Here is a 62,474-nt window from a genome sequence, read left to right on the forward strand (position 1 = left end):
AAGTTTCACCGACACCCCAGACGAGGCAGGGAGACTGTGGCGGGCCCATCAATGCAAGGCCTCCAGCAAGCAAATCGTCTCACTATGTTGGGGGGGGGGGGGGGGAGGAAGGGGGTTAACTCATCTGTTTGTCACAGGCTCTATCCATCTTATTTATATAATTTTAATTATGTTCAAAGTGGAGGGATTCAGAATCTAGTAAGAAGCCCAAATGCAACTCTTCTGACGGTTGCAACACCAAGATCAAGGGCGTTAGGGGCAAAGGCCCCTCAGGGGATATCCAGTCCTCCTGGATACTTGAGTCTCTTATATTTGAAGTCCCTGCTCCTCCAGGCGGTGGCGGAGGTGGATCCCTGGTGTCCTGGAACAGGGAGGGACGCCGGGCTTTATGCATGGCCCCTTTGCCAATGTCCCAGAGGCCTGGAGGCCTGTCACCTTCCCACCCAGGCAGGCGCCTGTGATGAGAAAGGAGGTCCTGTCCCTGGACGATGGCTCCAATTCATTCACATCAGGATGAACGGTTGAGATGATTCCACCGGAGTGTAGCTCACAGCCCCAACGTGCCAAGTTAGCCACTCCCCAAAGCAGGCCCTGGGTGGATGGAATGATTAATGGTGCCCCAGGCGGACACCACCAGCATCGGCGATTTTATTTTAAAGCCCACCGAAGATCATAGGTCACTGTCGCTTTCGTTTTTTCTGTATTTTCAAAATTTCTACAGTGAGTATATACAATTTTTGTCATATATTTCTCAATACCTGGGCCTTAAAATTTGTCACAGAAGCATGTTCTTTTTCTCCAGATGTTATTAAGAAAGCAAGAAGTGCCCTAACTGGTGTAGCTCAGTGGATTGAGCGCGAGCTTGGGAACCAAAGGATAGAGGTTTGATTCCCAGTCAGGGCACATGCCTGGGTTGCAGGCCGTTTCCCAGCTGGGAATGCATGAAAGGCAACCATACATTGATATTTCTCACCCTCTCTCCTTCCCTTCCCCTCTAAAGATAAATAAATAAAATCTTTTAAAAAAATTTAAAGAAAGCAAGAAGCTATGCACGCTTCTTGACTTTGTAAATTAGTAACACGAACTATATATATTAGCTGGATCCGCACATGCCCTACGGTGGGTGCACCCCCGGTCACGTAAGGCAAAGCTGCCTTCAGTAAGGGCACCACTTCCATCCACACACCCTGGGAGAAATAAAGTTCCTGTTTGAGGTAATAGCTAACAATTTTTAGGTGTTCGCCCTATGCCAGACCTGCTCTAAGTGCTTTGCATAAAACCACTTCTTCATCTGCACGAACACCCTAAAACCGGGCTCTATTCCTAGGTCTGCTCCCGGATGAGGAGTTAGAACTGGAGATGATGCCAACAGTGAATGGTGTATCCAAGACTTGAACTAAACCCATTTATCTGCAGACCACACCAGAGATGGTCCTGACAGGCTATCCTCAAATTCTAGAACTCCCTTTTTTCACTGTGAATTACTTTTAGATGTTTATCCCTTTACTAATGCCATGAAAATGTGCAAATTGGAAATGTGAAAACTCTAGTGGAAAGGCCTTTTAATTTATCACAGGGATACCAGTGAGCTTCAAGATAATTAATAGAAATACCAAACATTCCAAATGAATCCTAAAATAAAGCTCAGTGAATCTCTGACTTAGAAAATGCACTTCAGAAATAAGCTGTTTAATGCAGTGGGGATGAAGGAGGCTAATCATTTCACCTCGCTAGTCTTTGGTGTTTTAGTCAAATAACAATATTTTCCCCTTTTAACACATTTTAACAGAATTTTCTTTTTTCCAGCTTTAGTGAGGTATAATTGACAAAAACTCTTAAGATATTTAAAATGTACATCTGGCCACATTGTAAAAGGAGGATCTGACCTCATTTTAACGATAAAAGTAGGAGGTATGGGCTTCCAAGCTTCGCAGAGATACTCAGATGATCTCATGAAAAAAGGAAGCCAGATGCTATGTTTTGACTTACTGAGCTTTATGCGTCATCTAAAACAAGAAATAAAGGCATGTTTTCATTATGTAGAATAACAGTGGTGGCCTCCACAGTAACTGCAGTGAGTTGAATAGCATCCCCCCAAAATTCACGTTTACCCAAAATCTCTGACTGTGACCTTATTTGCACACAGGGTCTTTGCAGATGAAATTAGTTGAGTATCTTGAGGTGAAATCATCCTGGGTGTCAGGTGCACCCTAACTCCCAAAACTGATATCCTGTAAGAGGATGTGACACCCAAGAGACCCGGAGAACAACACCACATGAACCCAGAGGCCGAGACAGAAGTGGTGCCCCCACAGCCAAGGACACCAGCAGCCAACTGGAGCCGGAGAGGCAGGAAGACTCTCCCCAGGAGCCTTCAGAGGGAGCGCAGACCTCAACTTCAGACTTCTCACCCCTGAACTGCGGGAGAATAAACGCCTGTGCGGCACAGCCACCTTAAGAAATGGATACAGAGATAACACACGCGTATGTTTGGTTTGTAGCATGATGGAGGGAACCACCAAAAGAACTAAAAGGCACTTCTTCAACTCTGTACCCCAAGGACCTCTCTCCCTTCCATGGGAGAAGGAAGGACTCCTTTCAAAGGCAGAAACAGAGGCTCCTCCGCTGGGGGATGGGATGGTGATGGGAAGGAGAAGCCTTGCCCCACCCACCCAACAACGCTGGAATGAAACAGTCTGCTTGGGTATGTGCACTGCCCCTATTACAGAAAAACCAGTGCAAAATCCACAGAGAGAAAATACGAAAAATCTGACTTTCCACAAATATCAAAATACACTGTGAACACAACTAAAAGGTAATTGAGTGGGGGGAATATTTGCAACATATATCACAGAACTGAGTTTCACAGACATCAAAAATTCTAACAAGTCATTTTGACAAAGATGAATAAACACCAAGTGCAAAAATGGGCAAAAGGGCGGAACAGGCAAATCACAAAATAAGTACAAATGGCCATGAGCCAGAGGGAAAAATATTTATCCTTCCTAGTGATCAAAGAAGTGAATAAAATCAAAGATGTCCATTTTTGACAATAAAACGGGCATTTTAAAAAGAAGTAAGATTTCCCCAATGTGGGTTAATGACTGAAGACATTTGCCTGTAAGGCAAACTATTATCACCTCCAGAAATTCTCAACCTGTGCATATCCTTTAACCCATCAGCTTCTCCTGTGGGAATGTACCCTGAGAAAACCGGGGTGACCTCAAGATTCACCCATGAGCATACAAGGCATAAATATGATGGGGGTAGGAATGAGGAAGAGAAGAAATAATGTAAATGTTACCTTTTTTTAAAGCTTTTATTTACTTATTACAGAGGGGGGAGGAGAGGGAGAAAGGGAAACATCAATGTGCAAGAGATACATTGATTGGTTGCCTCTCGCTCGCCTCCAACTAGGAGAGCCGGTGGCAACCCAGACATCTGTCCCGACTGGGAATCAAACCTGTGACCTCTGGGTTTGCACGCCGCGGGAGCCCAGTCCACTGCGCCACACCAGCGAGGGCTTATTTTTACTTTTTCTTGGCACTTTCCCCGTTATTCTAAATTCTCTACACCAAATGTGCATTGCTTTGTGATCAGATGTCCTTTCTCCAAAGAAATCCAACTTTATAGAGAGGTTAATAGGCAAAGCCCAGGAGTCTACACGTGCCAGTCTGGGTCCACCCCCTTTCCGGGGAATCTGGCGTCCACACTTGCGTGCCTAGCAGCCTGCGGGAGCGCGCTGCTCTCGGCCCCCGCCCCTCCCAGGCAGGGAACTACACTCGCTCCGGGACTGATTCAAAACACCCGGCGCGTGGGCTAGTGCGACCGAGCGCGGGACGCAGCAGCGACATCTTCGCGCCCAAGGGAACTCCTCGCGCCGGGCCACCGAGAAGGGCGACAGGCGGCTTCCTTACAGACGTCTGCACAACTCACCCCACTTCGTCCGCCGGGAGAAACGCAGGGTCTGACACGCCCCAAACCCGGCGGCCAGACGCGGGGGGTGGGGGGTGGGGGGACACAACCCAGAGTGCGCGTGCGCACGAACCTCACTGCCCCGTTTCCCGCCCCCCCCCCCTCCTCCCCCTGCCGCCGGTCCCAGGAGACCCCGCGGGCTGGTTTCCAAGGGGACGAGTCTGAGCCCGGAGGCCCGGGGGTTGATACCGCCTCGGGAACCAAGCGGAGCAGGTAACGGCCCCGCCGGCGCCCCCTGCTGCCCCGATCCCGGCAGAGCCCGAAACAAAAACTGCCAAAGTTTCCGGGCTTTCCGATGTCGTCTGGCCCCGGCTCAGCTCGGCCTCCGTGCTGCGCCCGCGCTAGAGTTGGTAACGTAGCCAGGTGGACCAGGTGGTCCTGCCGGCCCCTGCAGCACAGCTCGGCCTAGTGCTGCTCCCGCGCCCAGAGAGTGACTGCACCCACGCCACACACTCGCAGGACCACGCTGCTCCTTCTGAGGTCCCGCCAGCCCCGCGGATTGGTCGCCAGAGGCTTTCGGACAGGGGCTTCCCTCCGCAGTTCCGGTACGGCCTGGGGAAGGGGCCAGGCCCTCGGGCAGCCTCTGGTCACCCGGCCCTAGGGGGCAATTTCACCACCTCCACCCCCACCCCCTGATTTGCAGGCTTTCACCGATATTTATCTATGATATTTGAATGCTTTACCTACCTACTTGCTTTTGCTTTTTTTTCCTTCCTACCTTAGTGCGGACATTGCCCCAGCCCGTGCAACTCCGAACCCTTTCAAGTGACTCCTGTGTCTGTCCCTCACTGGCCCGGCCGTGGAGCGCTTGTGCCAAGTTACTTTGTTTTAGACCCGTTTTTCACTGCTGAATATGGCCTTGAACATTTTCCCCATGTACACTAACTCAACTAAATGAATACATGCAGTTTCACAGACCCAAAACCCATCTACATGTCAGTGAGCCCTAAAAGTATATGGCTAGCCCCGCACCTCCCTTGAACCTCAGACACGTGTTCTTACACCTGTCCACACCTTTACTTAGATAGCTAAGGCACCCTCAACAATGGGCAGGTACAGAACAGCTCGTGACATTCCCCCAAACCTGCTCCTGCTACACCTTCACCCACTCCAGGTACTAGAACTATTCTCCCCTTAACCCAGCCATGGTCCTTCCTGACTACTGTTTTTCTTCCTCCCCACGTTCAGTCTGCCAGCACGCCCTTCAAAAAGTACCCAGAATAGACACGCAGTCCTACCGTTTCCACCAACCCCCACTGTCACCACCCTGCTCCAGGCACCATCATCAGGTGTCTGATTATTTCAGTCGCCTCCTAATTGGTCTCCCTGCTTGCACCCTCCCGCCACTGTCCCCGCTCCTTGAATGCAGACAGTCTTATGCTATTTCCTCTTTCTCTGTTACTTAAAGAGAGTGAGTTTAGGAAAAACTGCACATGAATTTTATAGATAAAAATATAATTTTAGTACATATTTTGAGAATTGCAACTTTAAAAACCAGGTAGACAAAGCTACATGAGCACCTAATAACAGGCTAAGAATTAAAAGATGTCCCTTGGCTTTCTTGGGTATAAGACAGTGTCGCTGGTTGGCACTATGGCCAGAACTTTAAAACTGGCTGTTCGGAAGGATAAAATAGTCTGTGGACTTCTTCCCAGTGAGAAAAAAAAGTCACATAGGAAAGTAGGCTCTTTGCTCCCTGCCCTTTCTTCTTTGGTTTTTTTTTTTTTAGAGAAGCACCAAAAGAGGCCACTTGAAATGGAGACAGTGCTGGCCTCAGTGCTGATGGTTTGCGTAGTAAGTACCTGGGCACCAATACTCCAGTCTGTCAGTCACAGAGTGATGCTCTGATGGATGGGACGGGTCCCTGCCCGTGGGGAGCTGATGGCCCCCACACACCTGTACCCTTGCCAATCTCAAACCCCCGCCCCCATTTTTCCTCGGAGTGAAACCCCGACTGACCGAAGTGACACGGGAGGACTGCTGAAACTTGCAGGTCTATGGAAAATGGCAGATTGTCACCTCCCCAGGCTCACTCAAACTGGACCTCCCACCTGCCCCTCACGCTGTCACTTCATAGGGGAACCTAATGCAGCCCAGGGGGAATCTCCCCGTTCTCCAGCTTCCACGCCGCAGGCCTTACCCGCCTCATACTCATCTTTCTTCCTCCTGTCCTAGGCCACCCTGCCTGTGATTCTGACGTCATGTCCTCCAGTTTGTCAACCCTACTCTGCACTCTGTCATTCATTCTCTCTTATTCATCTCTCTCTTATTCATTCTCTCACCTTGGACTTCTGTACAGTCAGTCGCCTGTTCCATCTCACCTGGCTCTTCCCCATGGTTTTAAACATGCTCAAGTCTCCCATCACAAAAAAGGGGGAAACTCCCTTGATTCTCCTTCACTATCCAGTCATTGCCCGATCTTTCATCCACTTTGAAAGGAAAACTTTTTGAAAGAATTGACCTCTTCGATACATCTATTCCTGTCTCTCATTCCTCAACCCACTGGAGTCTGCCTTCCACCCTCAACTGTATAATAAAACAAAAACACTCTCCAGACACTCCTGGCTTGCTCTCAGCAGCGTTGGATTCTGACACTGCTGCTCCCGCCTCACTCTGACACCCCGGTATTCCCCGCCTGCCTGCCTGCCCTCCCCTCCACCCTTAGCCCCTGCTCCTCCCACCACCACTCAGCCTCACTCCCCTTTCCTGGGGTCCTTAATAGTGCAGTTCCTCAGAGCTCAGTGTCTCTTCTCAGTATGCTGTCCCCCCACGTCCCCTATATTCTAACATTAGGCACAAATCCATGCCCACCATCTCTATGCCCTTGGCCCCTAACGTTGTCCCTCCAGCTCTGCCTTCTTTTCTGAGCTAGACCACTGTGTCCACACCAGCTCAACAGCATCACTGGCCAAGGCATTCCAGACACCTCCAACTCAACACACATGAGAGTGAACAGTCTCCCACCGCCCCACCCACTGGGATTCCTCCTTGACTATCCCGTCACCCCAGCAGCTGGTGGATCTCCAAGCCCTGGTGACTCTCCTGTGCATGTTTCACATCTCTGCCTCACTCCTGGCTCATCATTCCAAGCTCCTGCCTCCCTTCATCCGACCTTTTGCAACCTTCTGCCCTGGCTGCCCACACCTGCTCTGTACACCAGCCAGGGTTGCCCCTTCAGAAAGCAGCATGGTCATGTCATCCCTTCCCTGGTCTCTGTCTTTTGCCTACTGCTATCTTCCTGTTGCTCTTGGATTAATGATTCAGATCATGAGTGTGACCTCCCGGGGCCCTGAAGCTGCTCACTCCCACCTCCCCGCCCCCCATGCCCATGTGGAGCTGCTGGTGCTTCTCGCTGTGCCCAGCCCCGTGGGCCTTGTCCACCCACCAGGCGCTGTCTTCTCTCCGTGTCTGCGGTGTTCTTCCCCGCTCCTGCCATTCCTCTCGACCCACTTAGTCCCCACCGACCCTTCATAGCTCAGACTGGTGCTTCCGTGGAGGCCTTCCCAGGTCACTGTCTCCGTCCAATTTCTTTGTCATTTCTGTCCTCACAGAGTGGTGCCTCTTTCCTTGAAAACACTTAGAACAGTCACTGCTGTGACTATTTGATTACAGACACATAACCTCCACCAAAAGCAAGAACATTTCTGTTTGTGTTTATTAATCCCCACGACTCATACAGATTCTGGCAGATGGTGAGCACCCAAATATGTATTGAAAGAATTAATGAAATGAATGTGTAACACGAAAGGCATAACAAATGGGTGTTATTTTAGTAAAGTTTTATTAAAATGAAATTTCTAATGAAAATAATTTAGGTCAACACTGAAAATGAACAAGAAATGTGGACGTGGAGGGGGAGCAAAAATGCACATGTTTGGAGACGTGTATTTCCTTCCCCACCACTTGGTAGCAGCAGAGGTACAGTTTCTAATCCTGAAGTCTACTTGGCAAGCTCAGTGTGGTGAAAAAATCAAGCTTTTTATCAAAAATAAACAAAATATGTAAAATTGTTAAATGACCTAAACCTACCCAACTTCTACATTTAAAGTGATAGCACATTTCTGTGTTATCGAAGCTTGATTTCAGATATAGGTAGATACATAGATATGTTCAATTTAAGGATTTTCCTGCTAGACTGGACTTTAGAAGTCCATTCAGCTAATAACATACATTAACCAACCGAGGACACACAGCTCGTTGCCCTGGAAGAGCTGCCGCCATATGTAACTCAGATGCCTTTCCAGAGAAGCATTTTTTCTTGTACAGTGTACTTCATTTCTTCTTAATCAGTGTTAATTCTTAAACTTTTCTCCAATATTAGAGTGACCAAGTTTTTGAAGCAAAAATCTGGAAACACATAATCTCAAAAGTGAATACACGTTTGAAATGGTGTCCTGAATGCCCTGAGATACGCGATCATCTTACCCATATAATATTGTTTTTATAAACTCAGGGAGGAGTTTTTCTAGTCATTTAACATTCTGCCTTTGGTTCTGTGGGAGACCCTCATCCTGGGTCAGGTTGGTGTGTCCTCAGGACCCGACTCAGGCCGAGCTCCTGATAGGAAGACCAAGAAATGACCCTGCACCCTTCTTGGTCTCAGGGACACAGGAGGTCCGCCTGCCCCATCCCTGGGGATGAACCCCATGACCTGGTCAAGGTGGCGTCTGCCGGGTTTCTCCACAAGGCCACCATCTTCCCCTTTCGTGTTTGTGCCAATCCTGTTCCTTCTCAAACTTCCATTCACTGGCCTTCAGCATCTGTTGACAGCTCCTGCCTGTTTCAGCTGCTTCCACGGCAGCTGCCAAATGGCCATCATCCATTTCTACTGTGCTGTGTACATGTGTTAGTTGTCATTCACCATAAGGAAGAACTTTCTACTTTCTCACTCATGTCCATCAGTGTGGACATGCGGGTTCCTATTTGATTTAGTAGGTTCTTCCCCCATATCCCCCTCATCTGTTCTGATGGTCAAATGTCCTGGATTTGACCAGTGCAGACTCCTTCAAGTTGGCTTCTGTGTCCTTTCCCACACAGCAGCCTCACCTTGAACTTCACCTGCCCCAGGCCTGAATTGTCCACTTCTGCCAGGAGCCCCGATTCCCCTTACTGGGGAGTGGCGCTCACTGTGCCCGTCGTTCCTGGGGTGTCATGGCTGCTAGGCCCTCTCAGAGAGCAGAGGCAGGAGACACGCACACGCAGTCAGAGCTACCCGCACGTGCACACGCGCAGCTCGGCATTCCTGGATCTACATACATGTCCATAGGAGCCCAACAGGTCCTATCTCAATCCAGCACCCGGGTTCTGTCCAGCCTTCCCCGTTTACATGTAAGTAAAGCCCTTTCAGACACCAAGAACCTTCGCCTCCAGGAGTCTACTTATTACCTCAACTTATTTGCTCTGTGTATTTACTATCCTGGCCTCGCCAGCTCCCTGTCACCTTTGTCACCCCCTCGCCTTCCACAAGCCTCCCCCCCCCCACACCTGCTTTCACGACCTGCTGGGGGCCCCCACCTTCCTAGGCCTCCATCCCAAGTGCCAACGAGAGACCCCTGCAGTCCAGCCAGCCCCCCTGCCAGCCGCCTTCTTCCTGGAGGTGGTCCAGATGACGGTTTCTGGAAACAGAAAGTCACTTCCCAAAGCTCTGATCTCCCCCTCTTCTCTGACTTCTTCAAATGTATAAGAGTGAGTTTCATTTACAGTTTCACAGCCTGCTTTTAGTCTCATTCTGATTCCTGGTGTTCTTCAAAGTAGCCCATATTAGTTTCTTCTTATTGCTGCTATTAAAAAAAAAATTACCCCAGACTCTGGCTTAAAACAACCCAAAGTTATTCTGTTACTGTTCTGGAGGTGGGAAGTCTGAAATGAGTCTCACAGGGAAAATTAGACTCCTCCCGATGGCTCCAGGGGAAACCCCGTTCCCTTGCCTTCCCTAGTTTCCCGAAAAGCCTCCGTTCGGCCCCTGGACACTTTGTCCATCTTCACGGCACAGTGAAGCATCTTTCTCCAGCCTGTGGCCCTCGTCACAGCGCCACCTTCCAACTCCTCCTGTGTCCCTCCGCCAAACAAAGATGTCTGTGATTACACCAGGCCCAGGTGGATAAGCCAGGACAATTTGGGGCAGGCTCACCTAGAGAACCAGCCACCGGCCACTCTGCAAAGTCCCTTTGCTTTGTGAAGTAACAGGCTCTGCACAGGGCCTGGGGGTCCACAGAGTCTGGGAACGAGCCCCCGGATATCGAGGGGGGTGGGAATGAGTCAGCCCTCCACAGCACCAAATGCAAATCTTACATCTTTTCCCTTTTTTTAAATTTTATTTTTCTATTACAGCTGACTTTTCACTATTATTGTGTATTGCTTTGGGGTATACAATGTAGGGCTAGACAATCATATACTTTATAAAGTGATCACTCCAATATTTCAAGTACCTGCCTGGCACCATCCAGAGCTATTACAATATTACTGACTATGTGTGCATTTCCTACGCTGTACTTTACATCTCCATGACTGCTTTGTAACTACCGATTTGTACTTCTCTGTCCCTTCACCTGTTTCACCCACTTTCCCTAACCCTCTGGCAGCCCTCGGTCTGTTCTCTGTCTCTGTGAGTCTGTTTTGTTTGTTCATTTATTTTATTCTTTAGATTCTGCCTATAAATGAAGTCATATGGTATTTGTCTTTCTCTGTCTGTCTTATTTCACTTAGCACAATACCCTCTAGGTCCATCCATGCTGCCACAAATGGTAAGATTTCATTCCTTTTTATGGCCAAGCAAGTCTCAACTGTTAAAAAATGGGATGTTAACACCTATTACTATGGCAGATGCTGAGCTACACACAGACATGGATTAGAAAATGAACGTGTTTTGGAGATGTTTACACATCCGCACCTACGGAAATATACTTCGTTCTTTGAGCTTTTAAACAACATGTGGGGTCTGCATTTCTGCCAATCATAGTTATGATGACGTTTCCTCCACTTCTTTAATCTTCGCTATTCTGACAGACGAAACTGGACTCTGTCTTAATTTCCATTTAATTAATGCGGAGCAAGCTGGAACGTCTTACATATTCCCGGTCATCTGTGTTTCTGTGAGGTGCTTGTCCTGTAACTTGCCTGCCCCTTTGCCTGCTTTAGCGCCTTTTATTCGGGCTGAAAATAGTTTACCCAGTTGCTGATGTGCCTTGTTTCTTGATTTTCTTCATCATACAAAAATTTTAAATCTTTACGCAGCTGTTTTTACATTTACGTTTTTAATTCCCTTATATTTATTTTGCTGTAGGAATGAAATAAGGATTCACTTTTGCTCTGAGTCCTACACAGATGTCCATTCGATGCTCCTCCTCATTTATTAAATGTTCGCTCTTCTTCACCTGTATCTTACTCCAGGTTTCCATAATTATTTGTGAGGTCTTAACACTTTATTTCTATAATATCATTCTAGGTTTTTTGCAATATATTCTTTGCTAAAAAGGAGACCAAAGCATGTCAAAAAGTACTATCCTGGAAACCTCATAAATGCTGAATTGTGAAGAGCCCTCCGCCCAGAACGCACAGCCAATCTTCCTGCGTCTTTGGAAAGGTCGATAGAGAACGACAGGTGTGCATTCATTCATTTTGAACATTTTAGCAGGTGTTCATTTCTCATCCACCTCGTTGCAAAAGCAGAACTGAGTGGTCCAGGTACATTTCTCGATCTTGACTGTTCTCATTTCTAATTCTACAATTCAATGAGCATGATACACAAGTCTATTATCATCACAGGGAGTTGTCGCTTCACCGTGGTGTACTCCAGAAAAACATCGTCAGCTGGATCACATTTCTCCATTTAGAACAGTGATTTTAATTGTGGGTGTGTTTCTGAGCCATAACAGTAAAGAAACTACCATAAACCCAATAGCGGTAGTGACATGCTGAAATTATGCTCCAAGCGCAATAAACACAGGCGGCATTACCCTGTAAACACTGATGGTTCGAAATGCAGACGCTGCCACACCTGACCCGGGCACCACTGTAAATCTCATACATCAGAAACCAGTGTGCTGACCATCGGCATCAATTATGTGAGTGCCAGCTTGGCTTATTTTCAAATCCCCGAAGGCAGAAGTTGGCCTTCTTCATAACCTCAGTGCCCAGCAGACACGAAGTAAACATTCTTTGCCTAAGCTTTTAATTTACCAGTTAATTAAGAATAACGTGAGTCAGTTGGTCTAAGACCTGGATTTTTCAATACGCCACAAAATCAGAAACCCATATGTTTTTACTGATAACAATGGTGAGGTATAGCCGATTTATGTTAATACGAAGACACTGTAAAACAATGCAATCAACTTAAAAGTGTAGTTACAGGCCTGGGACTCACTGTCAGTCAGTTTTTGTCAGGTCAAGGAGAAACCCGGTATCTTCGTGTGTTATATGAACATTTATTAAACTAGAGACTAGAGTGGCACTCTGTGCTGTGTGACACAGGACAGTCAGGCAGTCCCAGCCCTCGGTGCACCTGAGATTCAGAGGGAATCTCTGGAAACGTAGGTGCGGTGCAGCCAGGGCTAGGCCTCAGCATTCCACTCCCGCCCCCCACCCTGACAGTGTCCACCGGCTCACTGTCCCCACCACAGCGGATTTGGAGTGAGTTACACCGATTAATCTCAAATATCAAGGAGCACGCGGTTATGTTCAGTACAGTGTAAGACTTTGAACTCTAGAATAGAGGTAAAATCATGCAAGCCAAATAGCGTGCACTTCCGCAAGGCCTACCGCAAGTTTTCACACACTCTGACCCTTTCAAGCTGCAGTGGCGAATGACTTGGGTCACACTGCGTCCACTTTGGGTCGAGCAGCGTGGAGCAGCGAGAAGAACTTTAAAGGCAGACAGACCCGGATTTGGAACTCAGCTCCCACACTCCTAGGGGCCTTGGACAAGCTACTTGACCTTTCTGAGCCGGAGTTTGCTCGTCTATAAAACAGGGTTCGTGACGCCTGTTCTCCAGCCCTGTCATCATGGCTAAGAAACTAATGTGGGGGGGGGGGGCTCTGCCTCTGTGCCTGGCACACAGTGCATGGGGGGAGGGCCCCCCTCCAGGCATTCACGAGTGGTGGCCGTGTGGCAGCAGCACTCCAGGCCTGGTGTGACGACCGGGACCAGCCCCAGTGTCTACCTTCAGGGAGTTTTCAGTCTCATGAGGCTGCTGAAGGGGTCGTTCGAGGTGAGGCATTTGATGGTGAAACGGGCTGGCTCTTGGTCGAGTCCGTCCCAGGCAGGCATAAGGGTCCCTGGGCTGCTGAGGGCACCCTGGTGCGAGCTGTCCCAGAAGGGCTCTCCTGAGGAGGGGGACTGCTGTTTGTTGGTTGCTTACCGTGTGGCCAGTACTGGGAGGGGCATTGTCCAGTCTCACTTCCCCCGTAATAACCCTGTGAAACTGGCTTCTTATTCACATTTTACAAATGGCCAAGATCACTTACCAAAGTGACGGACCCAGTTCAAACCCAAGTCTGTCGGCCTTCAAACTGTCCGCCACCTGCTCTGGCTACTCCCAGCATTGTAGCAGTGGGACCGTTTGCGACCGTGACATGAAGAACACTCTCGACGGAGGCCTTTATCCCGCAGTGCTGGCAAAGGAGTGTTCCGAGATGGGGGAGAGGGGGAGGTCGGCCAAAGTTCAGCTTGTATCGGGAACAACTGGTCAAAAAGCAGATTATTCCGTGGATTAGCAACCATTGTTCAGGTGATCTGGTTTTGTCTAGAAGCATGGGGAGGAAGTTAGGGGCTAAGGTCGTGAGCAAGAAGAGATGGGGACGGGCTCCCAGAGACGAGGACCAGTGAGACTCCGAGGGGTGCTGCAGGACACTTGTGGTCCACCAGGGTCTCTTAATCCAGACACAGAGCTTCAGAAGTAAGGGTCTTTGCCTGCGCTTCCGCCTACAGTGACAAGGCAGAAGGGCTGGGCAGGCCAGTCCCTAATTTGGACTGTGTGGTGTCACCACCAGTGTGTAGTTTGCCATCATGATGCTTAATGAAAACAGCCCTGACCTTGAAGCTGGGAAACACGGACAATCAGGTTCGTGGCCAGCCCTATCCTGTCTGAGCCTCTTCCCTTCGTGTGGCTGGGGTTACGGGATGTGAACGCTGCTTGTAGGAAGTCAAAGCACCAGTGAAATACTGAGTCTAATGCTAAACCTTGCTCAGACGAGGTCTGGGCCAGGATTCCGGCAGCAGGGAGATTCTGAGCTGCCGATGTGTTTCACTCGGAGAGGAGAAAGCTAGAAAGAGGAAAAAGCATTTAGGGGGGAAACATCTGAGCAGAGTGAGTGGTATTAAGATTCCTATTGGCAAGGACCTGATGATGGTTGATTTCTCTTTTGCTTTCTTGATAAAAAGCAGACGAGTTGTGAATATTAAAGGGAAAAAGATTCCCGTTAGAGGCCCCGGGAGGCGGACTGCTGTGTTTCCGACTGCTGTGGCAGCAGGCAGGTGTGGAGAGGGCGGGGTTGCCGAGCCGGGTGCGGCAGCGGCTGGAGATGCCACGCCGCCTGGTTTCCGACCGAAGTTCACTTTTTTCAGGGGGTCCTTTGCTGCCCTTCTAGTGCCTGAGTTCCCGTTCTCTCTGAGGCAGTCCTGACCCGCAAATGAAGAACTACTGTGTTCAGATTAGCTTGTGCTTGGTTTGAACTAAACCGCCCTACACAAAAGAAGTGTGAATCTGTGTGGGCCTTCAATTAGTTTCCAGTCGTGGCCTTTGGTTACCGGGGCTTTTGACCGTGCGACACCATATGGCCCTGATTGGATATTAGGGTCACACCATCAAATTTCATTTTTACCAAATTTCAAGTTTTTGTCTTTTAAATATATTTGTTTGAAGTCTACTGTACTATTTAGTTCCCAAATAATATTTTTACTTTGCACAATGAAGAGTTAAACATACAGGGTCTGGCACAAACAATACCCATTTTTTATTGCAAAACTATAAGCATGTAATTCTGTAACATAACAGTACCACACTCCAGCACAGCATATGACATTTTAGGTGAAATGTTCAAATTAAAACTATGAATTATTACACCCATATTTATTACCCTACCAACCACACTCAAGCAGGCCTTCCTTCTGGCAGATCCTGTATAGTAACAAGACAAACTCAGTTTGATTTTTCCAAATCCATTACTTATAAAAGTTCGTTCTCTGTATCATTGAAAATATGGTTCGTTGTTTGCTAAACACACGGAAATTATTAACTTGGTGCATCTTCTTCAAAGGAGTTCCCACCCCTGGATGATTTTCTTATGCAAATCAGCGTGTTTTTCTGAACCGCTGCTTCTGTGATCACGTTGAATATAATCAGGGGAATCGTACTCATGTTATAGTGGCCGAGGTGAAACACAAAAATGCAAATTTCCCGAACCAAAGCCCACAAATCCGTACAATCGTGGGTCACGTAGATCAACCCAGTCTCCGCGTTTCACCTCACAGGTGTGAGGTCTCACCCTCAGTAAGTGTGAACACGTGCACCTGGACAGACACGGGGTGGGGGGGCCACCCGGACTCAGCCAGTGCTGTCACTTTCTTCAGCTCTGACCAAGGCGAAAGTCGTGCCAACAAGCAGCCAGGCCGAGACAATGGGAGTGTGATTCACTAACTCATGAATTGTCGTCAGTGTCTCTACCCGACATGAACTTTATCTTATATCACCTGTGGATATAATTTCACCAAAGTCTAGGCTTAGGCAGCCTATATTTTATGTAGAAAAACATAAAATGTAATAACCAAACTGAAATGTTTCCAGAAAGTACTTCAAAATAAGGTGTTGTTTCACATTCTCAATGATTCATTATAGTTACACGCCATAAAGCGTAGGTTTGTTTCCACGTCCGCAGCCATACATCTAAAGACGCTTTCCTTCCACCAGGTCTGCCATGTCCTTGGCCGCCACCGCAGAAACCCACGCGGACAAGCATTTCCCCAGCGTGGCCTCCGAGCACAGCAGGCTGTCGGCAGAGCCCCGGGGCAGCCCCAGCACGGCTGCGAGTCCCGGGAACCACAACGCCTCCTCCGGGAGCGCCGGGGGCAGCCGGTCCCCGTGCTCCTTCCGGAGTTTGAGTTCTTACGACGATTATTCGGAGGACTTTCTCTCTGAATGTTCGGAAACGGCCGTTCATAAAAATTACTCAGAGAAGCCTGCGGTAAAGGGGGAAAAGGAGGAGAAGAAAAACTGCGTTTCTAAAGTCTCCCAGCCTAAGGGTAAGAAGCTAAACGTCCCAACTGAGATCAAAGGTGTGGTTACAATAACATTATTTCATGCACTAATATTAGAAGCGGCCCATACCATTTTATTATTTCTCCATATTGTACATGCGCATTCTAAGTGAAGTGCTACAGAAGGTGTTAGGAAATAGAGGAAGAATATTACAAAATAACAGAAAGTTAGGCATAAAATGTAACGCCCTCTTGCACGGCTTGCTACTGGGGCCTCCTAGTGAGGTTGGTTCCGTTTTTAGTTAACAGGTGGCCCTGTTACAGAGCACCACTATACCTGGATTTCACTGGCTTCTTGCCTTTCTTCTCAGCTGAAGAATCACAGTTTGAATTACCAATGAACAATACATCCCTGCCTCGACAGCCCAAGAAGACGGTCTCCAAGTCCGGTGAGGCAAACTGGCAGAGATAGTCTTTGGGAACAGAGATGGCTCCAAAGGTTATTGATAATGTCATTTCCTGGTGGATTTTAGAAGTACCGTTACCATCAGCCCCTAACTGTCCAAATTAGAACCAGCCTCGTGAAAGCCCCGGTCTCCTCACTCCCGCCTCCCCCCAGGGCAGGCAGTCATGGGCTCACACCTATTCCTTATGCCAGTTACACCAGACTCTTTCCCACTGTGACTATGAGAATGGCCAACGTCAACAGCTGGAAAACAGAGCCTGGGGAGTTGGGGGGGCACATCCAGCTGTCACTCCCAGCCTGAGTAGGACCCTCCGTGCCACTTCTGGGTCATCTAGCATCTTCAGTTCCCCCTCTTCCTGGCTAGAGAGCGTGGATTCTGAATCTAAGACCCGTGCCTGGGAGCTGACGAAAGGCTAGCACTGTTTCTGCCTGTTCGCCTTCGCGGACTCTTCCAGGGAGAAGGGCCCACAGCTTTCAGCAGAGTCTCAAAAGGTTAGAAGCCCCTTCACTAGAAGGTGAGGCCAAGGGCAAGAGATGTGAAGTGCGGCTCCTGCTGTCTTAGCGGGAGAGCGGGCGTTTGGGAGCGGTCCCCAGGCTCAGCAGAACCCACACGGCAGTCAGCTTCCACAGCTGCTGCTGTCCCTGACCATACTGGGAAGGAAGCACCATGGAAAATACCATACATGCACCTTAAAAAATAAAACCCCCCAATTCAGGGCGGGGTGGCCCCTTCCTGGGTTTACGACCAGGGATCCTGGGTCCCTACTGCACGTTCTCTGAGTCCGCACTTTGTGGAACAGAGAGAAGGCATTTGTGAAACTTTCTGTGACAAATGAACTTCATTGAGTTCTAAGCACCTTAAAATTTAACTTTTAAAAATCAATTTCTCATTTATTTGTTCCACAGATATTTATTGTGTGTTACATGTTTTATACAAGATACCTTGCATAAATCAGGAGCAAGCTAAATTAACTCAGCCACCTGAACTGTCAGAATTCTGAAGGGACTCCTTTGTGTACAAATAGAATACTCTGAAATTATTTTAAATATTGGATGCATCTTTTTTTTAAAGATTTTATTTATTTAGAGAGAGGGGAAGGGAAGGAGTGAGAGAGGGAGAGAAACATCAGTGTGTGTTTGCCCCTCACATGCCCCTCACTGGGAACCTGGCCCACAACCCAGGCATGCGCCCTGAATGGGGATCAAACTGGCAACCCTTTTGTTCGCAGGCTGGTGCTAAATTCACTGAGCTACACCAGCCAGGGCCAGGTGCATCTTTAACTCAAATTATATGCTCCCGAGGGTGCATTATGAACTTGAAACACTTGTTGTAACATTAAGCTTGGTCACAGAATGATAGATTATTGCTTTGGTTTATCCTTTCATTCTTTTGTTCTCTTACAGCTCATATTTTGCATGTGTTAGTCAAAGAAATTTAAGCAGCAAGTAATTAATATAATTCTAACCCAAAGAGGCTTAATCTTCTAGCCAGCGCAGCCCCGTCTCAAGTGGGCGTTCAGTGTCCATTCAGCTTTCTCATGTGTAGGTGTCTGACCCTTGGGGGCTGGGAACACTAGGTTAGGAGCCACCAATGGAGACCTGGAATTCACTAAAGAATAGTAACATCAGCCCTGCCTGGTGTGGTTCAGTGGGTTGAGCACCAGCCTGTGAACGGAAAGGTCACAGGTTCAACTCCCAGTCAGAGTGCATGCCTGGGTTATGGGCCAAGTCCCTGGTTGGGGGCATGTGAGAGGCAACTGCTGTGTCTCCCACATCAGTGCTTCTCTCCATCTCTTCTCCCTCCCTCCCCTTCTCTGAAATGAAAGATAACTAGCAAGCAATATATTTCTACAATTTCATTTTCAAAAGCTGGTTATTTCCTTCTTTTGTAGAAAATGTGTTTTCAGCACTCTTTCAATTATACAGAGGGAGGCAAAAAGTAGCTTTTACAATTTGTATGGAAAATAATACAATAATTAATAAATAATGAAACAAGAATAAACTCTGTGTTTTGCACACTCACAACTATAAACCTACTTTTGCTCACCCCCGTATGTCCTTCTTTACTGTGCTTTGTCAGGACAATGCTAAAATGTGTGATAGTCATTCCAAAATAATTGGCATCCCGGAAGGAGGTCCTCTTACCACACTGGGTGTGGAGACACCGTTTGCCCTGCTGTCTGTAGTCAGCTGTAGGTGGAAGCCGGTGGTGAAGAGACTTTCCCCGGCAGACTGACTGACTGACGCCGGGAACTGTGGACAGAGGAAAGGGCAGAGGCCTCTCTCGGCCCCTCCCCTTACGCTGGTCCTCGGTGGAAGACGGCTTGTCCCTTAAGGGGAAATACAGTGTTACCTGGAAGAGAGGGAACCTGGTGGAGGGCGGGCCACCAGGAATGAGTGGGAACACTGCCCCGGGGAAGGAGCAGAAGCAGACTGAGGGCGCGGAAGCCTCGAGAAGGAAACGAGACACTGAACCAAAGGGGAAAGACCAGGAGAGGGACTGGAGGAGGCGGGGGGGGGGGGCAGGGGAAGGAAACGCAGGGGCCAGGAGGACCACAGCCCTGTGAACGGAGGGGCTGGGGGTGAGGGTGACCCTGGGAGGGAGCAGCTGGAGCCGGGGGAGGGAGAGTGCAGGCACTTCCTTAGGACTGTTCAGAAGAGCGCAGCGCCTTGTACGTAGTGTGGAAAGTGCTTTTTCAGTTCACTAAGGACTTAAATGTACCCATCTTTGATGAAGCAGCTTAAATTGAGTGTTTTAGTTCAGTGCTTTAAAAATTAAGTGCCCTGGTCTGTGTGGCTCAGTTGGTTGGAGTATCATACTGTAGACCAAAAGGTCACAGGTTCGATTCCTGATTAGGGCACATACCCATGTTATGAGTTCAATCCTGCATCTGGGTGCATAGGAGAAAGCAACCAATCGATGTTTCTTCCTCACATCAACCTCTCTCTCCCTCTCTCCCTCTCTCCCTCTCTCCCTCTCTCCCTCTCTCCAATGGAAAAAAAAATGTCCTTGGGTAAAGATTTTTAAAAATTAAGTATTTTTATCATTGAGCTAAATCTGCTTTAACTGTGTGAAATGAGAGTGAAATTATAAGTCTTACCCTTATTATGTATAGGTTAGAATAATGAGATATAAAATCATTAGTGATTACATTAGAGTTTAATCTTCTGTAAGCTTTACGGTTATATAAGTATGAGTGAGATATATATAATGAATTTGCTGTCTACCACTCAAGTGCCGAGGGTGCATTTACCTTTCTGAGGCTAACTGGCTCACCCTCTCAGACCCGCCCCGTAGTGCAGACAAGAACGTTTTGGGGAGGGCCTCTGGTCCTTCATTTTCTTCACTTACGTGTTCCTTATCGAAGCCTGAGTGACCTATAAAAGGCTAAGGACTCCTCTCTTCAAAGCCCCCACATGCCCCATGCACATCCTCACCCCGGGCTGGGGGGTTAGTCCCCAGGGACCCACCCACACTAACTGCCTGCCCTCCAGTCACTAGAACACACAAGGGACAGGGACGCAAGCCTCACTGCCCACATGACCCCCACAGCTCACCCTTCTAGTCTCCAGGAACTCCCTCTCCAGTCCAGGGGCACACCACCCAAGAGCTGGAAGACACTGCAAGTTGGAGGTCAAGTTCAGTCACGCTGGACACGGTGTGGAACCTGGGAGTCGCCACACACCACTGTTTTAATCCAGCCTAATCCACATGGCCTGGGTCTAGTGCCCAGGCTATGCAGGGGTGACCTTGCCGCGACCGTGGCACATGTTCCTGGCCTCTGGTGTGTGACACAGAGTCTGGCCTGCTCTGCCTTCCAGTTTCCGTTGTCCTCAAAAGCTGACCCCCAAATACTCAAATATCCAACCATAGCCCCTCCTAAATTGTTACCAGTGGGAAAATAAACACCAGTGGAGGCACATTTGTAAGGACAGTTGGTCAGTTCTTGATGGGATGCAGATACTGTGATGGCGGTCAAACCCATGTGGTTGGTCTATCACAGCCGAGGTTCAAACGCTTTACTCCCAGCAAGCACCCTCTGCTTCTCCTGGCTCACCGTTTCCATCCCAGGCAGAATCGCTTCCCCACCCTAAACATACTAGGCCGGGTCTCAGGGATGTGTCCATGCTTGGCCAAGATCCTAAGGGGTCTGTCCCACTTACTAGCCTTGTGCCCTTTGACAAGTGACATTGCTAAACATCAGTTTGTTCATCTTTAAAATGGTATAACAGGCCCTGGCCTGGTAGCTCGGTTGTTTAGAGCATCGTCCAGATACGCCAAAGTTGCAGGTTCAATCCCTGGTCAGGGTACATACAAGAATCAACCAGTGAATGCATAAATAAATGGAACAGCAAATTGATATTTTAAGAAATAAATAATTAAATGGGATAACAATACAGTGATGTTACACATACATTTGACATTCTCAAATTCAATTATAGAAACTTGGTACTTATAAGTTTGCTATAATATTGTTCAGAAACATTTTGTTTAAAACATGCTCCTGAACACAAGCCCCCTATCCACTGCATTTAGTGCCAAAGTAATGGGGGGAGATGGCCTTTGTTGGATTTACTGAGAGATGGAATGTCCGGATGTATATACTCACGCAGTGTGACGGCTTTTAAAGGGTCCTTTTGAGTGTGTGAGATCTTCTTACACAACACTGGGCTCTAATGTTACACCCTCATTACCTCATAACACTGTTAGAAGGTTTACATCGGATGATCTATATAAAGCATTTAGTTCAACGGCTGACATACAGTAAGCACTTAATAAATGTTACCTCTTATCATGAATTTTAGTGTAGCTTCATAAAAGAAACAAGTGTAGGTTTCAGAGTCAAAGAAGACCTGGTTTTCAATCCACTGTTCCTCTGTAGTTATGGAGCCCTGGACAGCAGACTTAAAATGTCCAGCTATAAAATAGACTACTGTCGACCTAATGTATTAAATGGGATATTATGTATAAAGTACCTAGCCTAAGCATGGGTATTCATCAAACATTGGTGCTGTCCCTGTTAGTTCTCATGAGTATGTGTATCTGTGCAGGAGGCGGGGGTATCATACATTTATATTTGCATATCTGCATATCTATAGAGATGGAGATATTACTAGTGACAAACTGGATTATCTGCTTCACAGGCCGGAAGGAAATCTCAGTTGAAAAAAAGCACAACTGGAACGTGTCGTTTTTAAATTCGAAAATCAGTACAATTGCCCAGAGAGGAGAGGCTGTGACTCATCGCATACTCTCAGCGAGGCTCCATAGAATTAAAGAACTAAAAAATGAATTAACTGAAATACACCGTAAGTTGGAAGCCACAATCATAGAAAACCAGTTTTTGAAACAACTTCAGTTTAGGCACTTGAAAGCTATAGGAAAATATGAGACTTCACAGAATAATGTACCTCAGATTATGCTTAAACATCAGAATGAAGTTAAAAATTTAAGGCAGCTACTTAGGAAATCCAGAGAAAAGGAAAGAACTGTATCTAGGAAACTTAGAGACACGGACAGCGAGCTGCTGAAGACCAAAGACGCTTTGCAGGCGCTCCAGGCACTTTCCGAAGACAAAAGTCTTGCAGAGAGGGAAGAACTTACCCAAAGACTGGCTATTCTTACAACAAAAATGGAGGAAAATGACCAAAAACTACAGGTCTGTATTGCAGAGGCCTGGACACGTTCAGGTTCCAGAATTAATACAGAGGGGCGCACCTGCGCTTTTTACACCCAGCCTCGCAAAGCCTCCCCACGGGCCGGCCCTGCAGCCTTTGCAGCGGGGCTGTTGTCCACTAGGGGGCAGGAAACACTGTGTGGAGGTTGGCCTGAAGGACAAACAAAGAGCCCAGATCTGGAAGGGCCCTTCTGTTACAGCAAGCAAGCCTGGGACGCTTCATCTGGGCAGGGTGGTCCTCTCCTGAGCAGAGACCTTTCACCGCTGAGAGGGCTGTGCTGTGCTGTGCTGTCTTGTGTTGTGCTGTCTGTGTCGTGCTGTGTTAGGTACCACCTGCCTGAGAAACCAACCCTCTTCTGCAAACTTTATTGACAGGCTGCTTCCCTAAAACCCTGTCCCTTCACTGCCTGTCCTGACATTCTCCCTCACCAGTTTGTCTGGTCACCACCATGTAGGCAATTTTGGTATTTTAGAAATAGAAATTTTTTCCCACATAATACTCCTGGGAACCGAGAGGGAAAAAAAATTAAAATAAGTGAAGAAACAAATGGATTGATTTTCCTTGGCAACACATGGTTGTCCAAAGCCTGGGGATTCCATTTGTCCAAAACCTGGGGATAACTTGTCAGAACACCTTGATTATAATGAGAATGCTGCTTATTTCCCATCAGATAGTTTGGGTCTCTTTAGACATAAACATATAAGTGGAATTAATTTACCGTTTAATTCTTTAACACACTATGGTAAGAAAGCAGCATTTTCTATGATCTTGAAATAACTAGAAAATATCAATTCATTTCACTCACTTTTTAAATCTCAGTTGTCTCTCCTTTGGTAAAATCCTCCTCTATTCTCAAAGAAAATGTTCTCACCTAAAATGGACATGTGAGCAACAGAAAATAATGAGCAGCTTTGTTCTCACTCATGCAACTAGGATATCACAGTTCTTTCATGGGCCTTACAGGGAATATTGGGTCCATATTAGCTCCTGTCTGTCATATAGAAGTAAATGTATTTTTATCTCATCTACGTGCTTTATATCTATAAGCAAAACAAAGGAAATTCAAGAAATTGAGTGTTTTCTTATTAGAAGCACTTAGTTGTGTGGGAAATTCACTTGGTTGTAGGGCATCTTGGTGTGGAGTGCGGAATGTGGGCCAAAACATGTATTTTTTTTAAGGTTAGTATTTTAAGGAGTGGGGTTTTTAGTGATCATTTCATTGTTTAAGCTGACCATATTTCCCAGTTTCCTTTAATGAAAAGGAACTAATATTATAATGAGGGAAATGACACTTTAGGGAAAAAGTGAGAGAAGGAAAGAAAAGGCCTTTGGCTGTGCCTCTGTCAAGGGCCCAACCCAGCAGCTCTCCGGCAGCGCGGTTCTCCCTCCTGAGAGGGGACCCTGCAGCGGCGAGGCCTGTGTGTGGGTGGCGTGCATGCTGACTCAGCTGTCCCCCCCGTCTGTGTGTGACCCTGTGAGTCCCCGTGACAGCCTCGGTCCCAGTCCACGGCGGTCTGCACCGATGCGGCACAGCCCTTCAGAAAGAAAAGCTTGGAAGGTTTTTAACGAATACAGCAGGTCCTCAAATAATGTTTCGTTCACCCTGTTTCATTACAACATCGATGAGAAAAAGATCTTGGGTTCCTGGCGGGGGCCACTGTCCTGAGGAGTTTGCATTTCCTCCCCCCACAGCTGCGTGGGCTTTCTCTGGGGGCCCCAGTTCCCTCCTGCACCCCAGAGGTGTGCACTTGAGGGGACTCGGTGTGTCTCTGTGTCCCAGCATGAGTGGGCGTGGGTGTGAGTGTGCCTGCCCTGGAAGGGCATCCTGTCCAGGGTGGGTCCCAACTGGCACCTGAGCTGTTGGCCACACATGACCCTGAACTGGCATCAGAAGGTTGGAAAAGAATTAATCTGGTTTTTACTCATCTTCCTTAAATGTATGGACAGCTCACATCTATGTCAATGTTTAATATTAGGATGTTTTTGGTCTTTATTCAGAGGGTTGGTGGTGTTTTTATGACCAGAGCTATGCCATGGGAATGCAGCTCTAATTTATATCAATTGGTTTCATTATTCATCACTCACTTGAAGTCACGGTGTCCAAGAGCTTCCTGACCTGTCAGGTGAGGGCTCTCTGCGTGACACCAAGGTGGCAGAGTCCTTCCTGTCAGCAGGACTGCCTCGGTCTGACAGGTGACATTGATTGTGTGTACTGATTTTCAGAACGTGTTCAAAAACTGTTTTATCAAATTCCAGAACATAAAAACATTAGGCTCAAAACACGATGTTTATTCTCTAATCTGGGATTTGGGGGATGGAAGCTTTTAATAAAAGTGCACTGGTTACAGCAGAGTTGACATGTATACTGTTTTCAGAACTTAGAGAAGCAGCTGAGGTTGAAGACCAAAGCCTTCAGTCGGCAGCTGGCCGTCGAGAGCCAGAAGACGTTAGCTGCCCAGACAGCTAAGGAGACTCTGCAAAAGGAAGTCAGACACCTTCACCAAAAACTTAAGGTACTCTTTTCAAGCAGAATGTAACAAAATCTGTGAAATTGTGCTTCCCAAATTGTCAGAGCTATTCATGCCTATTATATCTTTAAATGATTTAACTTGGGAAATATGTCTCTCAATGGTTTTCCCTACAGCTGTATGACCAGACGGAGGACCTGGAATTATTAAGATGCATTAGCAGCCTGGTACACATGCGCTTCATTAGCAAAAGCAGGGCTCTCTTCTATTCATTGACAGCACTTTGTAATATTTTATTTAATCACATGATGTAATATTATTGCATTTTCTTAATATTTTAATGGAACCCAGTGTAAGTTTTTTAATTAAAAAATTAACTTATAACATTAAATTAGAGTAATTTGCAAATAGGCTTGAGAAACTGTCTTTTAAAGTGTTTTTAAAAATGAGGATTAAAAATATTTTTTCAGGCTTTTGCTATGTCTGCCTTCCAGATTTCTAAAATGTCCAACAAGTTGGAAAAGCTAGATAAGACACTTAAGAAATATAAAGATGGCTTTATCGAGCTTCATCTAGTAAATCTAAGCTTGATTCTTTGAGGCAAGAACATTGTTAGGACCTTTTCCCAGGAGCCTTGAGAGCACTCAGAGGCAGGAGAAGAGGATGAGGGGAGAGCTGGCTGTCGGTTTTCCCTCTGTAGAGCAAGGGAAGAGGGGGTTCTTCCTTCTGTGGAGTTTCAGGGAATTCAGAGAGTGGACTGCACCCCAAATTGGGCATGACTGATGCAGACTCCGGCCCATGGGGTCCGTGTGTCGTGGCTGCAATGAACAAATTCACACGGACTGCAGAAGTCCTGTGGAGAAAAAGGGACAGCATGGCCACTCTCTAAGTGAGAGAAGGCCCTGACCCCTGCCTTGACAGGCTTTTATTGCTTTTCTGGGTACATTACATTGAGGATGGTCCTCATTTACTATGCACAGGTTTGCTGTAGGTGATTACTTGTTACGGATAACTGCCACAACCAGTGTGGAGTGGGGGTCCCTGAGTGGGGTCAATGGGGGATGAAGAAAAACACAATACAGATAGTTTAAGGAAAACTGGGAACCAGGTGGGACATTGTCCTCTGACGGAGAGACAAAGAGCCCCGAACATGGTCCCTGCACCCATTTGACGTGCAAACTTAGGCTTGCAAACTTAGGGCGATGCTGCAGGCACAGACTGTTCCGTTCCCAGGCTATCTAACTGATACATACATCTTCTGCAAAAGTTACAGTGCATTCAGCTGAAGCCTGCGGTTATCTGTCTCCTGCTCAACCCCTGCGGGCTCCGGGTTCCGGCTGTGGCCAGCTGCTGGCTTGATCTGCCTAGCAGATGCAAGCAGTGCGGCTTTGTACAGCCTTGGCTGTGGCGCCAGCCTTCACTATCCCCACCAGATAACAGAGGAAAGAATGTTGCTAATTAGATCAAAGAAAAGGATGTTACAGATCAGGGGGAAAGGTGGTTGAACTGATTACACTCCATATTTGGGAGGTTTAGCACAGACTTTAGGAAGCTACTTTAGAGATAAGCAGTAAACATTTTTTGCCTCAATCCAGGATGAAGGAGTTTTAGCAAAAAGCAAGCCTCAGAGCAGCCTAGGTACAATGTAGGCCTGATTTCCCATGGGAAAGCCGATCTGTGGATCTGGCTTCCTGTGTGCCGACTCACGCCTGTCAGTTTTCCAGTAGGACTGGGCTACGTTCACCATGACACACAGAATAGTTCCTTGTACATGACCATAGCAACCAGCTTAGAAAGCTAACAGACAAAGCTTTAAGATCCACTGGTTGAGGCAAACATACATACACACATACACACACCCATAGGAGTAACAATCAAGGAATTTTAACATAAATTTTGTGCTTTCATATGTCACCATATGCATGCATATAAATAGTATGTAGTCATTAAAAAACAATTTAACACAAGGGGGGATGGAAACAGGAGGGAGGTGGGGAGCACTGGGGGGTGGGCTGGGATGGGGTAAAAAGCAGAAAACTATGCTTGAACAATTAAAATTTTTTAAAATTTTAACAGGAGAAATACTTAATGAAATGCTTAATGAAAAGAAAGATACAAAATCCTATATACAGTAGAATCCAAATTTATTTTTAAAGAGTAAATAAACCTACACACAATACATTTCTGTGCATGAGTAAAGAGAAATGAGGAATCCATACAGTAGTAAGGAATAATCTCCAGGATACGTTGATAGGTCAAGAAAGGAAGGCAAGCCCTGGCTGGTGTAGCTCAGTGGATTGAGCACGGGCCTGTGAACCAGAGGATTGCAGTTCGATTCCCAGTCAGGGCACATGCCTGGGTTGCGGGCAGGTTCCCTGCAGGCCAGTTCCCTGCAGGGGATGCACTAGAGGCAACCATACATTGATGTTTCTCTCCCTCTCTCCTTCCCCTCTAAAGATAAATAAATAAAATTAAAAAAAAAAAAAAGAAAAGAAAGGAAGGCAGAGGAAAGTGTGTAGTATGCTATTATATAAGAAAAGGGGGCAATACAGCCCATGCCCAGTTAGCAACCTGAGCCCCACCTGCTGCCTCCCACCACTTCCTGGCCATGGATCCCTGCAAACTGAGCATGGTTCGAGCCTCAGGCCTTCGTGAAAATGTGTACAGCGGATCCAGGCATTCCGCATCCCATGCGCTTCCTTAGGGAGTGGGTGGAGAGCATGGGAGGTGAAATACCACCTGCTACTCATGAAATCAAATGAGAAGAAAATTAGGAAGAAAAAAATGGTAGAAGGTGGAGGGAGACATAAAGACAGACAAACCAGCAAGTGAGGAAAGTGATCTGGCAATTGACAATGAGGATGTGATTGAAGCAGACACTGACGCCTGCAAGAAATGGAAGGTGAAAACATAGAGATAACTGAGATGAGGGATCAGGCAAACAATTAAGAGTGTCTGCCATCGATGCTGAGAACAATGGTGAGCTACAGAAAGCCACTGACTTGCTCACAGGTGCCATGGAGCTGCATCCTCACCTGGCCATTCTGTGTGGCAGGAGAGCCAGTGTCATCCTCATCAAATTACAGAAGCAAACGCGGCCATCCGAGACTGTGACAGAGCTATTGGAATAAATCCTGGTTCAGCTCAGCCTCATAAAAGGCCAGGGAGAGCACGCAGACTTCTGGGTCATTGGGAAGGAGCAGCCCAGCATCTTGCGCTTGCGTGTGAATTGGATTATGATGCAGGTGCCAGTGCAGTGCTGAAAGAAGCTCAACCCAGGGCCCAGGAAGCTGCAGAACATCGGGGCAAGTATGAGCAGAACCGTAAAGAGCAAGAGGTCAAAGAAAGAGCAGAAACGGTTAAGAAGGCTCTGGAAGAACTTGAGAGAGCCCAGAGGGAGGAAGAAGCCAGATGACAGTCAGGAGGGCAGCGCAGCTCTTTTCCAGGCGGCTTTCCCAGAGGCGTGTCTGGAATAGCAACGCTGGGCCCAGTGAAATTCTCAGGGATCCAGAGGGTCTTGCCGTCACGCAAGATCCAAAAGTCATGGTGGCCCTCCAGGATGGGGCTCAGAACCTGGCAAATATGTCAAAATGTCAGAGCAACCCAAGGGCTATGAATCTCATCAGTAAATTGTCAGCCAAAGCTGCGGGTCAAGCGTCACACCCTTCTGACAGACACAGCCCTTGGCGAAGGAAAAGCAACTTGGATCACCCAGTGGATGTCACAATAATACACAAGGGGGCCCCTCTGGCCTTCTTGTGAGTAAGGCTGGGGCACGTTGAAGAAAGTCCCCGCCCCGGTGCCCCACAGGCGGCTGCGACATGTGACAGTGGCCTGTGCTGCGGTGTTCTTTCAGGTAATGTTTTCCTACTGGGAGTTAGAAAGTTTGAGCACTTTTAAATCTTAAGAATATGTAAAAACAAATGGAAAGGGTGTGTTCAACCCTACATTCTTGTTTACCAAAAAAAAGAAAAGAAAAGAAAAGGAAGCAATACAAATGTATCCACATATTACCCTATATTGTTAAAAGAAAAACAGTAGCAGGGTAACGATGGAAGTAGGGTAATGATTACAGTAGAAGAAACGGATAATAGAACCCAGATTTCTGGACTATCTTTTTGGTAAACAGGACTTTGGAACCTTGTAAATATTTTACATATTATGAAGCAAAAGGAAATGCAAACAAATTGAAAAGCATCCCCGAGAAATCCAAATGATAATGAAAAAAATAAGCTGATTTTCCAGTGCTGATATATCGGAGAAACACCATTGCAAGCGACTTACAACAAGTTCATTTTGCTTACTGTGTTTGCCCCGGTGAACGGGTAAGGGCAATGTTCTATACATGAAACATGGAGTTCGGTCAGCCTTAGAAGGGAGGGACCTCTGACACATGCTACGTACGGCGTGGGTGAACCTTGAGGACAGCATGCTGAGCAGTCAGTCAGCCGCAAAAAGACACTGTGATACCACTTAACACGAGGTACCTGCAGTGAGTAGTCAGTCTCGGAACAGAGCACCGTGGTGGTTCCCCAGGGCTCGGGGACTGCGTGTTTAGTGGGGACATGGTTTCCATTTCACAAGACGAAAGGAGTTATGGGAGTGGATGGCGGAGGGTCGCCCAGCCCCGAGTCCAGGTCACGCTCCACGTCTGGGCTATGGGCCACAGTGAGGGCACAGATGTCAGCCTGCCACGGCTCTGAGCGAGGTCCTGCACCCCAGCTGATGTCCGGGCTCCAGGCTTCCCCTGCCACAAAGGTGGTGTCCATTCAGACCTCATTCCCCCTCCAGTTCCCAGAAGCCCCCCGTGCTGGCCTCAACGGGGCCCCACACCATGACTCCGCTTCCCCTTGAACTCTGAGCCTGTGTCCTCCCTACGAAGAGCCCACGGGCGTCCCCAGGGTGTTCCCAGACACGGGTTTTCTTCCTGTCGTTTCTCTTGATTGACCAGTTGACCTCACCCGCAAGTATCGTGGATTGTGTTCTGAACCTGTTGTCTGTGGTTCTGGACCCAGGCCCAACCCTGTGACCCACCACCAACTAATGGTTTTGTTTGTTTGTTTGTTTGTTTAAATATTTTATTTATTTATTTTTCGAGAGAGGGGAAGGGAAGGAGAAAGAGTGGGAGAGAAATATCAATGTATGGTTGCCTCTCATGAGTCCCCTGCTGGGAACTGGCCTGCAACCCAGGCATGTGCCCTGACTGGGAATCGAACCGCGATACTCTGGTTCGCAGGCCCGCGCTCAATCCACTGAGCTATGCCAGCCAGGGCGGTTTTGTTTGTTTTTTTATTTATTCACTTTTAGACAGAGAGGAAGAGAGGGAGGAAGGGAAAGAGAGAAACATCAGTGTGTGGTTGCCTCTCATGCAACCCCGACCAAGGACCGGCCTGCACCCCGGCATGTGCCCTGACCGGGAATCAAACTGGCCACCCTTTGGTTCACAGACCAGGGCTCAATCCACTGAGCCACACCAGCCAGGGCTGTGACCCACCACTTAAACCTTTGTTCCAAGAATGAAGGACTGTCCTTCCTGTCACCTCCTCTTGGCCCCAGCGGCCATCCCGCACCTGTCGGTCAGCAGCTCTTGACCTGCCTCTCCTGCTCTCTGGGGCTGAAGGACGTGCTGACCCTCTAACTGAATTCTGCAGACAATCGAAACTTGCCCCTCCAACTCTCAAGGTCTCTTCTGTCCCTCCCTGTGCCCCACTGACGGACCCTCCCCGCCAGGCTCTCCTCTCTGACCAGATGTGGGGGACACCTGAACTCACAGGCCCACCTCCTGTCGACTGGTTCTGACTAAAACTCAGTTCTCTTGGGTCTGACAGATCACCTCGTGATGTATGTGTAAGAAGGCACGCTCGGTATTGAATCAAATCTGGTTTTTCCTCAACAAGCTAGGATTTCAAACCTTTCATTTGGCAGAGACTTTAAAGAGAATGTTGGGATTTGAAGCTGAGGGGCAGTGTCCGTACCCGGCCACGTGAACACAGGCCTGCCTGGTGGTGCGCCCGTGACCACAGAGAGCTGTCTGTGCCGACCACGGCTGTGCGGAGTGATGGTAGCAGGGCTGAGGGCGGAGATGCTCATCTAGTTTCATTTTAATTAGTTTATTTTTTAAGTTTATTTTTCCACTGCAGTTGGCTTTCGATATTATTTTGTGCTGGTTTCAGGTTCACAGCCTGGTGACTGGACAATCATACGCTTTATAAAGTGTCCCCCTCCCGGATATCTCCAGAGCCCACCTGGCGCCCACCTGGCGCCCACCTGGCACCCACCTGGCTGTTAGGACACTCTTGACTCCAGTCCCCGCACCGCATCCCCACTACTGTCCCGTGACTGCCCGTTTGCACCTCTCAGTCCCCTCGCTCTGGGCACCCAGCCCCAACCCCTCCTCTGTCCACCACTGTGCCTAGGAGTCTGTTTCTGTTTTGTTCACTTATTTTGTTCATTAGGTTTCACGAATAAGTGAAATTGTGTGGTATTTGTCTCTGGCTGACTGAGTTCACTCCGCATAATACCCTCTAGGTCCATCTATGCTGTCACAAAGGGTAAGATTTCACTCTTGTTTATGTGCTTTAATTGGCCCAAATCACGGCATGGCTAGTGGCCACGACATGGCACCATGGAAAAGAATAATAAATGTCAGGGGATGGGAAGAAGTGAAAGAAGATGACTTGGAAGCTTCAAAACTGCTGTCCCAATCACAATAGTCTGTCATTCAGTGAAGAAGTGCTTTTTGATGTCGGGAATGAAATACAGTGATATGGCCTATTTCTATTTCTGCTAGAATTATAGATTTTACTCAGAGACTCCTGAACTCACTTACATTGCTTTCTAGAAGAAATCAAGGTTGATAAAAACAAATGTTTATAGAAAAATTGGTATTGTGGTTCTCTTTAGGAGAAGGATAGAGAGCTTGAAATTAAAAACATCTACGCTAATCGGATACTGAAAAATTTACATGACAGAGAAGATTATCCAAAAGGTATGTTTTAATTTTTTCCTCAAAAATCTATTCTTAAGAGTCTAGTCAGATCTTCCTAACTTAGATCACCAAAATAGTGGATATTTTAAAAATCATTTTATTAGGCATTAAAACACATTTTGTGACTTTAGAAGAATAAAGAACCTGCCGAGGTTGAAACAGCTGGAAAAGAACAGAGAAATGCGCGTTCTTGCCTCCCCACCGGCTCAGTCCCATGTGTTCTCACTGCAGGTCCAACGAGAGAAATTGCAGCTGGGAGGCACGTGGGTGCCAAATGTTGAACTTTCTGAGTATCTATTAGCCAGGGTATGGATTTGAAAGCCAACTTTATTTAGGTAGAGTTTGCCTCGCTACCAGGCACCCATCCTAGGTGTGCCAGGCGGTGGGTTTTGACAAATGCGTGTCTATTCCCACATAACCACCGCCACAGTCAGGATGGGGTCAAGGCCATGTCTGGGGAAGGGGAGGGGGGAGGCGCCCTCGTGCCCCCTTCAAGCCCCATCACCCGCATCCCTGGCCTGAGGCAGCTGCTGAGTCCCAGCTGTCCCAACAGTGCAGTTTGCCTGTTCTACGACTTCTTAGACACGGAGTCACCCTTCATGTCTGGCTTCTTTTGCCCAGCACCATGTGTCTCAGGTTGCCCGTGCTGCTGCTGCTGCTGCTACTGCCGCCGCCCTTAGTCTCTACCTCTTGTTCCCCAGTAGCACTTTCCCCTCGGGACAAGGTGTCCTTACTTCCCGCCCCACAAGAGTGCCCAGTGAAACACCGGGCTCAGGATGGCACAGCAGGGGCACCCGCCCTGGGTCAGGGGAAGTAACTGTGCCACTCTGAAAGGCCATGGCCTCTGGCTTATAATCTGGAATAGCAGCCAGCAGAGACCCAGACAGGTGCAGCCAGGTGGCCGTTCAACCACAATGATGCCCCGGGGAAAATGCGGCCTAGATTCTGCGGTCACGCACCTCAGCCCGGGCCACCTGAGCACTGGCTGTGGTGGCTCCAGTGCGAGGTGGGGCACTCACGCCCACAGCCACGGGCATCCGAGCCCTGAACCCCGTCTGCAGGCAGGGGCCACCGGGCCCTCAGAGGCAGCGCAGGCCCGCCAGGTGCCTGCCCGCTTTGGAGTCAGCCACAGGCACTTCAGTGAGCTCTGTGGCCCAAAAGGAGACAAACAAGGGCAATGGCAGGGGGGACACAACAGCAGCAAATGGTTAACCTGTGCTGAAAAGTTTTAGAAAATATCTAGTGTACTTTGTTCCGTTACGTTGCACAGTGTCAGTAATGTTATACGAAACATCAAGATTGCTTCCAAATGTCAGATATGTTTCTTACACATAATGTACCCATTCTGTAGTTTCTTCAACAAAATCAGTGCAAGCAGACAGGACGGGTGTTTCAACAAGTACGCGACATCAGGAAACCCAGAAATCGGAAGACGCTCCAGCTTTGATGACTAAGGTACAGCCCATTTGAAGTCTTGCAGCATCTAATTACACCAACCTCCACAAAAACAGGCCACAGTCACTGGTGCTGCACTAAAGTATTTGTAGGCATTGCACGAAATACAATTTCACAGCATCTACACCCAAAAGACCAGGTGTTGCTGCTCTTCTGAATTGCAGGGTAAAAGGACAACAGGAAACACTGGTCATAAAGAAAAGCCAATGGAAACAGTCCGTGCAGCCCCTCGCTACAGCAGCAAACTACCAAGCCAAGAACACTCCGAGAGAAAGTACGAAGGTAATGTAACAGCTTTTAATTCATATTTATTCTTATAGATTTTTGTAAGCTGTGAATTACTGCATATAAAAGTACACATAAAAGACATACTGTTCAAAGAATTGTTATAAAATTAACACTGCATAGCCACTATCCTAAGAAATCAAGCATTAGTGTCCCCTTGAACACACTGTGGGCCCTTCCCAACCACATCCCCTCCCCACCCAGCAGAAACCACCACACTCCTCAGCCCAGTTACTCATTCCCTTGCTTTGCCGCGCCGCTCCCTGTCCTCGTACGGACCCTTCAACAACGTGTTCAGGTTTGACAAACTGAGAGGCAAACCAAGCCCAGCTGAGTGAAGGGTGGCATCGCCACTAGTGGAGACCGACCCAAGGCTTCCCAGAGGGATAAGCTGGACACAGACCTAGGCTCATCTCCCTGGAGGGCACAAGGGCCCAGTCGGGATGAGGTCCTGCCCCTTCCTGGGTGCAAAGAGCCCATCAGCACACGGCATCTGGCAGGGCTGCTTGGCATGTCCAGAAGGCAGCGGTTTGGACAGAATGGGGTGCTCGGCATTTCCTGTCCCACGATCGCCAGAGCTTCCCTGCAGCTCTGGGCACAGGTCAGGGCAGAACGCTTCTGTGGGGTGAAGTGAGCCCTCAGCCCACCCAGGTGGTAGGGCAACACCTCCATCAGGCCGTGGCCAAGGGGGGCCAAGGACCTGTTCACTGGGCATTTGCTGCCACAGGGATAGAGAGCACCAGGGGTCTTGGTGGCACCAGCCTTTAATGCTTAAGCCTCCTTGCCTCTGGACTGGTGGCCGTCTGTCTCTGGTGCGAAGCTGTCACCCTGGGTTTGCACCGCACCAGAGGGACCAGATCTGCCTCCTCAAGGAGGCCGCTGGAGCCCAGTGCCACAACCCAGACGAGGGACGAGGCATGCGGGGGGGGGGGCTTGCAGGCGGTGGAGGTGGGACACAAGCATTCCACCAGTCTCCAAACTTTAACATTTAAGGGTCACAGGGCATAACGCTAACAATCATTTAGAATTAACTATAGATCTTGCTCACCACTAATTCTTGAGACATATTTCTTCTCTTACTATAATTCCTTTTTTATTTGCCTGGAGCATAAATGGTTTGGTTTCAGAATGTGTTCACGTGGAAAGTTTGCCAGCTTTCTGGTGTCCAGCACTGTCCCCACAAATGACTGGCCATTCCAATTTGTAATCAGACAATGGTCTCGTGTGAGGAATATGTGGGTGGTCTCTGTGGGCTTGTGCATCGGGACTCGGGTATGTCTTTGCCTGTAAGAGGCGAGGTCGGGGAACGGACCGCCCTTCCTGACGCAGCTGTTTCACTTAATAACACACCGAGAAACGCTTTCCTGTCGGGGCCTGTACACCCCCTTGTTCTTTATCACAAATGCCCGGAATTCCACAGGCTGCAGTATGTCATTATCTAACCATGACCTGCTGGGCTTCTAGGCCGATTCGCTGGTATTGACCACGCTCGGTAAAGTCCTTACACTGCCATTGTGTACTTTTGTAAGGTTTGGTCCTAGAAGTGTAGTTGTTGTGGCTGAGACTATATTCATATAAAATTGTGAGATACTGCTGAATTGTTATCTAAATAAGCTATGCCAACTTACACCCCCACTGATGGGGAATGGAAGCTCCAATTGCCCTGTATTTTCACCACGTCTAGAAATTACTTGCCAATTGTGTGAATGAAAAGTATCCTCATTGTCTTAACTGGCACTGCATCCAGTTGGTGGTGTTGGAACTTTTAATAATACCTTATAGGCAGATCTTGTTTTCTTTTCTTTCTTTTTTTTTTTTAGAAACCACTCAGGTTGTGTTCCCTTCCTCTTACTCTTCCAAAGTCAGGGCAGAAGGATCATTGACAGCTGTTGGTAGTTGCAAAAGCAACACACTCAGGAGGGAACACTGCGCCTCCTCCTCATGGTTTCGGGTGCTCTACAGATTCAGAGAAACTTCTCTAATGACACACTATAGAATTGATCCCTGAAGTATATAGTCTGCTAATTTTTCTTTATGAATATCAGTTTTCTTTTGGTTTCATACTTCTCGGTCATACAGCATGTTCTAGGAGAATGCAACATTTCATGCCGGTTAATAGCACCTTGCCTGTATTCCAGTGCTGTATACATTTATTTTCTTGCCTTTTTTGTCACTTTACTGTCCTTGTCAGGAGGTGTAAACAAGTGTGACAAACATGCATGCCATCTTGAAATAAAAGTCTGTTCATTTTACGGCTCCCCAAATTGATTATTTTTCTAATACAGATTTATCCAAGGAAGAGGAACGCTTGACAGTGCAGGCAGCCCCGGAGCATACTGGAAGACAGAGAGAGAAGAAAGCAGATCAAGAGAAGAAAATCGCTTTAGAAAAAGAACGAGAACTACCGCCGGAAAGAATTCAAGTCATTCACCTTGACCGGGGAGGCCAGCAGGGAGACGAAGCAGCCAAGGAAGGGGTTAAAAAAGGCCTACAAATAAGTGACACGGACGAGGTACCGAATAAAAACGCTGCTCCAGATACGAAAATGCTCCTCAGACAGAGAAAGCGTTATTCGTTTACAGTCGCTACTGAAAATTTGCACCACGGGCTCCCTGCTTCCGGGGGCCTGACCCCAGGTTCCAGGAAATGCAACCCCAGCACAGGCAGGCGGCGCGGGTGCGCGGAGGGCCCGAAGCCAGAGCAATCTGCCAGCGCGTACGAGCCCTCTTTCGGGAAGTCTTCCCGAACAAAGGCAGCAGGCGCAGCTTTCAGGGATAAGAAAAGCAGTCTGATGGAGGAGCTCTTTGGGTCGGGCTACGTCTTTAAAAGTGACCGGGCCAGTGCCGCTACAGAGGGGCCCGAGGACACCTGGAGAAGCACGAAGATGCCTCCGCCACCCCCCGGCCAGGCCTGTGCCAGCAACGCTTTTGGAGATTCGAAAGTGACTGTGGTGAACTCCATCAAGTCATCTTCACCCACAGAAGGAAAAATAAAAATAATTATTTAAACAAGATCAGTGTTCTACTACGTTCTGGTTTGCCAGTCTGGTTCTTTTGCGCCTTTAACCTTGTAGTTTGGTGTATGTGTCTCTGTGTTTTCAGTACGTACATTGACTTTGGGTAATTGACTAAGGTTTTGTTTTATTGCTAATCTAATTTTTCAAATCCATTGTATATTAGCTAATGACAGTATTTCAAATACAAAACTACACCTTTTTTCTCTATAACTGAGACATTGACACAATGTTTAAAAAAAAAAACTTACAGTCCAAAAAAATCACCACCAAACACGTGAAAACGAGGTGGTAAGAAAACCGAGGAGCAACAGAGCAGGACCAGATCAGCAAAGACTTCGCCCGTCGGACCCAGAAAATAAATGTTTAAAGAAATAAGTCATTTTTTAAAATGGGGAGGGGGGGTCTCTGCCTGCAGAGTCCCCCCGCACCCCCCATCCGCCATGGAGAATAAGTCTACCAAGACATGATCTGCTTGGGGAGGAAAGGTGGCCAATCTCTCAGAGGAGAAAGGCCAGGAGCCTGTTCCTCAATGGCCTTTTGTTGGGTGCAGTTTGCACAAGAGTGCCGATAAAGCTTATCAATCATTGTCAGGCAATAAGAATAAAGCAACAGATAACATACAAAGAAAACTATGAGGGCTTATTCTGAGTCAGGGTCAATTAGCTAAGGGGCTATGAAAGTTTGGGAAACAAACTCATTTCCTGCTCAAACTCTTATCGGAAAACTGAGGACATCCTTAGCAAGTTTCACAGAATTCTATGTATTTTTTCTTAGGCCTGATCACCCTGGGGAACTAACTGCCTGTTCCAACACAGGGCTACACCCACCTTCCGCATTGTTGCAGGCATAAGTCAGGCAGGGGACGTAAGGCAGCCACAAGATTAGGAGACTTCTTGCAAGACAGAATGAGGACTTAGGCTGTATCAAAGCCGAAGGGCGAGGGTCCATCACTCCCTTTTTCTATAGCCCCCCGAGTCCTTCCCTGAGGGCCCCCTCGTTATCATGCCTGTCATAAGTCGACCCTTCCTTGCAGAATCTTACCTGTCATTGGCTAACTGGTCATGCACTGAGGGCCAGGCAGGGTGAAGTAAAGTGGGCAGAGGCGGTGGTGCTCCTGCCAGGGGCATAAGCTTTGTCTCCTTAGTGGCTTAGGGTCCCAGGTCTCTCACTCAGCCTTAGCCCTGGGGGGTTACAGCTTCTGAAACCAGGCAGGATGGTTCCCAACAAATGTGAATAAAAGGAACAAGAACTCAGCATATATGACAAAGAACTGAAAGACATAATAGTTTAAATTGACAAACAGGCCTAGGAGCTGATGAGACCAGAATGAAGAGAGTAAAAGACAGACCTGAAGGAGTGATCAGTGTCAAAGTGCAGAGAGACAGAGAGGAAAATAAGGGAGGGGGGTCAGCAGACACAAGCAGAGCAAAAGGTTTAACAAAATCTACTCCATTTCCCAAGAACAGGGAAGACAGAAGGGAGCAGGGCTAAGTATCAGGATAAGGCTGAAAACTTTCAGAACTGACGACAAGTTTCAATCCAATGATTTAGAAAGCACAATAAATGCCCAGGAAAATAAACAGACATTGAAATAAAGAGAAATTCACACCCAGCTAGATCATGATGAAACTTCAAAGCACCAGAAACAAAGAGAAAAAAATCTTAAAAGCAATCCCGCAGCCAGAGGCAGCATCTCATCAAAGCAACGGCCATCATGGAAGGCAGGAAGCTGGGGCTGTTGTCCTGGAATGCAGCCCTCAAAGGCTACAAGAATGAGGAACAGACACACTCCCAGAGAACCAAAAACAGAGACGGCCAGCCTTAGCGCTTCACTAAAGAAAATGCGGAAGCAAAGATCGGCACACTTTCTCTGTAAAGGACCAGATAGTAAACACTTTAGGCCAGGCGGCCAGGCAGGAGGTAAGCACTCTGTCACAACTACTCCACCACTGTGACATGAAGAGACAAAGACAATGTGAAAACAAGTGGGCCAATCAACAAACCACAGCCTGTGGGCTGAGTCCAGCCTGCTGCCTGCTTTTGCAAGGAGCAGCTTGTGAACCCCCATCTCCACAGATAAACTTCAAGCAGAGGGAAAGTGATTTCAAATACAGGGTCTCACAGGAGAGAGAGCGGTAAATGTGTAACTCTAAACAAGTGTCTACTAGAGATGATAAATGAATTCAGCAAAGTAACAGGATACAAAATTAGTATTCAGAAATCAGTTGCATTTTTATATGCCAATAATGAGCCAATAGAAAGCGAAATTAAGAAAACAATCTCATTCACAATTGCTTCGAAAAGAAACCTAATCAAGGATGTAAACAAATGTTATTGATTTGTACATCCATCTCCTGTGGGGTTACAAAAAATTAAGATACAGCTAAAGTATCATTTACATACACACAAATACGTATATGTCACATAAGCACGTGACATGGGAAGCATTGAAGTTAATGGGTTATGATACATGCGGAAGAGGAGAGTAAAATCCTAGCTAACTGGTAGATTTTCTAGTGTAAGCACTAAAAAAACAATCAACTTCAAAATGTAAGGTGGAGAGGGATGTGAAAAAACAAAAGGCAACTGTAAGATGATAAAAAATAGACATTGCTCTCTGCCCCCAGGTCCTGACACAGGCTCCTGAAGCCCCAGTACTTCCTGGGGTGACAGGAGTGTCTTCTGTTGTGATAAGGCAGCTCTGGGTGGACACCTGGATGGCTTCGGGACAGGGCTGGTCACCAGAAAGAAAGAGCCTTGAGGAGAAGTTGGGAATCTGTGCCCCACTCCATATCTCAAGAAGGGAGAGGGGCTGAACACGGAAGATGGACCGTGCCTTCCTGATCAAGCGTCCGTCCATAAAGTCCCAGGAGCAGGGGGCTCAGGGAGCCTCCAGGTTGGCCAGCGTGCGGAGATGGTGGGATAGTGGTGCCCCCCACGCCTTTCCGCCCATCTCCTCCATTGGCATGTTCACCTGGATCCTTGAGCACATTCTTGTATAATAAACTGGTAAGTGGTGAGTAAACCTGAGTCCCATAATTTGCTCTAGCCAATGAATGAACCTGAGGAGGGCTCATGAGGACCTCTGATCTATAGCTGGTCAGAAGCACAGGTGACAACCTGAATTCCAGCTGACACCTGGAACAGGGCAGCCTTGTGGGACTGAGCCCCCCACCCCTGTGCGATCTGACGCTCTCTCCAGGTAGACAGTGTCAGAACAGAGTTACATGGCTGGACACCCAGCTGGCGTCACAGACTCGCTTGCTATGGGCTAAAACCCCCACGTGTGGGTGACCATAAGTGTCAGAAGTACAAGTGTGGCAGTAGTGTGAATAGTGAGGGAGACACACAGAAGGAAGGAACAGTAGGTTTTCCTAAAACCAGCAAGCAAGGAGGAAAAAGAAAACAGAAAGAATGGAACAAATAAAAATACAAATGCAGCAACAACTGACAGAAGTGAAGTCGAAGTCATGGTGTGAGATTTCACATTCCTCCCTCGGTAATGGATGGATAGCTTGTTTGAATACGACAACGGATAACTCAGACCTAGCGGACATGTATAAAAGACCACACCCAACAACTTCAAACTGTATGTTTTCTGTCACATCTGGGGCACTTACCAAAATTGTATCCCAATATATCTGAAAGTTGAGAAGAAATGGATAAATCTCTACACTAATATGCCTAATGTGACTCAAGAAGAAATATAAAACTAAATATCCCTAGTACCATTAAAGGAACTGAAATCACTAGCCAAACAATCTTCCAAAATGAAAAAGCCCAGTTTTCAGCATCATATATTCAAAAAATAAATAATTTAGATCTTAACCTGATCCAAAATGAAGAAGAATAAAATGTTTGTCAAAAGAATTACAAAAGTAATCACCTAAAAACTAAGAAACTAGACAAGATCTAAGTAAATGGAAAGACACCCGTGTTCGTGGATGGGAAGACAACACTGTTAAGATGGCAACAAACTGATCCACAGGTTCGATACAGCCCCCATCAGAATCCCAGCTAACTTCTTCACAGAAACTGACAAGCCAGTTCTAAAATGCGTATGGAATTGCAAGGGCTAGCCTAAACAATCTTTAATAGGAGAACGCTGTTGGAGGAGTCACACTTCCCAATTTCAAAAGTTACTACAAAGCAACAGTAATCAAACCATGTGGTACTGATGTAAGGATGGACATGTAGATAGATAGAAACCCATGTGTCTAGCCGACTGATTTCTGACAAGGTTGCCAAGACCACTCCATGGGGACGGAGTAGGTTCTTCAACAGTGCTTAAATAACTGGATATCCACAGACAGAAGGAAAAGTTGAACCCCAACCTCACTCTGTACACAAGAACTGACTCAAAATGGATCAAAGATCTAAATGTAAAAATGAAAACTATAAAACTCTTACAAAACATAGGCATAACTCTTTGTGACCTTGGATTTGGCAATGGATTGCTAGATGACACCCAAAGCACAAGCAGCAACGGAAATATTGGCAAAAGCCACATTAACAGTCATTCCATTGAGACTGAACTCACCGACAAGGAACAGTCACTGTTGAAAGATGGGCGCAGACGACATTCCAAACATACGGCAGCAAAGCTGACCCACATGAACGAACAGTGAGCCCAGGGAGAAGACGAGCCCCCTGCCCTGGGGTCTGTGTGCTGTGCAAACTCCCACCCACACAGCTTTGATCCGGTGGCCTCACTGAGGGACTTGCAAGAGAACCGCACCCTAGAAAATGATCCTAGTAACCCGTAAATGGTAACACCACAACTACAAAGAAAACACAGTGTATATAAAAGGCATACAGGGACCTAGTGGAAAAACATTATGTGACTTTTTAAAAAATTAAATATTACTGAGTCTTGGCTTAAGACATGCTAGGAAGGATATTTTAAAAAGCATAAGAAACAGTCTCTGGGCCCTAAAGGCACTCGCAGCATTGCTGTAAAGAGAACCCTTTATCGCATAAAAAATATCTAACAGTAGAAACAAAATCACACAATGGCAAACACAAATTAGTTGACATAGCAGATAATACTTACAATTAGTTGCCACACAGATAATACTTACAATGCTCAGACTTAGAGAAGAAAAAGGCAATCATTACCATCTAAGATGGTCAGAGGCAGCTTTATAAACAATCTCAAAGGTCCACTACAACATAAAGAGACTGGAGGGGAAGGCTGGCACTCACACACACTGTCCTCACGCAGAGCTGTGAATGAGTAAGAAGAATCACGGCAGCCCGAGAGCCTGGCCTGGTCAGGAGGGAGAGAGCTGGTCTGACTGGTGCTTCACCCAGTCGTGCCCGCAACTAAAGCAGTACATTAACCCCATACAACAAATGACTGTGGATGTGGATGTTAAAAGATTTCCCTGCTGGATTTACTGTAAATATTCAATAGAAAGCAAACAAAATTGGCATGAAGACAGCTTCAGATATTTTAAATCAACCAGATGTCTCTTTTCATAACTGATAAACTATGCCCAGTATTTTTAATAGAAACACAAGCCTGTTTATTTATGTATCCATAAATAAACATGAACATACAAATGTTAATGCCCATAATCCCAGGTTTGTGGGAGACCTTGCTTTCCCACTCCTTTCCTATACATTCCAAGTAGGATTTTTTTTTTTAAAAAAAGGAAGGAAACAGTTATTTTTTTAGGTACTATTTTTATAATTCAAAAAGGATTTTATTTTGAAAGCACACAAATCAATATTCATAACTGTATGGAATATCATCAGAAGAATCATAGGAAACTGGTAACAGTGGAAAACTGGAAACTTGGGCAACAAATCAGTAAAAGGGTCGGAAAAAGATATACTTTTCATTTCATCCCTTTCTGTATCTTTTGAATTCAGTATCACATTTATCTATTTAAAAACAAATAGTTTTTGAAAAACCACAACGATGTGAAATACGACAGACATTTAAATTTCCCCTATTTACCATACTCTTCATTAACTACTAGTGTATACAGAAGCATTAACAGCTGTGAACTGTAAATCTTTTCCTCAAGCCTCTATGAGATCTGTCAAGATTGCAGTATTAACTGAAAGAATGTATCCTTAGGAGACAAATGAGGGTCTCATCAGGGAGACTATCAGATTAGTGTTCCAAGGACGTCTCTGGGCACGTGCACAGGGCCACCCGAGTGTTGACTGCACGGCCCGCCCTTGACGCCTGCAGCTCACTGCAAAAGGGCACCGGACCCTGCAACTTCCTCGTGCTACCACCGTCTGCCTCCCAGGATGGCTTCGCTTCCCTGTGGCCAGCATGTGCCCCGTGTGGGGACTGAGTCCCATGAGGCTGTCTGTTAAAACACACCGTGTTCCCTGTCCTGCCTCCTTCCTTAGAGCCACGTCAACTTGCTACCGCACCCGTCTGAGTGATGGGGGCAACCAGAAACCCACTCCTCGATCGATGATAAAGTGAAGTAACACAGCACGGTGTCTTTTCATGGCATGATCAGCAGGAATCGGAAAGAGCCCCTTGCTGGGTCATAGGGACACATGAATACAAACATGATCTTTAAAGAAGGAAGTCATACAGGCACTTGCATGGGTTTTAATTAGGAAAAAAGTGTTTTAAAAAGTATTTAGCAGAATTATACTTTATGGGTCAAACATGTATCCGTGAATTAATTCATCAGGTTTCCTAGTTTGTTTTTTTAACTTTGTTCCATTCTATGGAATATAAATATTAAATGCTTATAAAATACACTTCATTTGAAATGCTTTAAATACAAAACACACAAATCAAGCACAAAACAATGCATTATGGTTTCATTAATACAATTATAAAACCCGGAAATGAAGAATGAAGAGCATCAGATAAGTAGACAGCGCTTTCCAAAGGCCTGCTCAGCCAGGGTCACTCCAACCAGAGGAGAGGCACAGGCTTTGTCGGTTAGTGTCATTCATTCAGCAGCGCTGCATGACATTAAAAACACCCTTTCAAATCCTACCAGTGATAGTAATAAGTTGCTTTCTAACCCGGGTTAAAAAATAATATGAAGTCTTTAAAGTACTTAAGTTATTAGAAAAGTTTGACTTTCCAGTTGGCAATGTGACCTTTAAAATATGCCAAGACTGCAAACCATGAGTAGCAACTTGTGGCTGCCCATAATGCCACATATTTCTTACCACAGATCTGCACGAAGCTGACTCAACAACAAGTGTACACATCGTGATTCTTATAAGAATCTCACATAAAGTCCAAGAACAAGCACATTCAGCAGAAGAACTAACCTGTGTTTTCCTTTTTAAAAAAAAGCAAAACAATAAAACAGTTAAGCCAGATTTTTAACCAAAAATCCATTTTTAAAAGTATCAGAGCTGTATTCGCCTTCCTTTTCAGCTGAAAGGGTGAAGCACAATAGCCACAACTTTGTTGCAGACTAAAATCCAGCAGGTAATCCCAACGCCACCTACAAATGAAGAAATCCAATATAAGAAAGCATACCCAGAGTTCTGCCCACACTCCCGGCCTCTGCTGCCTCTAACTTAGAGGAAGTAAGAGTAGTTCATTATCTTTGAGCAGCGCTGGGCTAAGACCAAGTATTTTGTGGGTTCAAATTCATCACACTTCCTATTAATTCACAGGGCTGCCTTCTTTACTATGCAGGAATTACACAGTGAGCACTGGTTCAAATTCCTCCTCCCTGCCCGAGAAATATGCTTCATTACTTATGATATTAACAGACTGTAAGACCCCTCTATGAGACTATTTCATTTTCCTTTCTCGAAAAACCTTTATGAATGAAGCCTGTTTACCCACACCATTCCTGTCCCACTGGTAAATGAGAGACAGGAAGATACACTTCGAGAGTGGCCAGTGGCCTGCCTGAAAGGGTGGCCTCCTGCCCCCAGCACTGCCCTCAAGGTTGAGTGGTGAGTAAACGGGGTGGGAGGAGGGGAGAGGGCGTGGCTAATCTGGAAATCTTTGAAACCGTACTTTCTTTGCTGCAGTAATTCACCTCCAGCATTATCACAAATCACAGCCGAAGGCGGACTGACGAGGATGTGTGCGGCAGCATTATTCTTGGGAGAAGAAATCAGGCTCTCAACAAATATCCTTTCACAGGGAAATCGGTAAATTATGACACATCCAAACGAAGAACAACTATTCAGAATTTCTTAATAAATGGAAGTGTATTGATATGGGGGAAGGCTTACAATATGCAGTAAAAAGGGACAAAAAAATCAGACAAATGTAACTACACAGGGGTGGGCAAAAGTAGGTGTACATTTGTTCATATGGAAAAATATATGATACAAAAATAAATAATGATACAAGAATAAATAATACAAGAATAAACTGTGTTTCACATACTCACAACTCTAAGCCTACTTTTGCCTATCCCTGTATAAAAACAAATAGAAAAAATTTCTTTTTTATTGGTCTCATATTTGTAGTCACTCTACAATGACACATACTACTTTTAACATCCAAAAGAAATTATCTTTCAAAATGAAAGGCGGAGAGCCCTAAATGCTCTTGCCATGCACAGGAGCTGACCAGAGGTCGCAGAATCTGGGATCGGACGTGGGGCTTGACTGAAGAGGCTACGGGACCGCAGGCATTGGCTTAGACTCCAGAAGCAGACGTGAGCTGATTCTGGCTCTGCGACTTAACATTCTGGTGACACTAGACCAGCGACCCCTCTTAGACCTCCACATCCTCGCTGCAGCCTTGCGAGGCTGAGACCAAAGCACTGCTCCCTGGTGAAATGGATGATGTGGACGATGTCAGGCTGCCTTAATCTTCCACCACACACCTCCTCGTATGTCTCTCCATATTCTTCCACTGTGTTTTCCAGAAAACTCTTACCTGCTACTCGAGTGGGAAATGCTACCAGGCGGTCTAGCGGAGTTATCCATTTACTCGGCACCACGGCCACAGGAACAGAATAATACTTCCAAATGAGGGAGACCATCAGGGCAGCCTGCAAAGACACTGCTGGTGGGTGGACACGACCTGCCGGTCATGCAAGCTGCCACCACAGAAAGACGAGAAAACGTGGAAACAAACGAAGGAAACTCCCCAGTTGATGCCCTCAAGCCCTGTCAATCCAGTCTTTGTGGCCAACGGCCACCGATCACACATACAGTTGACCCTGAACAACACAGGCGTTAGGGGCACCAACCCCACAGTCCAAACTCCCAGTGTAACTTCTGACTCGCCCAGAACATAAGCACTAGTAGCCTACTGCTGACCGGAAGCCTTACCAATAACATAAACAACACAATTGTTATATGTATTATATATTGTGTTCTTACAATAAAGTGAGCTGAAGAAACATTATTAAGAAAATCATAAGAGAAAATACGTGCATACACTTTATGCACTCATGACATACTTTTTTCTTAATATTTTTGATATTTCTAGGCTACAAGGGTTTTTAAAGATTTTATTTTTAGAGAGAGAGGAAGGGAGGGAAAAAGAGAAGGAAAGAAGGAAGGAAGGAAGGAAGGAAGGAAGGAAGGAAGGAAGGAAGGAAGGAAGGAAGGAAGGAAGGAAGATTGATGTGAGAGAATAATATGGATTGGTTGCCTTTCCTATGTGCCCCAATCAGGGCCTGGCCTGCAATCCAGGCATGTGCCCTGACTGGGAATCGAACCAGCAACCTTTTGGTTTACAGGACAATGCCCAACTGTGCCACACTAGTCAGGGCTTTTTTGGTCAAACTGTCTGAAATCTCCAAAAATTTTTCCAATATATTTATTTTTTAGAAATCCACATATAAGTGGACCTGTGTAGTTCAAGCCCATGTTGTTTGCGGGTCCACTGTGTACACTGTTAAATTAGCTGATAAATTAACCAAGGTCCCCCATAACACAGCTGTTCTTTTCTCATTGAATATCTCCTTTAAGTAGCCAAGCTGTGATAAATACACCTCATCAGTGACAAATTCAACCTTAGGCATCGAAGACCCCACCCACACTTGAGTGCTGGTGTCCACTCGCAGTGCACGGGGCCCTCTGTCACTGTTCGCAGTGGGTGGAGAGGCAGTGCGTGCCCCTCCCTCCGCTCCCTAGCAGGTTCCCTCAGTTGTCTCCTGCCCCCTTTGCGGCCCTGAATACGCACTCAAATGAGGAGACCTAAAAGAGAGCCTCTGACTCCGTTCCAGCCCCTGAGAAACCCATCTCATATCAGAGTGACAATGGCTCAGGACCAATGCGTCCAGTACTTCCTATACCCCACACCTAACAGTTCTGGTCCAGAGAAAGGCCTTCTTTTAGTCTAACTCACAAATCCACATGCTGTTCAGAGGGACATGTAGCCGCACGGCACAGCAGCTGAAGGTGGAAAAACCTGAATTCCCAGATCTGGATTCCGGGGCCCGAATGGTTCTGGAACAAAATCCATTACCAACTTGAATGATCCCAGTGACACAAGAGGACACTTACTTGCAGTACGTAGAAAGCAACACTCATAACCCACTTTATCTTGGCCAACTGAGCTGTCCGTGATTTCACTGAAAGGAAAAACAGGATGAAACAATTATATCAGTCCTGAAAAGGGAAGAAAAATTCAAGTACACAGAAATGTTATTTCCTCATGAAATATTTTCTAATTACATATGCAAATATAAAATAGATTTGCATAATATAAATATAAAATAGATATAAAATAGATATCTGAGGCAGTGGAACAAGAAAGCTCCTGACAGTCCACTTGGCAATTTTTTCTAGGCTTCTGTCAGAAAAGTGTTGAATATGGAAATGACAACCTAACACGTTGGCTCTAAAGAAACTCTAGGAGTATGCTGGATGTTTCTGTGTTTGGAAAGCAAAGGTTCACCGGCAAGTAAAGAAAAGTAATAATTATTACTGGGTCTCTTCTAGACAACTTAAAAGTTTACATCAACATTTAGAACATTCAGGAATCAGTGCATATATTCTACGAATCTTTATACAGAGACTTCTCTATGAATTGGCTGTTATGAAGCTTTGTAAACCACCACCGAGAATAGTACCATGAGTTTTGAGCTTATCTGTCATCTTGTTGATCTTTCTCTCCAGCCTGGCGTATCTGGCGAACTCGTCCATCATGTTGACAGTGGAGAGCTCTTGCTTCATGTCCTGGATCTCTGCTCTCATCTGAGACTCCTGCTCTGCATCCTTCTGCAGCACCCTGGACATCTGGTGGAGTGGACAGCTGGGATCAGTCCTCCCACTGGGGGTAACAGTCTCCCTCCCCTCATGTACCATCCTACCTGTGGCCCCTCGCAACTGGACAAGCTGCCCTTTACCTAAACAGAGAGCCTCTGCTGCCTTGTCCTGGTCCTGCTTCCTAAAACCACAAAAACTCGCTCCCATTTGAATCACTATTCACATTACATTTTTTTCTTTTGCAGACATGCCGATGGGTTGCTATGGTACAAATGTACATATCTTTCACTAAAACTGTAAAATTGTAATGATAAAATAAAAGTTATTTCCAGAGCTGAATGACCCCAGAGCTGTCATTCGAGTATACAGGCCATGCTTCTTCTTCCCTCCCTGAAGAATTCAGTCCTAAATTAAGCAGGCAAAGCAGGAAGGGGGTAAGAGTGCCAGCGATGAGGATGCAGAGCTCAAGTACAGTGAGGAGGACATTCTCGTATAGGGACACTCTGGCAAGGAAGGAGGGGGCAGGAGGGCGGTCAGAGCCAAGCATAGTGATATGGGGAATCTCCAAGAAAGGGCAGCCTGACGGCATCAGGTCCTGAGCAGAGTGAGGACTGCATGCGCGGTAAGAGGAGGGTACCCAGCCAAACACGGTATCAGAGCCCAAGTGGGGCAGGAGGGCATCCACCCTGGGGAAGGGGTGGGGGCGGGTGAGTAATTATAAGGGATTTATCAAATAAACTGAACATGAGAATAACAGGAGTGACTTTTCACACCGCCAGTGCGGTGCGGTCTTTTCACTGACGCGCCTGCGCAGTGTGTGCGGCTCGCTAAATCCCTCACCCAACCCTCCACCTTGGCAGTTCTGGGGCGCCTGCGCAGTGCACGCTGCGCAAGGAGCCCCCTCCCAGCCCTCTGCCACGCCATTCCTGGGGCGCCTGCGCAGTGTGCCTCCTACGCTCCACAGTGTGCTGCCCAGACAGTCTTTATCCCCCCCCCACCTCACCCACCCAGGCCTCCTTTGACTAAAAACGTCCTGGATCGCCTACTAAATGATCAAGGCTGTGTCACCCGTGTGTCCTGAAGGGAAAGAAGAAAGACCTCTCAGGCAAATTCCAAGTCAACACCAGGGACTGGGGTGTCCTTATCCAAGCACGAACCACACCCCGATATTTGGCTGAAATCCTCTCCAGGGATATTGCAAGATTTAGCTGGGCAGAGGATTCCTGACTCTAGTATCCTCAAGGGCCTCAAACCCAGGGCCCAGTCGGCTGCCCAGCTGGGGGGCAGGGGGACGGTACAGGTCTCCCTTGCTCCCAGCTGGACAGAAAACGTCAGAAGTACTGCGAGAAGGTTGCAGTCTGAAATACAGGGGGTGGCTCCTCCCCATCCACCCTTTTTCTCGTAGGGAGGCTTTATACTTGGGCCTGCGGCAGCACCACCTCTATCGGTACTGAAGGAGAAGCACTTCACCTCCACCAAGGAACCAGGGCGTTCCTCACAGCTTTTCACCAACCCTCAGCACAAACCCCGTGAGCAGGCGCAACAGACCATGTTATTACTCTTCCCTGTTTTGAACACCAACAATGGGGGCTGTGCTCTGCCTAAGATCTTTCATTTGACCCTGGCTAACAAACCCAACAAATAGTGCTTCAACCACGGGGGAGCGGGTTTAAGAAAGCTAACTGGTGTGAGGTTAGAAAGTGTCTACAGCCCGTAAGAAGAAACACAGGATGTGACACCGGTCCAAGGTTACACGTAATCCTCTCTTATCATGCACAGCCACCCTCATAGGGCACAAGCGCCCCCGTGTCTAGGCTGTAGCCATAACCTCTCGTGACTGTCTATGGTGTAGGCTTGGTGAAGGAGACTGAGATGATGACAGATCTTATTTCTAGCTCCTGGCAAACTCCAAAGACAGACTCCAACTTCACTTTCGGCTAGTGAGAAATTACAAACTCATAGGAGGATATAAAACACAGCCTCTGAGCATCGAGATTAGTTGCAAGTGGCTCCAACATGAAGTGAAATGGGATGGGGTACACAGGAAAATGGAGGTGAGACTGCAAGAAAGATGGACAGGAAACAAATGAAATGAAAGACAAGACTGTAAATCACATACTGAATAAGGAGTTAGTAGCCAGTACATATAAAGAACTCCCGATTCAGGTGGCGACGGGGAAACAGCCCCTCACCTCTGCTGTGGGCCTATAGAAGGCGCCCTTCCCCTGGGGGCCAGTTCTGGGGGCCCAATTTAAAAATGAATTTGAATACATATTTCTCTGAATAGATATTTCTCTGAAGAACAAATGGCTAAGAGGAACATGATATGATGTTCCACATCACTAATCATTAGGAACAATGCAAATGAAAACCACAATGATATGCCACTTTGCATCTAGTGGGATGGCTACTATCAAAGCAACAACCTAAAGTGACAAGTGTTGGAGAATGTGGAGAAATTGGCAACTCTCGTGCAAAACAAAGCTGGTAAGAAGTCAATGATACAGCTGCTGTAAAAAAACAGTATGACAGTTTCTCAAAAAAATTCAATGTGAAATTACCTATGATCCAGCAATTCTACTTCCGGGTAGTTACCCCAAAAAGTGAAAACATACTTGCACAGCTATTAGCATACCAGTGCTCTGGCAGGGGCGTCACACCTCTGGCCCATGGGCTGCATGCAGCCCAGGATGGTGGTAAATGCAGCCCAACAGTAAAACGGTACATTTACTTAAAACACTGGGATTTTTTTGTGATTACGTGTCACAATGTATTTGAAGTGTGGCCCAAGACAACTCTTCTTCTTCCAGTGTGGCCCGGGGACGCCAAAAGATTGGACATGCCTGTTAGAGTCTAGCAGCATTAGTCACAAGAGCCAAAAGGTGCCCAAATGTCCATCGAAAGATGAACAGATAAACAAAATGTAGTACATACATACAACAGAACTAATATTCAGCCCTAAAGAAGGAATGCAGTCCAAACATGTGCTACAACCAGGATGAATCGTAAAGACATTAAGCTAAGTGAAATAAGCCAGTGACAAAAGGACCAATGCTATGATCCCACTCATATTAGGTACAGTAGTCAAATTCATAGAGCCAGCAAGTGGAATGGAGGCTGCCAGGAAGAAGAAGGATGGGGACTTAGTGTTCAATGAATGCAGAGTTTCAGTTTAGGAAGATGAGAACTTTCTGGAGATGGACAGTGGTGACAGCTGCCCAATGATATGAATGTACTTAATGCCACTAACCTGTGCACTTAAAAAGGGTTAAAATGGTAAATTTTAGGGATACATAAATTTTTTTAAAAAGAAGATGGGCAGGAGCAGGCTCTTTGATGGTCTTTTATGCAAGTCTAAATGAAAGGATAAAGTCACCACCATTTGCTGAGCAGGCCTGTGACCTTGTTAAACATGATTGCCATTTTACTCTTCTGAGCTTCTGTCCCCAGGACTGGAAATGACTGGAAAGTAATGCGACTAACCTACCGCCACAGGCAGAAGATAACACTGGAAAAAATTGCAGCCTCCTTACAAGGCCCCCAATAGCCCAAAGGCCACACAATAGCAAACACCACCTTTTTTAAAATACAATTGTACTCCAATAAAAGCTCAAAGCCCCACCCCTGTGCTGGTATATCTCTCCACAACAGACCCCTCTCCTTTCTTGGAAAGTAAATAAAAAATTTACTCTCTACACTTTCTTCTCTTCGTGGATTCTTTCACAGCCTGCATCACCAACCACCCTAACACTAAGGACTTGGGACATCATTTTAAAGACTAGACAGCACCAGGAAAGATTCTGAAGGGGGAGATGCAGGCCTAAGTGAGAAGTCTCTATGCCTCAGAACAATAGAGCTTTGCACAAAAAGGCATTCAATGAACACTTGTAGAATAAAACATAAAGAAGTAGAAATCCTGCCTAGTCTTAAATAACCTCCACCACCAGCAATTTATATCAGGAGAGAAAAGCAGGGAGAACTGAGTTGCCCAGAATAATGCTGCAATCCAGGCACCCAATCTTTGAGGTCTCCATCTGAGTCAGACAGCCTCTCATTTACATTGTGGGCACGCAGAGGGTGCCCTACCAGGGGAAACAGCTCCCTATGTTTCTCACCCTCCCCCCCATACACACACCTACCTTCCCAAATTTGCCAGGAACCTCTATTCATGCTCCAGTAGTCAGAGGAGCAGAACTACAAAAAATCACAAACCAAGGCTCAAACTTCCAATCCAACAGCCACTAGCTGCATGACTTTCTGAATCAGACTCCTTTGGGAAGTAAAGGAAGATGGGATGACATCCCCCTCTCACAGCAGCGTGACAGCTGGACACGAGGAAGTGTACTCTGGCCTTGGCAAAACGCCCCACTGAGACAACGCACCCCATTGCCCATTGCCCTCTTGAATGAAGTATCACATAATACTGAGATTCTCAGTCATCACTGTCAACTACCACGCCCCATCCCCCAGAATGAGGGCTCTGCACCCTGAGATTCGTCTCCCCGGGACCTGCCACAGCTACTACCCGCGAGAAAGGCCGAGGCCTCCAGCAAACTCTGGAGCTGCTCCAGGCACTGTCCCCCTATTGGCTGCGGATGCCTCCACAGACCAAGAAATAATAGAAATGAGTGTGAATTGCAGCGGGGCACGATGAACTCCCAGTCACGTAAAAAACTGGTCAAGTGTTACCAGATATTTCTTTCTTATGTTTTATTTATATTCCTCTATGCATGTATGCATGTGTTTCTTAAAACAGAGAAGATCCCAAACAAGACATTTCTGGAGGCCCAATGCGGCCCTCACGCAGCCGGCTTGAGACCCTTGCCAGGTCACTTACGAAGGAGGAGAAAGACGGGAGGAGGATCCTGAGGACATTGCACCCAAACACAAAGCTGAGTACCAGCAGCCACGCCCAGCGGTCAGCCTCCGCAGCGCTCATTCCTGAAGCTCCTAGACTCTTGGGCTCGGCAGAACCACGCCGGCACTAGCGCCCACGCCTGCGCAGTGAGGCCTAGCCCGCAGCGCCAACAAGGAAGTGGGCGGTCTTTTCCATTAGGACCCGGCCAACGCTTCCTCTTTGGCCTTCCGGGCTTCCGTAGCCATTTTCATTAGTTCCCACTACTCCCATGTGACCTGTTTTCCAAAATCTGGTGATTCGGCCAATACTGTTTCTAATTTGTGTGTATTTGCAAATCGCGTGTGTTATTATGTAATTAATACTTTAGTTAAATTGATTCACTTTTACTTTATTTAAACTATATCTCAGTGTACCTTTACCCTTTGCCCCCGGCTGGTGGGGCTCAGTGGACTGAGCACCAATCTGTGAACCAGAGGGTCACCAGGTCGATTTTTCAGTCAGAGCACATGCCAGAGCCCAGTAGGGGCCCACAAGTGGCACCACACATTGATGTTTCTCTCCCTCCCACCCTTCTCCTCTCTAAAAATAAATACAATCTTTTAAAAAGTTTTTTAAATAAATAAAGTAAACCTGTCCAGCTCTGGCCAGTGTGACAGTTGATTTGAGTGTCCTTCAATAAGGGAAAGATTGTGGGTTCATGGTACCCCATCAGGACACATGCCTGAGTTGTGAGTTCGTTCCCCAGTCCAGGTGTGTAAGGGAGGCAACCAAATGATACTTCTCTCTCACACCAATGTTTGTCTCCTGTCCTCTCTGCCTGTAAAAGCAATTAAAATATGTCCTCTGGTGAGAATTAAAAAAAAAGTAAACCTTTCTAGAAAGAGAAAACTACCATGATATCTGTAAAAGCAAATGTTTTGTAAATAATTATATGTAAAATGTATTTTACATGTCAAAACTAAACACTATAAAAAATTTTAACAATTTCCAAAAATGCACACCTGAAAAATAAATATTAATTAAAAAGCACTGTTTACAGTGAACCTGTAATAAACTAGTTAGCCTACATTTAGCTGGAGATGAGGTATCACAGCAAAAGAATCCCAATTCACATTTATATGTAGCACGTAAAAGATATACAGCTGCTTCTTCTGTGAGTCAGGGAACTAAAACCTAACTGAAATGCATCACAAAACTGTGGTTCTACAAATTTCTGTTTCAAGAAAACATCTGAAGCGGAGCTACTTAATAGTGGCCAATTCTTTCCATGAAAACACATCTTGGCTGGTAGATGATGCTGAGCTGACCACAACAAAAGACAGGCTTGGAGCCTGCCTCCTCTCCACAGCCCTCCGCTCCAACTGGAGCATTCATGGCTCCAACTGGAGCATTCCTGGCTACTGACTCCTCTATTCACTAGAGATTTAGAATTTACAGGGAGAAACAACCTCATGGAAAGTGATGGCAGCTCCCCTGTTTCTGCCTTTCAGGCTAAACAGGAGTTTCAGCTGTTCCCCACCTCCACCACACACCCACCCCACTACTGCGTACCCCCAGGAGGAGTACCACCAGTTCCTGGTAAGGCAAGGATTTGACCCCCCCAAAAATCAAACAAAAACAAAAAACACCAGAGAAACTCCCTGACTGTGCAGCACTGATCTGGCCCTCGGGTGCAACCCAATTTGAGTAACACAGTGCTCTCCTATTGCTTCATTGGGCAGTCTCAAAAAGCACTCACAACGGAAGGTGGCTGAATTCTTCTACTAACATGTGGAAAGAAAATATGAAAGCCAAGGTATCTCAGTAGGACTCAGTCTGGATTTAGTAACCAGAGATGTGCTCAGAACTGAGTGAGTTACCCTGGCCAGCATGGCTCAGGCAGTTGGAGCATCGTCCTGTAACCTAAGGATTGAGGGTTTGAGTCCCAGTCAGGGCACATACCTAGGTTGTGGGCTTGATCCCAGGTCTTGGGCATATGATTCCTGATCTGAATGGGTAAGGGAGGCAACCAATTGATGCTTCTCTCCCTCCCTCTCTCTTAAAACAATGAAAATATGTTCTCAGGGTGAGGATGTAAGAGAGAGAGAGGGACAGAAAGAATTGAGAGATTTACGGTCTGTTACTGAGGGCAGCCAACACAGAGTGGATTCTTTTCAAGATAGACACACCCAGATACAGCACTGAAATACAAGGTGAAACAAAATGGCCTCGGCTATTCCCAAAACTGTAAAATCAGGGTGAAAAAAGAGAAGAAACAATTTAGTGGAAACTGAATTTACCTATCCTTTGCTTTGCCCACTTGATTGTACCAAGTGAAAATGAGGAGGAGGAAGAGGAAGAGGAGTGGAGCAGACTAACCATCTTTTGAAGTGAATTAAGTACAATCTGCAGCGTTTGTTTTGGTGAGTGGAAAATCAGGCAGCTGCCTGGAGTGCACAAATGTTAGAGCCTTCGTTCGCTCATTAGCTGTCACAGTCCTGGACCTGTCCTATACGATGGCAGCCTATTTGAGGACCCAGGACAGCTAACGTGGAATGAAGTATGAGGGTCTCTTGGAAAATCATGTTCTAGCATAGCTGAATATTCAAGCATTTCTTTAGTGTGCACACACATGTGCATTGTATGTGTGCACATGTGAGGAGCTAGTAAGAAAAAAAACACAATGTCATTTCAACTATTTTGCTATGTTTTTTAACTTGTTAAAATATGCAAAAATTTAAATTCAAATGTTAAATTATACTTAAAGGCAGCACTATTAATTTTGCTAGATAGTTGTCGAACAACATTGAGAATATACTAAATGCCCCTGGATTGTACCCTTAAAATGGTTAACTGCATGTTATGTAAATTTACCTCAATTTTTTTTTAATTGCTAGAACCAAAGAACCTTTAAAGTATTTTCATTTTAGACTCTGTTATGCTAAGCCTTCTGGATATGCAAAATGCAGTAGTTTCAAAATTAATCTTACTGTTATGACTGCAATTGACTTCATTTAAATCTCAAATTTTGCCTTGGCTGGTATGGCTCAGTGGATTGAGCACTGGCCTGTGAATCAAAGGGTCACCAGTTTGGTTCCCACTTGGGGCACATGTCTGAATTGCCAGCCAGGTCCCCTGTAGGCAGGGGGGTGGGGGGTGAGCAAGAGGCAACCACACATTGATGTTTCTCTCCCTCTCTTTCTCTCTCCCTTCCCCTCTAAAAATAAATAAATATTTTTAATAAAAATAAACCTCAAATTTTTACAAGCTCTGTAAAGATTTTATTTTTAGAGAAAGGGGGAGGGAGAGAGAAAGAGAGAAACATCAATGTGAGAGAGAAGCATGATGGGTTGCCTCTCGCACCCTGACCACGGGTGCGAGACAAACCTGCAGCCCAGGCATGTGCCTGACACAGAAAAGAATGGCAACCTTTCACTTTGAGGGACAATGCCCAGCCAACCAAGCCACAGAGGTTGGGGTCAGAAATTTACCTTTCACTAGCATTTTTAAGAAATAATTTCATATGAAGAAGTTGCAAAAAATAAAAATGGTGTCAAGGACACCCAACACTCTTTATTTAGATTCATCTGCTTTAACATTGTAGCCCATTCACTCTGTCGTGTTTCCTCCCCCTCATTCAGGGTATCATTGAGAACATCCTGCTATAGAATCACAGCAATTTGTCAACCTCAGCAAAGTTAATGGTGACTCAACACTTCTTTCCAGCTGCCATTTTTGTTCCAGTTTTGACAGCTGACTGAACAATGTCCTTTGTGGCATTTTCCCCTCCAGTACAAGAACCAGCCTAGGGTCAGGTATGGCATTTAATTGACACGTCTCTTTGGCCTCCTTTAATCTGGACCACTTCCATAGTCTTTGTCTTTTATCACACTGATCATTTTGAAGGTGCATTTCCCCTAAGAATAATATAAATAAAAACTTTTAAAGAAACTGTTGGCCTATTTCCCAAAGTGGTTTATCATTTTACATTCTAACAGGGTTTGAATCCAGTTCCTCCCTATCCTATCCAACGTAAGCCTCTTACATTTTTGTCATTCTAACAGGTGAGTAGTGGTATCTCGTTAGACCTTTACGCTGTATGTGTATCAGTACTAATGAGTACTGATATTGAGCGGGCCTTCGTGTGCTTGTCATTCTTATGTCTCCTTGATGAAATACCTGTTCAAATCTTTTGCCCTCTTTTTACTGAGTTGCCCTCTTTAGAACTAGATAGAGTTTTGAGTTCATTCTGGATACAAGTCCTTTATCTGGTATGTGCTTTGCAAATATTTTCTCCCAGTCTGTGGCTTGTCTTTTCATTCTCTTAAAAAATGTTCTTTGAGCTCTGACTGGTATGACTCAGTGACAGCCTGCAAAACAGAAGGTCACTAGATGGATTCCCAGTCAGGGCACATTCCTGGGTTGTGGACCAGGTCCCCAGCTGTAGGTGAGTAAAAGTCAACCAATCAACGTATCTCTCACACATTGATGTTTCTTTCCCCCTCTTTCTCCCTCCCTTCCCCTCTCAGATAAAATCTTTTTTTTTAATACTTAAGGACTTCCAGCCAAGATGGAGGTGTAGGTAGACACACTGTGCCTCCTCACACAACCAAAAGAAAGACAACAACAAATTTTAAGACAAAAAACAATCAGAACTCACAGAAAATCAAACTGTATGGAAGTCCGACAGCCAAGAAGTTAAAGAAGAAACATTCATCCAAACCAGTAGGAGGGGCTCATGGCCAGGTAGCGGCTGGAGGACTGGGGTGGGCAAGGCAGCAGCCAGCAGAGCAGGTGGTCCCACATTCAAGTGCAGATAAACTGGGAGGAAGAACTGGGGAGCAAGACAGACCATGCAACCCAGAGTTCCAGCACAGAGAAATAAAACCTCAAAACCTCTGACTGAAAACACCTGTGGAGTTGCGGGGGTGGGAGAAACTCCCAGCCTCACAGGAGAGTTTGTTGGAGAGACCCCCAGGGTCCTGGAACATACACAAACCCACTCACCAGGGAATCAGCACCAGAAGGGCCCAATTTGCTTGTGGGTACAGGAGGAAGTGACTGAAAGCCAGCGGAGAGCAGAGCAGGCCACATTGTTCCCTCTTGGACCCCTACCCCACATACAGTGCCACAACACAGCGACCTGAGTTTGTCCCATCCTGATGAACAACCTAAGACTCTGCCCTCAGTACAAAACAGGTTCACTGAAAAAATATATATATATGGCCAAATGAAAGAACAGATCAAAACTCCAGAAAAAATACAACTAAGTGACGAAGATGCACAGTTCAAAGCACTGGTGATAAGGAAGCTCACAGAATTGGATGAGTATGGTCACAAAATAGAGGAAAAAGGGAAGGCTATGAAGAGTGAAATAAAGGAAAATGTACAGGGAACCAACAACGAAGGGAAAGAAACCAGGACTCAAATCAACAGTTTAGACCAGAAGGAAGAAATAAACATTCAACCAGAACAAAATGAAGAAACAAGAATTTTAAAAAATGAGGTGAGGATTAGGAACCTCCAGGACATTTTTAAACATTCCAACATACAAATCATAGGGGTGCCAGAAAAAGAAGAGGAAGAGAAAGAAACTGAACACTTACTTGAAAACATAATGAATGGGAACTTCCCGATCTGGCAAAGGAAATAAACTTCCAGGAAGTTCAAGAATCTCAGAGAGTCCCAAAGATTTTGGACCCAAAGAAGAACACACCAAGGCACATCATAATTACATTAGTCAAGATTAAAGATAAGAAGAGAATCTTAAAAGCAGCAAGAGAAAAGGAGACAGTTACCTACAAAGGAGCTCCCATTAGACTATTAGCTGATTTCTCAAAAGAAACCTTATAGGTAAGAAGAGGCTCGAAAGAAGTATTTGAAGTTATGAAAGGCAAGGACCTACATCTAAGACGACTCCATCCAGCAAAGCTTTCATTTAGAATGGAAGGGCAGATCAAGTGCTTCCCAGATAAGGACAAGTTATAGGAGTTCATCATCACCCAGCCCTTAATATATGAAACATTAAAGGGACTTATCTAAGAAAAAGATCAAAACTGTGAACAGTAAAATGACAACAAACTCACAACTATTAACAACTGAACCTAAAACAAACCAACCAACAACTGAACACGAACGGAATCACAGAAATGGAGATCACATAGAGGGTATCAACAGGGGAATGGTAGGGGCAGAAACAAGGAAAACGTGCAGGGAATAAGTAGCATAAATGGTAGGTAGAAAATAGACAGGGGAAGGTTAAGAATAATATAGGAAATATAGAAGCCAAAGAACTTACATGTACAACCCATGGACATGAACTAAAGGGGGAGAATGTAGGTGTGAGGGAGTGTGCAGGGCAGAGAGGAGTGAAGGGGGGGGAATGGGACAACTGTAATAGCATAATAAATAAAACATATATTTTTAAAAAGTACTTAAGACAGACACATAAGTTTATCTGTTTCCTAGGTCCAAGCTCGGATAATGGGTTTATGGATACTCAATCAATTGTTAGTATATAATGTAAAATAAAAGAGTGTCATGCATGATATAATGATGGTGTATGCACCATTTAAAACTTTTTTCCAAAAATGTGGTATGAGATTCTATTAAATATGGGGGCCTGAGCTAAGGTGCGGGTTGAGCATGTGACAGTTAATGAATAATTTCATATACTTCATTCTTTTCATTTCACATCCATGGAAAAATGAACTAGATAGATTAATGGATCTGTGTTAGAAATTTCCAAAAGAAAAAAGGGCACAAATGGAGCCTTCTGATCCCACTGCCTCCCACACACCATGAACTTACTAGCGTTACACAGGAAGTTTTACAAGTTCACCAAAATAATGAGGGTAGACAACACAAGCACACAAGTAAAACAGACTAGTATACAAGTCTGAAATCACTCACTTCTCTTAGTCCAATTGATGGCAAGAACTTTACTGGTCACCCAACAGGACAGGTGCATTTTGATGACGAGAAAAAAATTTGTAGATCAAACTTAAATTCATGGTATTTCACAGACAGTGTTAGACTGAGCCAACGGCATAGGCTGGCACCAGAAGAAGGGGCAAAGGGCATTTTACAACATGAAATACGATCAATACTAGCAATAGGAAGGCGTTGCAAAACCATGTGACAATCAAGACCATAAGTCACAAAATGAAACTGGATTATACTTAGGCTCAATAAGCAACAAAAAATATGTAAGGCTTGTGTTTTTATTTTTGTCTTAAAGACTTTATTTTTTAGAGAGAGAGAAAGGGAGGGGGAAATCGAGGGAAACATTAATGCGTGGTTGTGTCTTGCATGCATCCCCTACTGGGGACCTGGGCCGAAACCCAGGCATGTGCCCTGACTAGGATTCAAACCAGGGACCCTTGGGTTCACAGGATGGCACTCAATCTACTGAGCCACACCAGCCAGGCTGTTTTTCTAAGTAAGCTATATCTGGTGTCTCTGAACAGAAAGGAAAATCTGTTTTAACTATACTAAAACGTCACATTCTATTCTCCTTTTTCCTGTTTTGTCCTTAAAGAAAATAACACTAAAGTGAACTCTACATAAATTACAATTACAATGCTTTTGAGAAAGGATTCAGAAAATCTTTCTTTTTAATTTGAAAAAATGTAAAAACTCCCTTTTTTTCCTGCCTGTTATTCTGGCCAACACTCCAAACCACAGTTGTGAGGCAACATCTAACCAAAGCTGATATACCTTCCTCCTGTCTCTTTATGAACGGGCCATCCCTCAAACCACGTCAGCTGAACTCTATGCCATTGCCTCTGCTTTTAGAGCTCACACAAGCCAAGGAAACAAAACTCTTTCATGTTGTAACAGGGTGCAGCCAAGCAGGGATGGGGACCCAAATAGGAATTTGTCATGGGGTCCAGAACTCAGAGTGTCCAGGAAATATTAGAAATATATATATAATGTCCTCACCCCCCACAAGTCTGAGCTGGGGGATGAGATGTGTGGAGCAGGACCACTGAGAGCTATTTTGAATAGCAACAGTTTTGCAGCTAACCTCTAACAGTCATTTATCATATCTATAACCTCTAACTGGTTTCACAGATATGTTAAACAGCTGTGGCCATGCTTTGAGCCAGGGGGATAGGAGTGACTTCCACCCAAGATATAACTGGGAGGCAACTCCCCCTGGTTACAGAGCCTGCCTAAGAGCTTAGAGATAATTGGCTCCATACAATAGGGCCACACCTGCCAGGACTTATTATGGCAGCCCAGTAAGGCTGGAAAAATACTGGAATGCTGGCAGCTGTGGCTAATTGTGGCGGAGTCAGAAATGGTGTGGCAGAGGAAGATTTGCGCTGGGATTTAAAACCAGGCGCGGCAGCCACGCGGCATCTTTTTGGGACCACACGGCTTGGGCAGAGAAGCCCAAGTATGGACTTCTATTTTTTTTTTCTGAGATAAGGTGCCCCAGACTGGGCAGAGGGGGAAGGAAGGACTGTGCATTTGTGGATACTCTAAAGGACTTTGGGATCTCAATGAAGACATTAAGTCATTACTCTTAAGTTTGTATAACTCCTTAAATAAATAATCCCTTTCCTTTTCACCAATCTCTAGCATTGAGAGACATCTTTCCCTGGCAGTGGGCAAGACGAACCTAGGATGGGGTGGGGAACCCCTATAGCACAAGGGTGGGCCCATTCGGTAATAGTATGTCATTCACACCCCTGCCCCAGTTCTGTTCTGTGACAATGTCATTTTGGAAATAACAAGTATCCCTTAACATTGGAGTAGAATATTTTTGGTCAAGTCTAAGATATTATGAGATGGCTGCCTAGTTGTGAAGATGATTCTCTTCCCAGGCCACACAGGCTGAGAGATCTGGAAGAGATGCAGGGAGTGTGTCTACTCCAGACCGAATGTCTGTGTTTCCCCAAAATTCAGAAGTTGAAACTGAAAGGTTTTCTTAAGCCCCGCTGAGGAAGAAATACCAATCAGCCACAAAGTTAGGCAGTATAGAGCTTTATTGGGGTTTGCACACCCAGATGAGGTTCTCTGGTCCGCAGAGTGGGACATCAGAAGTCGTGCCCAAGCAGGGAATGTGGCGGGGTTTTATTCTGGTTGGCTCTCTTCGTGGGAGCTGGGGATTGGTCCCCTTTGAACAAAGTGGCAATATATCATTGGTGGTTCTCCTCAGGCTCAGGTTGCTATGTGGATAAAGCCTGCCCTTTCAGCTCCTCGGTTTGATGTCAGCCGTCTTTTCCAGGTTGTAGTTCAGCCGCCATTTTGTCCTACCCCGCCCATCCTGACAGAAACCTCTTGATATGATGGTGTTTGGAGGTGGGCCTTTGGGTGACTAGGTCATGGGATGAAGCCCTCATGAATTAGATTATTCTCCTCATAAAAAAGATCCCAGAGAGCTCCCTTCCCCTCACCCCCACATAAGGACACAGAGAAAATATAGCCTTCTATAAACTACAAAGCAGACTCTCCCCAGACTCCAAATCTGCCAGTGCCGTGAGCTTAGACTTCACAGCCTATGGAACTGTGAGAAGTGTATGTCTGTTGTTTATAAATCAATCTATGGCATTTTTGTTACAGCGGCCCTAAAAGACTAAGATATTTCCTTTCCATATTTGGAAAGCCAGGCTTCATGAGCAGGAAAAGAATATGATCATTTTCTAGATGGCTTAATGTTCTGTTTTTAAGATTTGATTTTTAGAGGGAGGGGAAGGGAGAGAGAAAGAGATGGAGAGAAACATCGATTGGTTGCCTCTTGCACACCCCCAACGGGTGACATGGCCCACAACCCAGGCACATGCCCCGCCCCGATGGGGAATTGAACTGGCCACCTTTCTGTTCACAGGCCGATGCTCAATCCATGAGCCACACCAGCCTAGGCTTAATGTTCTTTTTAAAATAACAACCAGGACTGTGAACTGCTGGAAGGGAAGCTTGTAATAATAATTTCAATAATCCTATCTAACAACAATTACTTCTATGGTCATAT

General features: G+C 46.2%; 2 protein-coding genes and 2 pseudogenes across 3 annotated transcripts; 2 read left to right on the plus strand and 2 right to left on the minus strand.

The window, feature by feature from the left end:
• Window positions 1-13,109: 13,109 nt before the first annotated feature.
• On the plus strand, window positions 13,110-36,513 carry LCA5L (lebercilin LCA5 like). Its single transcript, XM_053657841.1, has 8 exons — window positions 13,110-13,181; window positions 15,879-16,210; window positions 21,777-22,291; window positions 24,686-24,823; window positions 31,682-31,766; window positions 33,118-33,221; window positions 33,386-33,503; window positions 35,792-36,513. The coding sequence occupies exons 2-8, from the start codon at window positions 15,886-15,888 to the stop codon at window positions 36,511-36,513; spliced, it is 2,007 nt and encodes a 668-aa protein (XP_053513816.1). The 5' UTR covers window positions 13,110-13,181; window positions 15,879-15,885.
• On the plus strand, window positions 27,387-28,540 carry LOC119048833 (putative protein FAM10A4; annotated as a pseudogene).
• LOC119048851 (uncharacterized) lies at window positions 35,329-35,525 on the minus strand (annotated as a pseudogene).
• A 5,634-nt stretch (window positions 36,514-42,147) lies between the features above and the next one.
• GET1 (guided entry of tail-anchored proteins factor 1) lies at window positions 42,148-59,543 on the minus strand. 2 transcript variants are annotated; one of them, XM_037144619.2, is made up of 5 exons: window positions 59,405-59,543; window positions 47,520-47,685; window positions 46,951-47,018; window positions 45,371-45,485; window positions 42,148-43,967 (listed from the first exon to the last, which is right to left on the minus strand). In XM_037144619.2, exons 2-5 carry the CDS (start codon window positions 47,683-47,685, stop codon window positions 43,894-43,896), a joined length of 423 nt encoding a protein of 140 aa, XP_037000514.1. In that variant the 5' UTR covers window positions 59,405-59,543; the 3' UTR covers window positions 42,148-43,893. The 2 variants fall into 2 exon arrangements, with proteins under 2 accessions (XP_037000514.1, XP_037000513.1); XM_037144618.2 differs by lacking the exon at window positions 59,405-59,543 and adding an exon at window positions 52,493-52,671 and having other exon boundaries at window positions 42,153-43,967.
• Between the last annotated feature and the right edge of the window lie 2,931 nt (window positions 59,544-62,474).

This window comes from Artibeus jamaicensis, unplaced genomic scaffold (assembly GCF_021234435.1).
Source record: "Artibeus jamaicensis isolate MK-2021 breed Jamaican fruit bat unplaced genomic scaffold, CSHL_Jam_final scaffold_474, whole genome shotgun sequence".
Lineage (NCBI taxonomy): Eukaryota > Metazoa > Chordata > Mammalia > Chiroptera > Phyllostomidae > Artibeus > Artibeus jamaicensis.

Bases quoted from the DNA above. Each gene is read 5' to 3' on its own strand.
- LCA5L (XM_053657841.1), top strand. From the start codon at position 15,886: ATGTCCTTGGCCGCCACCGCAGAAACCCACGCGGACAAGCATTTCCCC. The intron at 16,211-21,776 runs GTAAGAAGCTAA...TCTGCTTCACAG, and splicing joins TAAAGTCTCCCAGCCTAAGG to GCCGGAAGGAAATCTCAGTT. The intron at 22,292-24,685 runs GTCTGTATTGCA...TACTGTTTTCAG, and splicing joins AAAATGACCAAAAACTACAG to AACTTAGAGAAGCAGCTGAG.
- GET1 (XM_037144618.2), bottom strand. From the start codon at position 52,594: ATGAGCGCTGCGGAGGCTGACCGCTGGGCGTGGCTGCTGGTACTCAGC. The intron at 47,686-52,492 runs GTAAGTGACCTG...CCACTCCACCAG, and splicing joins TCCCGTCTTTCTCCTCCTTC to ATGTCCAGGGTGCTGCAGAA. The intron at 43,968-45,370 runs GTAAGAGTTTTC...CTTCATTTGTAG, and splicing joins ATTTCCCACTCGAGTAGCAG to GTGGCGTTGGGATTACCTGC.